Source organism: Lichenostomus cassidix, chromosome 4, assembly GCF_008360975.1.
Source record: "Lichenostomus cassidix isolate B80296 chromosome 4, HeHo_3.0, whole genome shotgun sequence".
In the NCBI taxonomy this organism is placed as follows: Eukaryota; Metazoa; Chordata; class Aves; order Passeriformes; family Meliphagidae; genus Lichenostomus; species Lichenostomus cassidix.
In genome coordinates this window covers 36102636-36164744 of record NC_139484.1, presented here as the reverse complement: position 1 = coordinate 36164744, position 62109 = coordinate 36102636, and the positions used below count along the sequence as shown (strand labels likewise).

The 62109-nt window shown below is 36.5% G+C and overlaps 2 long non-coding RNA genes across 8 annotated transcripts; both read left to right on the top strand.

Annotated features, from left to right (window-relative positions):
- Positions 1-23152: 23152 nt before the first annotated feature.
- Positions 23153-31192, top strand: LOC146438259 (uncharacterized). Of its 7 annotated transcripts, XR_014852041.1 has the most exons (7): positions 23154-23389; positions 24032-24085; positions 25221-25322; positions 25413-25447; positions 25532-25582; positions 26100-26284; positions 31132-31192. It is a non-coding gene; the product is annotated as an uncharacterized LOC146438259 (long non-coding RNA). The 7 variants fall into 7 exon arrangements; XR_014852042.1 differs by lacking the exon at positions 31132-31192 and having other exon boundaries at positions 23153-23389; positions 26100-26598; XR_014852043.1 differs by lacking the exon at positions 24032-24085.
- Positions 31193-51744: 20552 nt separating this feature from the next.
- On the top strand, positions 51745-61929 carry LOC146438258 (uncharacterized). Its single transcript, XR_014852040.1, has 3 exons — positions 51745-51911; positions 52154-52311; positions 61807-61929. It is a non-coding gene; the product is annotated as an uncharacterized LOC146438258 (long non-coding RNA).
- Positions 61930-62109: the final 180 nt, after the last annotated feature.

The window sequence follows — 62109 nt, the reverse complement described above, 5'->3', positions numbered from 1 at the left end:
GCAGTGTAGTGTAGCCACTTTCACAGAAGATTTTTATATGAAATCTTAATTAGTTAATTTTCCACTGACAGAAAAATAGATCAACTGGCGTGATTGCTCAGGAGTTAGAAAGAACAGGTACCACTGTCACAGGCAGCTGTCTTCTGCAGGATTTTCACTGTGGATAACTTTTATGTTCATTTGTAAAAGTTTTCTTGAAAGTCAGTAGATATGTTCATTTTATTAATCATTGAGTCGTCAGCTCAGAGTAGCCACAAGATGTCATTGTGGCCCTACAAAGATAAGCACTTTTGAGGTTGAAAAAGTACAAATAGCATAAATTAGAAACCACACCTAAAACCAAAAAGAATTCTTTTATCATATATTAAAAAAAATATTTTGAAACATTTTCCATAGCTTTTACAGAAAACTTGAGTACCTGGGTTCTTCACATCAGCACTTCAACACAGTCAGCCTTCTGGAAGGCATTTGCTGCTGGGGCAAAAACTATTTTAAATGAGAAGAAGCATACCCTTGTATGAGGCAAAACCAACACAGAAATGAAATACTAGAAAATAAAGTAAGAAAATCACAGAAACACTCTGAATTCTGAGGAGTTTTTAAACTTTTCTTCATGCAGTCTTGAATTTTCATTATTCCTTTGGGAGGATTCCCACACATAGAAAATTATTATTTTGTGTATTACAAAGTTCTTGAAAGCAGAGATTTTCAGTCTGTGAGTGTCTCATGAATATGAGGATGTAATAAATAAAAGTTTTTTGATGGGCTATGATATCCTCCCAAAATAGGAACATTAAAAAAATATAATGATTATTACTTTTGGTACTGTTAGATAAAATTTTCAGACCTAACAGCTTTTAGTTGAGCTCCCAAGGTCAGTTTAATTATGAGCCAAAAGATTTGGAGGGAAGCTTAGGCTCTTTGATGGATTTTGAATAGACCATAATATAATTTAGGTGTTATGATATTTAACATTTAGATGTATCACTAGTTATAAAATTTCAAAGTACCCCATGCAGAGACTGGGTATGGGGTGTATGTAGGGTTTCAGGGATTCACACTAAATGATGAATCACTGAAACACAAAACAAATGCCATTGAAAAAGTCTGACTTGTTCCTGCATCTTGCAGAGAGAGAAGTGCCCAGTTCTGTGACTCAGAAAGGTAACTTCATTCTTTTGAAACTGAGTATCACTGTGGGTCAGTATTCTCCAAAGCAGAGTAAAGACATTCACTGTTGAGAAATGCAGTGTAATTAATGCTGGAAGAAGAAAAACAAGCCAACAAGACCAAATCAAAATCATCTTACCAAATGTACATTACATATATTTATTTAGGAAAGGAATCTGGACAAACACACTGATGTTTAGTGAGCTGTAGTCAAAGTCCACGAGAGGAATGCATAAAGGAACAGGCAATTCTTTGATGATGTTGGAATATCACTCTTCTGAGAATTTTGATTCTGTAAAAAATTGTGACATTTCAGAATTTTCTACTGAAAAATTAAAAATACAAGTTTTCTTATTAAAAAATGAATGCATTGTAAGGTTATCTTTTTGTTCTGGTATCACAGACGTTTCTGATCTAATTACTGTACATGACCTGAGTCACTGTATCTTCACTGAGTCTTCAGTGTTTTTCCTAAGTCATGTTCTGCTAATTAATGAACCTGGCTTCAATTACATCTTAGAGAAATTCATAGTAACTGAATGATCCTCAGAGTCTGTGGTCTGACTCCCAGTACCATAATTATAATTAGGAGAAATTTCAAAAGGACCCAAATTTCTAAATACAACCCTTTTTTTTTCTGATTATATAATTAGACATTTGTTCAGCTCCTCTCATACAGTTTATGAACTTCAAACATAATTAGCTTGACTATATGAAAAAAACTGTTATTGTAAAAGGAAAAGGCAAAAAATAATGTTACTTGCAGTAACACATTTCCCTTGCCACTGATGGGATTAAGATATGGTCATTGTTGTTCCTTCTTGAACATAGAAATGGTACCCAGAGAGTGACAAATGGTTTTAGCATTATAACAAGAAGTATCTCTGCTTTCATTGTATGGAATTGTTTTATGCTTTTTGGACAAATATTTTGCAACAGCTGATGATCCTTGAGATCTCACTTTTCTTGTATAATACCATTATAATCTGGTAATAAGAGAAAAAAAAATGAAGAATGCTGATCAAAGTTATAGCCACAAGGCACTTAATAAAAGCTTACAGTTAGAATTTAAAATACATGAACATTTTTACCATGATATGTGGAACAGAAATTAGCCTTTCGATGTTTTTAGTAAATTTCAGTTAGACATATTTTAGACTCTAGAGGAAAAATCCATTCTTATTTATTTTGTTCTTTTCTCTTTGTTTATTTTCTTTTCTTTTATTTTTGCTGTGCTTATGTTTAAATGTATCAACAGAAAGTTTGTACCTCAGTGAGAACACAGCTGTTGCCTTACAGCCAAATTCTTTTTATATTTTGGGCTAGATGATAAGGATCTGTAAACCCATTCATGTTCAGAATGTAACAGACAGAAGCAAAATGAAGTCATCATCAGAAGACAGCAATGTTTTTTTTGGAAAACTATTCAGCAAAAATATATTAGAAAAGGAGGAGGACTGTTCAAATAACAGCCTCCAAGGGACTATTGTAGGAATTCCTGTTGGTCAGATGATGAGACACGGATGAGGGATGGTGGCACACACTGATGATGTGCCAGCTGAAATGTTTGAAGTTGGGGTGCTGAGAGAATTGTTGTCTGACAGATGTATGTCTGACAACATAATCGTCTCCACTAGAAAAATATGCAAGGAGTGGAAAAGGCAAATAGCGTCTTTGAGCCATCTTTCAATGGGGAGACAATATGAATAAGGGCAGTGATTGTTTATTAATAATTTCTAAGAAGGAAGTGGTGAAGGGAATTACCAAAAGAAGGGTTTCTGAGAATCTGAATCCCTGATAAAGCAAGGAAAGCAAATAATGTAAGTGGGGATTATCTATGCTTTTTGATGAGGTGATGACAAGTGAAAATCTGTGCATCAGGTAACATGAAGATCAATACAGAAAGAAATAGAACAAAATTTTTTTGGAAAATATGTCAAATGGTTATGACTGGCCCCCTTCTAATTGTTGAGAAGGTTTGATAATGAGCTACTTCTACCTAAATAAGAATAATCTTTTGAATGCTGAATATGTAAGGAACAGGGAGCCCAGGTATATCTAAGCTCAGTTTTATATCAAAACTGTAAATGAAGGTCTGTTATATAAAATTAAATTCTTGATTGTTAGGAAATTTCCAATGGATTTTTAAACTTGCAAAATAGAATGCTCCTGCCCTTCCCTGCCCTGCCCTACCCATCAAGTTCCCATAGAATGGAAATTCTGATATCTTGTCAGCTCTAATCACAAATTTCTTGAACAAGGAAGACCAGTTTGGCTATATGATGCTGCAGTAGACTTGCAAAACAATTTAAATCTGCATCCCTGAATTTTTCATGGAATCGAGGGAATGATTTAAATTTTTTTTTCAGTTCACCTGCTTTCTGATTTGATTTAGTTTGACACATAAGCATGTGTAGGTCAGGGAGTGTGATGGGACCTACATGTTTGATCAATGAATTTTATTTTGTCACTGTGTTGTTTTGTCATGGGTAATCCTGACATTCTAACTTATCATATTTTGGATATCTCTGCATACTAAACTATGATAATATTCCATTTATCTGAAACAGATTTCAACACAGTATATTTCCTCTTCTTTTCTTTTGTGAGAAAGTGTTCTTTTTGCTACCTGTTCACCAAGTATGAGCTAATAATTTTATTTGGAAAATAAATCTCTAGTGAGATAGTTCAATTTATATGCATATGTATTATGTATCCAAGGATAAAATAATTTTTGTATTTTTACCACTGTTCTCTATTCTGCCTCACCTGTGAGAGTACAGAGCAGTATAAAGACATTATGTTTTTCTCTATAAGATTTAGAAAAAAATCCAGTCAGATAAAATTTGACTCAAAAAAATTTGAGTCAAAGATCTAACAGGATTTTTCACTTTAGAGATGCTTTTTAAAGATTGATCAATTTCTGTCCTGGCTCCTTGTCTTGCTTTGTTGCTTTAGGTTTCTCTCCTGTATTGAACTGATTTGTTCCAACCTTTCTCACTAAGGTTGATGTGCTTTTGTAATAGGAATGATGAATAACTCAAACCAAAATTTTCAGCCTGGTAGGATTATTTAAAAACACACAAGTAATCCCAGCTTTTTCCTGTGGAAAGATATTTCCAACACAAAGCCCACTGCTTACAAAGGAAAATTTTTCACTGTTCTTTTCAGGGAGAGAGCATCAGGATGATCCTTATTGTTATATATCATTTGTATGTTTGGGTAAAGAGCAGGGATACCCTGTGTTAAATCTCTCTATATGGAAGCACCATATTTATTACAACTGTGGGAAAGAAGAAAATTAAATTATTAATGTATCATTTAAGTAAGTATTTTTCCCCAGTCACCCAGTTGCAGTAGCAATAGCAAATAGTAAAAACATAAAATGCTGGGCTTGTTATTTATAATTTACCTAACATTAAAAGAAGTCTATGTGACATATGCAAGGGCTATTTTTACAATCAAGTATCAAGGCAAAAATTTCAGTTTTCCTTGATTCTATGACAGAATTATAGTTTTTCATATTTCGTTTGATGGAATCTGGAGTGAGAAACATGATGGAGAAAAGGGGAAATTGCTGGAATTCACAGAAGGAAGGGAGGTCAATCAGTTATGTAAGGGCAGAGAATTTTTATGGGAAATCCAGTATTTAAGGCTAAATAATTGTCTGTGGAAATGGTGACTCTCCTTCCTTAACCCATCCTGGAAGCACTTAAGCTCATTTTCATCATTCCAGTGCTTTGCTCTTGACTACAGTGTGTCTCTCAGTGAGATAAGCTAGTGTTACTAACAGAAATATTATGCTAATCCCTAGCGAAATTCAGTATACATGAATGTCTGTATATTTAATGTGAAAATTTATCTTGTGCAAAATATGAATACTAATAATTTGTCTCAGTTCAAGACCTTACCTTCCAGTCCCATACTCAAAGCTGAGAAAATATGGGTAAAATGAAGGTCTTATATTCTGGTTTTATATCCTCATACTAGTTAGAATCTGAATTCTCTAAAGTAAAAAACAAACCAAAAAAAAAAAAATCACTGCACTAATATTTTGAATTTGTTCCCACATGATCTTACTTCTACATAATTCGACATTTTTTTTCATGTCAAATGATTCAATGTCTTCGGTTAGTATTGCACCAAAATTAATGTGGTTGATAAAAAATATAATGTTGGCATTTTAATACATAACTGAAGAAAATTAAAATTTAAACCTCCTAATTCTGTAATATGTATTTTAATTTGTGTTATAAAAAATTTTATTTAAGTATGTATTGATAGTGATGGGAGTTTTTTAATATAAGTATTATCAAAATCTTGGGTATGGACTACTTAGATAAGTAATAAATTACAAAACAATTTTTGTGGCAAGAGGCTTGAATAACTTCAGAACAACTATATAGTCTAAACGATTTGAAATTTGTTTGCTTTAGTTTTGGATATTAAGTATAGAAGTAATTTAGACCACAAGTCCTTCCTGTGCTTTTTCAGATTTGCTTCAGTGATAAAAACAATAATTTGTATTTTGCCTATTTTCTTTTACATATTTTGTCATCATCCCATGCTTGGGTTCAAAATTGTGGAAAAAAACTCTCACAACCAACCATCATCACTTCTTTTGAGGGGAAGGATAATGCTATATTTTCTTCTAGTTATTATTGCATGAATGTCTTGCACTTTTTTTTCCTCTCTGAATTTTTTTGTATTTGTATGGTTATGGAACTCTACAGTTTGTTTTACTATCTTTTGCAGGATGTCACTTGCTTTGTATTTATCCAGCTCACAGGGAATCTTTGATATCCTCTTGTTTTTCAAAGTTTTTATTTATTCAGAGATCAAATAGAAGCAATAGGTAATACTATCAGAAATAAAAAAATAATATAAAGCAAAGGACTGTTGTGAAAATCTGCATCTCATAACTTAAGCAAAAACTAGTCCTGAGAAAAGAGGTACTTTGATATTTGGAACATCTGTGGTAGCATAGTTAGCTTCAGAAGTGGCAGGAAAATGCACAGCACTCCATCAGCAATTAAGGTAGCACATACCCAGCCATTGGAAAAGTGGTAAAGGGTTAAATCACCAGATTTTGTGGTGTAACACCATGAGCTCCTTCCAGTTCTTTCCAAAAGTTTTGCACTTAAAAGAAGCTGAACTGAGAGTTGTCAGGAAAGACACAGTGACAGGGAAAGAGAGAGAAAAAGCAAAGAAGAAGCTGATGTGAGGTGATTAACATGAGGTAAAAAACAGCAACTAAAAAAACTTGTGACTTTTAAAATTTGGGGTTTTTAAAGAATGAAGTTTCCCTGATGAGGATTTGGCTAGTTTTTGAATGTGTGCATAGCAAATGACAGCTCTGGTGTTCTTAGTTGTGGGCCCAGCAGAAATGACATGTGAAAGTCCTGGGTGGTAGGTGAAAAACAGAAAATAGAAGGGACTTGGGGCAGGTCAATGGTCCAGTGATGAACAGGATGAAGGTCTGCTCCTTTCCATGCAGTTTGCCTAGTGTTATATTCTATTGTTTACAAGAAATATCTGGAGGAAAAAGAGAAAAAACAACACACCCAAGAAATCTACTTGAATTAGTTTGTTAGCTCACCTCCAACATCATTTTGAGTACACTGTAAATCTGGCATCATCTGACACATATGAAAGAAGAATGATTGGTTTTCCCCATATGTTGCGGCCCAAGCAGCTGAGATAGAGCTCAGTGCCCTTGAGAATGTGGAGGACTGGGATGAAATGGGAGAAGTGCCAGAAGAAAGTGAAGAAGAAATGGATTATCCCAACAACCTCCCAGAAAAGTATTACAGATAGTATGAGCCGTTATCTCTCCCCAACCACTCGACGCCTGCATATCTCAGTGTTAGGCATTGGTAAATTTAGACTGTAAATTACTTGTATTCACTTTTCTATTTGTTCTGAAAACTTGTAAACCCGCCTAGATATGTACCCTTATAACCTGTTGTAGAGCCTTTGTTCTGGGCTCTTCAGATGTCTCTCCAAACTCTCCTATCCCCTATGTAACCCCAAATAAAGCTGAAGAGACCTCATCTCGTCCCCTCGCCTGAGTCGACTTCCAGAAGCCCAAATTCATCTCCTGTGTTGCTCAAAACAGCCCTTCTCCCCACTGAATGAACTTTCCTGTGGCATTTAAAGCACTTCTGGTTATGACTTCAGAAGTAGCCGCCGCAGATGGTGCTCCCGTGTGAGGAAAACCACAGATACCATCGTGTGAGGACAACCACAGATCATCGTGTGAGGAACATCGTGGGAGAAGACGCTGAAACCGCGTGAAAAGAAGAAACCGGGAGAAAAACCGGATTTCAAACCCCTCCGAAAAGCCGCGGCTGCAGCCTGCTGCCGAGCGCCGCCGCGCCGCGCCGCCGCCGAGCGGAGGAGGGGGAGCTCAAAACATTCCAGCCACGCGTGAAATTTCCACCTGAGAGCAACACCAAAACTTTCCAGCTTTTGTGGGAGCCTACGCCCGATTGAAGCGAGCGTGGACGCCTGGAACGCGACCTCGCAACAACCGACTTTTCTTTGCCCCTGACCTCCTCACGGAACAGGACCCACGAGTGGTGTAAGTCCCCCGTGACATTGTGGGAGTGGGGAGAGGGAATCCCCACCCAGTGCCCCTGCAGGGCAGAGAACGAGTCTCGCTGTAGGGGGAGGGTCAGAGGAACTGTTTTCGTTTTTGTTTTTTGTTTTTTGGCTTAGAAAAAGACCACCCCCCCCGCTTGGACAGCATGGGCTGCTCTTTTTCTAAAGTCGCGAATCTGAGAGGCGAGATTGAGTCCAAATTAACCACACTTTTAGTTCAGAACGAAGTTTTCTTTAAGAAAAGCCATTTAACATCTTTAATACGTTTTATTTTAAAATATTGTCCCCCCGAAAACCCACAAGACATCCTTTCAGGGGATTTCTGGGACGAGCTGTCTGAGAAAATCTCCTTTCAATGCCGTTTACATGAAAAATTAGCCCTCCGATTGTACCCCCTGGTATCCAAAATTCACAGTTTAGTAACTGCTGCCGAAAAACTTTCTTTCCCCAGTTCCCCTTTTTTATCCCAACACCCTTCTCCTTACCCCTCTATCCTAAAAGGAGCGAGAAATCCCCAGGTAAAACGTAAAAATGCGCCCAGGAGCTGCCTGCGCTGGGACCTGCGGGTTTCTCCCTCTCTCCGAACCCCAGACAGAGACTGCAGCTCTGTTTCAACTCCTCCCTCAACCCCTCTTACCCCTAGTCCGCGTTTTCCCCGATCTCAGAAAAATAAAACCAAGTCCGCGCCAAAAAACGCTGAAAAATACACCCCAGACCGCGCTGAATCCAGACAAAGCAATCATGACCACGATCATGCCGGTGTCCGTGAGCGTGCCCGACGTTCCCCTTCCCAGCATTCCCCTTCCTCCTCTCCTTCCGCCCAATCGCGTCATGACTTCCTCCTATCTACTCCTCCATGTTTACCCGCAAAAACCTCCCGCGGCTTTTGCCGCGGGAACAAAACCCACTCCTACCATGATCTCACTCCCTCCTCCCTCTCCCTAGATCCACCCCCTTCACTCCCTCTCCCAGCCCTGTCCACCGCCTCCTCCATGACACCAGAGGGGCGGTCCGAACCCCGACAAAACACCTCCGGAGAAATTCTACATGGGCGCCGCCATCTTGACAGGAACTCCAGCATGTCAACATCCGGTGATCAGACCCTCATAGCTGCGCCCGCCCGGAGGCGGAAAAAGCAGCCACCTCCTTCACCCCAACACCCCTCTCAATCACAACTCTCTCCTAATTCTAATCACAGTTCCCGCAGTCCCTCACCATCCCCAATGAGCATCCACAGAGGCAACACACAAGCTGTCACTTGGTTCCCAATTCCACATTCAGTGAGAGAAAAAGTTTTAAAAGCTGCAAAAAATTTTGGCCAAAATTCAACCTATTTTAACTCATATTTAGATTCAATACTCCAATCAGAAACCCGTTGTCCAGTGGACATTCGAAGCATTATATCAGTGCTATTAACACCAGCACAAATGACACTCTGGGAATCACATTTTAAACGGAGGGTCCAATCTCTTTTAACAAATTATAAAACAAACCCCAATTTGCAGCACCTAACAATGTCAATTCTCATTGGATCAGAAGAAGGATTTAATAATCCGATTGAACAAGTGAAAATCATTACAAAATCAATTCAATTAGATTTAATAACAGCAGCACTTCATGCCTTAAAAGCTGTTCCTTCAAAACCAGAAACCTTAGTACCTTTCATGTATATCAAACAAAGCCAAACTGAATTATTTACTGATTTCATTGACAGACTGACAGCAGCCATTGAAAAACAATTTAAAAATCCTGAACAGCAAGAAGAAGTCATAATTCAAACAGCCTCTGTGAATGCAAATCCCAGATGCAGACAAATCATCTCTTCTTTACCCCCAAGCACAGAAATTACCTTATCATTACTGATCGAAGCCTGTTCCCGTCCATCTCTTGAACCCCCTGTCCGAGTACCACAATTCCCTAAAGCCTATACTTCCCGACCCCAATCCCATTCCAATCCACAACCACATTATACTTGCCACAAATGTGGCCAAGCTGGCCATTTGGCAAGAAACTGTCCCAATATTTCCCTCTCACGTTCTTCTCCTTTTCCTCCGAGAACACCTACGGAATCCCACCCTGGAACCCCAAACACCTCACGCCCTGCGTCACAACAATCTACACCTCAAATCGCCAGAAAACCCTCCATTCGTTTTAATCCAGCCGCAAATGAGTCAGCAAAAAACTAAATTATGAACGCGAACACTCACCGCGTGCAGAAAAAAATAGTGAGACCCGAGAACTGAACTGGACATCGGAATCAGACACCGATGATGACACGTTCCAGCATTTGCTGCCAACAGACCCTGACCAAGGACACGCCACATCTGTATTCTGGTCTGAAAACCTGGCAAAATCTCGTCCTTTGCTGACAGCATCCTTAACACTAAATGAAAAGACAATTACTCTTACTGGACTGGTGGACTCTGGAGCAGACATCACCATCATTGCACGCCGAGATTGGCCTTCCCAATGGCCTCTCACTGATTCCACCACACCCATTATGGGAGTGGGAGGGAATGCACAGGCACGTCGAAGTGCCCAAACAGTTGTTTGTGTAAATGTAGAAGGAGCAAAAGGCACTGTCCGTCCCTTTGTGGCGGACCTCTCATACAGTCTGTGGGGGAGAGATTTGCTCTGCCAATGGGGAGCAAAAATTATCATTCCATCTCCTAAAGAGCAGGTTTTTTCCACCGGGGCTGTGGTGGAGGGCGCTATCCCACGTCTTAATTGGCTGAAAGAAGAACCTGTGTGGATTGATCCATGGCCCCTGCCCCTTGAAAAATTGAAAGCCCTCAAAACCCTAGTGGCAGAGCAACTTGCAAAAGGACGAATTGTTCCTTCAACAAGCCCGTGGAACTCTCCAATCTTTGTTATCAGAAAACCTGGTAAGGACGAATGGAGACTTCTCCATGACCTTCGAGAAATTAACAAGGCCATGGAGGACATGGGATCTCTCCAACCCGGATTACCATCTCCGGCCCTTTTACCCTCAGACTGGAAATTGGCTGTCCTTGATCTGAAAGATGCTTTCTTTAGCATTCCACTCCACCCTGCAGATCAAGCCAAATTTGCATTTTCAGTGCCTTCTCTGAACAACTCAGAACCACTCCAAAGATTTCAGTGGACTGTTCTCCCTCAGGGGATGAAAAACTCACCTGCAATTTGTCAGCAATATATTGCACGAGTTCTCGCCCCTGTGAGACGACAGTTTCCTGAAGTCCGCATTCTGCATTACATGGATGACATTCTGGTGTGTGCTCCAACAAGCCCAGAAGTTGAAAAAGTGCTCACAATCGTTTCACATGTTTTCACAAAAGCAGGTTTTGATATAAGACCAGACAAAATCCAAAAAACAACACCAGTGAAATACCTGGGTTGTACCATTCATGATCGTACTATCCGTCCTCAATGTTTGAAAATTGGAAACCTTCCACGCACATTGCGTGATTTACATCAACTGTGTGGCTCCGTGAATTGGGTAAGGCCTCTCCTGGGTATCACAACCGAGGAAATGGCCCCCCTTTTCAACTGTTTAATCGGAGCGGGGGAGCTAGACTCCCCAAGAGAATTAACACCAGAAGCTGTGGATGCACTGAGAAAGGTGGAAAAGGCCATATCGGAAAGGCAAGCCCACCGATATGACCCAAACCTACCTTTTGAGCTTGTGGTCCTGGGGGAAGGCCGGTACATCCACGGGTTAATTTACCAGTGGAGTGTAGACCGTCCTGATCCACTGCTTATCATCGAGTGGATCTTCCTCCCCCACCAGTTGGCGAAAACGTTAACTACCCGAGATGAATTTGTATCCAAAGTGATCAAAAAGGGTAGGTTAAGGCTCCGTGCCTTAGCAGGTCAGGACTTTGTTTTCATACGTGTGCCTTACAAAGCTGAACAATTGGATTTTGAAATGCAATTCAATGAACCTCTACAAATGGCTCTCGAAGGGTTCTCTGGCCAAATAACATCAAGCCATCAAAAACACAAACTTCTAAGTACAGCATTTAATTGGTTTGAAAAACCAAAACTGTCACAAAAACCAATTCCCAACGCCTTGACTGTATTTACAGATGGCTCAGGCACTTCCAAAAAGTCTGTTATGACTTGGAAGAACCCCGCCACAGGACAGTGGGAGTCCGATGTGCAAGTAATCGAGGGGTCCCCACAAGTTGCTGAGCTTGCTGCAGTGGTGAGATTGTTTGAAAAATTTAAAGAACCTGTCAATGTTGTCACAGACTCTGCCTATGTGGCAGGAGTGACATTGAGAGCAGAAAATTCGGTCCTGAAACAAATTGACAATCCGAAAATCTTTTCTTTACTCCTGAGGCTTGTGACAGCCTTGTCCCACCGAGAGCATCCCTATTTTGTGATGCATGTAAGGTCACACTCCGACCTGCCAGGACCCATCGCCGATGGAAACAGTAGGGCTGATCAATTGGCAGCTTCTGCCCTGAAACCGAATACGCCAGACCACTTCAGCCAGGCAAAGTTGAGCCATCAATTTTTCCATCAAAATGCTCACGCCTTGGCCAGGCTATTCGGAATCTCTCGAGAACAAGCAAGAGCAATAACTAGGGCATGCCCTAACTGTTCCACCGACGATCTGCCCACTTACCCTATGGGTGTTAACCCTCGAGGAACTGAGAGTTGTCAAGTGTGGCAAACCGACATCACACATGTTTCCGAATTTGGACGATTGAAATACGTCCATGTGTCAATGGACACCTTTTCAGGAGCAATGTTTGCATCAGCCCACTCTGGGGAGAAAACAACAGACTGTATCAGGCATCTCACCCAAGCATTCGCCACACTGGGCATCCCGGGGCAAATCAAAACTGACAATGGCCCTGCATACTCATCCAAACGATTCAATCAATTCCTCGAAGAATGGGGGATCAGCCATGTCACCGGCATCCCTCACTCGCCGACAGGCCAAGCAATTGTCGAGAGGGCCCATCAGACCCTCAAAACAACACTTTACAGACAGCTGGGGACCACAACAGAAGTCACCACACCTCACCTCCGGTTGGCCAAGGCGCTCTATGTCATCAACTTTTTAAATGCCTCGGCCGAAGAGCCCATGCCGCCTATATTTAGGCACTTCATGAACGACAAGAGAGGAAAATTGAAAATACAACCACCTGTGTTGGTTCGGAATTTGGAAACTTTAAACATTGAAGGACCATTTCCCCTGGTAACCTGGGGACGTGGTTACGCGTGCGTATCCACGCCTACCGGGCCCAGGTGGGTTCCAGCAAAATGTGTCAAGCCGTACACAGCTGAGGATTTCAAACTTCATCCCCCTCGAGTGAATTTCGCGAAACCAAAACAAAAATTCAAACCCAGTTGGGAACGTCTTTCAATCCTCAACTGGAAACAACAGAAACAAATCAGACTCAAAGATCCCCCTTTAGTTAAAATACCTCTTGAATCATACATATATTCCCTAGCAAATTTTGACTTCCCGAAACCAAAAATTCTTCAGTATTGGGAAGACCCTTTGAAGTTTATAAATGTTATTTTTGTTTAATCATGTTTGTTTTGTAGGTTTCACGATGAAGGAGCTCCTGCAGATCATCATCATCCTAGATTCTATGGTTGCAACTGAAACATTCATAGTACCCCAACCAAAAGCTAACGTTTGGCGATCTCTCGCCGAGTCTCTGGGACAAAAAGGTTTGTGTCTAGGCATGGACAGAGCAGAAGATCCTATCCAGTCCTGTTTGTTGGGAATCCCACTGAAACTGAGAGAATTTCCTTTTATAGACAAATTAGTAAATAACCACTGGGGTTCGGCAGCTGCCTGGGACAATTTTGTCACAGAGTTGCCACCTCTGAAAGCAGAACCACAAGAACTTGAACTGCATGGGTCAGCCCGTGCAGATCAATGTGTCTCATTCATTGCTCCAGAAAAAATAAAATATTCACTCATCCCTGTAGACAAAAAATATTCCCCGAGAGATTGGTGTGTGACCACAGCAATTCATGGATCAGTGGGACCCGAACAACACAAACAATTGCCAAAAGGCCTCTTTTTGATTCATGCCTGGGCAGGAATCCCTGCTCATCCACGAGGAGGCCCATGTACACTCGGTAGATTGGCGACATTTACACCAGACAAACGACAGTTAATGGATTGGCTTTCTTCCTCCAAAAATTCAGTCCTTCCCAGTCAAAAACCAACATCTTTGACTGGGAAATCTGCCCAATTCGAACGTCAAAAAAGAGATCAAGGAGCAGCACAATTAGACCTGGAAAAATGTAATAGTGAAATCACAACCTGGCCCAGAAGCAAAAAATTAGCTGCAACTATTTTTCTACCGTGGACAGCCATTTACCACAACCTTGGAGAAATTGATCGTATAGAATGTTGGATAGGGAAAAATGCAAAAGCAACCTCTGAAGCCCTAAGCGAACTCCTTGCAGATGAAGAAACTTTAAAACATGCCACCCTCCAAAACAGAGCTGCGATAGATTATCTTCTGCTCCTCCATGGCCACGGCTGTGAAGAATTTGCAGGAATGTGCTGTTTTAACTTTTCCCTACATGGGGAAAGCATTTCTGAAAAGATTCACACCATCCAATCACAAATCAAAAATCTGAAACAGGAAACAGAGACTTGGTGGGGGAAGCTGTTCCAAAGATGGGGCCTGTCCGGATGGCTTGCCTCTCTCGTGAAAACCTTGGTGTCAGTTGTTCTCATTGTCACGTTTGTTCTTTGCTGTTTGTGTATATGCAAATCTATCATTGTAAAAGCAGTTTTATCCTTTTTATTTGAAAACAATCGGGGAGATGTTGCGGCCCAAGCAGCTGAGATAGAGCTCAGTGCCCTTGAGAATGTGGAGGATTGGGATGAAATGGGAGAAGTGCCAGAAGAAAGTGAAGAAGAAATGGATTATCCCAACAACCTCCCAGAAAAGTATTACAGATAGTATGAGCCGTTATCTCTCCCCAACCACTCGACGCCTGCATATCTCAGTGTTAGGCATTGGTAAATTTAGACTGTAAATTACTTGTATTCACTTTTCTATTTGTTCTGAAAACTTGTAAACCCACCCAGTTATGTACCCTTATAACCTGTTGCAGAGCCTTTGTTCTGGGCTCTTCAGATGTCTCCCCAAACTCTCCTATCCCCTATGTAACCCCCAATAAAGCTGAAGAGACCTCATCTCGTCCCCTCGCCTGAGTCGACTTCCAGAAGCCCAAATTCATCTCCTGTGTTGCTCAAAACAGCCCTTCTCCCCACTGAAAGAACTTTCCTGTGGCATTTAAAGCACTTCTGGTCATTACTTCAGAAGTAGCCGCCGCACCCATAAAGAGTGATATAGCAGCTGGTAGGAAACTTGAGGGAAGAACACTGTAACAGTCTGAATGAGTACAGAAAGCTATTAAGGTACACATAGAGTACACTCCTGGAAAAATAAACTGTAGCAGGTAAGCAGTAAACTACTAAATAAAATACTCTATTTAGTCATCCACTGCATATGGGTGTGTACAAATATACACCAACATAAAACAAACAAACAAACAAACAAACAAACACAAAAACCCTAAAAAACCAAACCAACCAACCAACATAAAAACCAAAAGAAAACAAAAGCCACTAAAAAACCAAAAAAGGAGATGGAAGTATCAAAATGTCATACACAGATTGAACTACATGCATTTGATAAATAAAAGTAGGATTATTTTATCCAGCACTAATGAAAAAATATGTATTTTCTTCAGCATTACAATATCTGAATTAACCAGAGATATTGCATTATACATGGAGATTAGACCAAAACTGAATTCAGCAGAAATAGAGAAAGAAGACATAGAATTTTAAGTAGTTCTGTGATACTCCAGCCTGTGTGACTGCTCTCAAGATTTGCTGCCCCTAATGAATAATGCATAGAGTGTGATTTCTTTCAAGGGAATTACAGGCTATCTAATGAAAACTTTAAAGGGGATTGCAATTTACCTGCCTGAAATGAACTAAAAAGAAAAAAACTAGATCGCTCATCATCAAAAAAAATAGTATCAACACTAGAAAAGAACAGCTTATTCTCTTAGTTTCCAGTTATTCTCTTGCTTGGCTTTTGTCTGAAGAGGCTGCATTAAAAATAAGACATTTTCAATGTTAAAACCAGCAGCAGTTTACACATCACTAAATAAATATATTTTTTATTTCTATATTGAGGTTAAAAGATAAATGACAAGATGTAATATGCCCCTAAAAGCTAATTTCCATATGCTACCCACCAAGGATAAAAAGACATAGAATATTTATTTTATACATTTTTTTCCTTTGTCTATTCTTCTTACTTAACCTTCAAATCAGGGGTGAGTTTGTTTGAATGTATTTATTGTTGCATATTACATTTGACACTTGTGGTTTTGTGTGGAATACGTGGATGAAAAAATAACCTAGTGTCAGGAAAGTAAAATTAAGAAGAATCAATATGTCTGCTGTGTTTAATGTGAAGACTTTTATTCATCTGTAAAGAGCTGAAGGCTCTTCAGTGACTTCACTGCATATGTGTGTCATACAGCAGCAGAGAACGGAATGCAATGTACAACATCATCCACTCTGGAAAGATTCCTGAAAGGATTAGCATAATTACTGAATAGTCTAGAAGGCTGAAAGAATATGCTTGCGTGGGATAGGCACAGATACTGATTCTGAGTGAATTGGATGTCAGGTACTTTAGTATAATAATTATGGCCAGTTTTGGTTGTGTAATTACCATGGTAAGAAGCAGGGATTTAAAAGACATCAGAAATCTACACTAAATGAGAGTCAAAACAGAACATATTATTTCCTGTAGAAGCACCCTTGCAGTGCCAAATGTTCAAAGTAAACACTGCTTAGTAGTCTAGGCTCTCAGCTCTACCTCTGCACATTCTAAATTGATTGACTTTGTACTGCAATTGATTGGAAGATGTTTGGTAATTACTTGGTTTGCCAACACACAGAATATTTTGCCCACAGTAAAATAATAACTTTTGGCTTTGCTAAAGTACCTAGGAAGTAGTCCAGTTCTTGCACAATTTCAACTATTTTTTTCAGCTCTATGGTAATATAAAATCTTGAGTTGTGACAAACCTTATTGCAGAACCTTGTGTCCAGGCAGTGGCTAAGTTTCTTACTCTTCAAGGAAGTATCTCCTGGACCATCATTTCTATGTGAAATTTAGTTAAACTATCTGTGCAAAAATCAACCGTACCATCCTTACTTATTTAAATTTCCTAAAGTACAGGAAAATAAGTGGCCAGAATCCATTTTACAAATTATGATTAAAAAAGCCCAACACCATTTTTAATGCAACACAGATATTAATTTTGAGATTAAAAACATTGTCTACATACACCTAACAGAAAAATATAGTTTTTATAATTGATTGTAAGACAGATTCTGTGATAATGATATTAAAGAACTGTTGGAGGATTTATCTACAGTTTGCAGTAACAGCTTCAGGTAGAAACAGTTTTTCCAATTGCAGAGCTGCTCAAATAATTTTTAATTGATTTAAAAATTACCCTTTTGCTCTTTATTAATAATTAAATACTCTGTGACTAATTTTCTTCATGTAATAGATATGGGATATTTTTCTACTCTCTGGGCAGCCCAAGGTATAAAGAATACAGAAAATGATGATCAAAAGAAAAGCAGTACTTAGAAATTATAGTAATTTGCCTTCAGCACTACACTTCTGTGCTGGGGGAGAAATATGGTTCCTGCAGAAAAAGGGAACGGGGACACACTGAAATGAAGTACTCAGGCATTGGCTCTTATTTTTGCTAGAAGTGGTCCAGGTTGTTCCACAACCATTTAGGGCTTTACACCTGACTTTCAAAATTTGGTTACTTTAACTCAGTTTAACCTGTCCTTTATCATATTTGCTACATTTATGTACATATGAGAAAAGAGAGGATTAAAATGAAATGTATTTTTTCTCTATTTACTAAAAATAACAAAAAAAGAAAATTTCAGCTAACATTGGGAAGACATATACATTATTCTTTATAGTTGAATAACCTTTTTGGTATTTAGAATTCTATATAGGGGAAGTTCTGCTCTATGAACAACAAAAATTAAAAGGAACATGTCTGAGGACAAAGCACAGCACTATGCAACATGTTTACTCTATATAGTTCCTCCATACGTAATGAAATTTATAAGCATGTTTTTCATAAATAACATTTATACAACAGTTCCTAAAATAATGTAATGAGCTAGTGTTTTCCATCAAAAGCTAAGTGGGTAAGAGGTTAATTATCAACAGAAGACATGAGAAAATTTCATCAGTAGCTCTGAGTTGGTATTAGATATTTACTCATATATATTAATATAAATTTGTATATTATCTTATTATATCTCTATGTAATTTATAAAAATTCTAAAAATTTCTGTAGTTAAAAAGCATAACTAAATTTATGTAGCAATTCTGGAATAAACTGATGATATAATTAGCCCTGAAGTCTATGATCTTCCTTCTTTTTCCTTGATCTTATGGTACATCACACAGTGGATTACCCACAAGATTAAAGCTATGTGATAGGAATGTCTCAGAAAAATGTAGCTGATAAAGAGTTGCTTATTTTTACCAGATATATGTATTAATATTTACCCTCAGCTCAAGATTTTGATTTTATGTGTTTTCTTAAAAGATAGGCTCCTATACAGGTGTTGAAATTGTTTGCTGTCATGGTAACGTTTTATGTAGGCATATTTTAGCAGGCCTGCTGTTACACTCTTTTCTCTGTGTGTTAATTAGTGCCCATAGTTCTTTTCATGTAAGTATAGCTTAGTCATCTCTACAGTGGGTATATGAGTTGAACACCCCAGAGGTGCAGTTTCAAGTTGAATCACTGAATGTGCTGATGCAGTGTGTAATACAGGCCGACAACTAGGAATTTGCTGTTGTATTCACTGTCAAGCCATGCTAAGCAAAAGAGAAGGAAAGGTGCTGTTTTGAAAGTATTCACTTGCCAGGCAAGAGTGGTGGGCTTCCCAGAAATGTTCAGTTTTGATCTCAGTAGCCACTGAAAATGATGGTAGATTTTATGAACTCCAAATGAATTCCTTCTAAAAGGGGAGGAATACAACCGTCAGTGTTATCAGCGCTGCAATGTCAGACAACTTGGTGCTTGCCAGACAGCAGCAGTAACTGCAGCAACTGCAGCTTATGAAGCATAATCACAGTGTTGCTTCATGGCAGACTTGAGGTTTATGGTCTTCAAGTTGTGTCCCTAACAGGCTTCCTTTGATGTTAAAATGCGTGCTTCTAACAAGGCACTCACAAAATCTCATCCCTTGGGGCAAATATAAAACTTTAATGGTTTCTGTCTCAGCTTTTAAATAGGGATCAAAACCAATGATACAGCAAATTACATTTGCATCCCAGCTTTGGTGTTCACATTTCATTCCTGTCACAGGGAGCTGGGCCACCTTGGAGTCAATGAACATTTCTTGTATCTGCAGGACTGCGTGTCCTATACCATCCTTCTGACTGTTAGTCTAGTCCCTATAGACCATTCATTTATAAATCACAGTTTCTCTAGGAACTGACGTGACAAATATTTTAACATTTATTTTGAGGATCAAAATACAGTGATCAGTGTCACAGAAAGATCCCTTACTTTTCCCCTCCTTTTTTAGAGGGAACAATCCACTTACTATCCTGCATAAAATGAGGTACAGAAACAAGACAAATCAGTGAGCCAGAGGTTGTTTTGCAGCCATCTTTAAAGTATATAGACACTAAAGGCCTATTTGTCTGTAGTATTGGTCTACACACTTGCTCATATGTGTGTAGGCTGTTATGCAATTAATTTGTTCTGAATGTCTTGTGTGGGAATACTACTGTTTGGATTTAATGAATTTAAAAAGACAGTTAATAAACATTTACAAGAATCCCTCACATCTTTAACAATTACCACCAGTAATACAAATTCTTGTCCAGCTTTTTTCTTCAGAATGTTTTGTTCTATAGTCACAGAATTATAGAATGGTTTGGGTTGGAAAGAACATTAAAGATCACATAGTTCCAGCCTCCCAGTCTCAAGTATTCCTGAGCAGCGACAACTTCTACTAAACCGAGTTCCTCAGAGCTCTATCCAGCCTGGCCTCGAACACCTCCTGGGATGGGACAGCCAAAACCTCTTTGGGCAACCTTTTCCAGTGCCCCTTCACCTCCACAGTAAAGAATTTCTTCCGAATAGCTAATCTAAACCTACTGTATAATTGTTTGAAACCACTCCCATGTCTTGTCATTACATGCCCTTCTAGAAATTGTTTCTCCATCTTTCTTGTACGTCCCTTCAATTACTCTGAAGCCTTTTGTTCTCCAGGCTGAACAAATCAAATCGACTCAGCTTTTCCTCGTAGGAGAGTTGCTCCATCCCTCTAATCATCTTGGTGGCTTCCTCTGGACTTGCTCCAAAAGATCAATGTCCTTCCTGTTCTCACTGTAATGTCATTTTTTCTTTTCATACTGAAGAATAAGTGGGAAGTAGGTTCCATATTATGCCCTTTTGTGTCTGAGCTATAATTTTTTAATATTCTCTGCGGCGGCTACTTCTGAAGTCATAACCAGAAGTGCTTTAAATGCCACAGGAAAGTTCATTCAGTGGGGAGAAGGGCTGTTTCGAGCAACACAGGAGATGAATTTGGGCTTCTGGAAGTCGACTCAGGCGAGGGGACGAGATGAGGTCTCTTCAGCTTTATTGGGGGTTACATAGGGGATAGGAGAGTTTGGAGAGACATCTGAAGAGCCCAGAACAAAGGCTCTACAACAGGTTATAAGGGCATATAACGAGGCGGGTTTACAAGTTTTCAGAACAAATAGAAAAGTGAATACAAGTAATTTACAGTCTAAATTTACCAATGTCTAACTCTGAGATATGCAGGCGTCGAGTGGTTGGGGAGAGATAACGGCTCATACTATTTGTAATACTTTTCTGGGAGGTTGCTGGGATAATCCATCTCTTCTTCACTTTCTTCTGGCACTTCTCCCATTTCATCCCAATCCTCCACATTCTCAAGGGCACTGAGTTCTATCTCAGCTGCTTGGGCAGTAACAATTTTCTTCTTTCAGATTGCATCTGGTCCTATAAATATAAATAGAATATTCGTAAGCATATATTACAGAAACTTGTATATTGGAATGAAGGAATTGCCTGCTTTCTAAATAATTAAAATTATTACTTCAGGATTTATAGTGGATAATTAATGCACAGCAGGAAATCTGAAAATGTGTAACAGTTTAACCGTCGTCTTGAATACAGTAAAGCTTCTTCTGTAGGTCTGACTGGAGAGTCAGATTACTGTTCTCTCAGCAGAAATTCAGACGAGTTACAGGTGCATGTCTTCAGAATTCCAGCAAATATTTTTTCAACTACAATACAGCGAAGGTTTGAAGGAGTTTATGAGTGGAGACAACTATTTTGTTCTGATTAGCGGAGCTGCAACCAGAATTCACATCATGTCCTTTCGAGTCTAAAATTCTATTTAGCAAGCATAGCTAAAACACAGGTCTTCAGAGACAGCAATATTCTTGAGATACAGTATTCTGTAAAACATTAAGGGGTGGTATTCTTCAAAAAGATATTGAAAAGCAGTGCACTGCGGTGTTTTCAACAATCAAATTGCAAGTATAAAATATGCACAGCAGCGCAACATCAGGGATATAATTCTAGATCAGTAGTCTTGCTTTCAGAATGCCACAATATATCTTACCTCTCTGTCCCTCTACTGCATCCATTTTATTCAGGTAATAGCTCAGACACAGGCTAAGTCTCAAGCCTCTCAACCTGTGGGAAACAGTTTACTTTCTGTAAAATGAAGATATGATATTGGTTTCCTTATTTAAGGATTTTCACACTGTTTTTGCTATATGCATTTATTTTTCTTGTTTATGTGTGGTGCACCTGACTTAACCAGGCTCCATTTGCTCATAAGTATCTGTGTGCTGCAGCAATGAGAAAGGAAATTGACTCAGCTTCCTAAGGAATGGTTCTATTCTCTTATTTAATGAAAATGACATCGTATTATTAAAGCTAATTGGGTAACTATGAATGATGATGCTCCAATCTTTGCTGCAAATACTGAAAAAATGCCAGCTATGTAATCAACATGGTCGAAGTATTTTCTACTGTGATGATACCCAATGCCATGTGAAAGCTTTTAGTTCAAAATCTTGGCCAACTATTGTGTTTTCATGTCTAGAAATATTTGTGAATTTGAGTAAAAATTGTTGAACATCTTGTGATGAGTCCTTCCTTCCTTCCTTCCTCCCTCCTTTTATTGAAATAGCATTCTATTTACATATACTGAAAAAGCAAGATATCAGGGGTTTTTTTTTTTATGATTTTTTTAAAAGAAGAAAGAAATCTGCATTCAATATTAAGACATTTCAAAAAAATCAAAAAGAAAATGAAACATTATTTAGAAGAGTGACAACTTCTGGTTCATCCCAAACAGTTTTTTTGGGGTTTTTAATTTTATTTATTTATTTTGTTTGTTTGTTTTGAGAAGATCATAAAAGCAATTCTCTTCATTTTGAGTCAGTTTTCCACATGACCAGTGAAACGAACACTCAGCTTTTTGCATGGCACCTTTCTATGCCAGTTGATAATCTGCCAGTATGGTACTTATGCTGTTTAAACAAAGCTGGTTTTGTTTCATTGCCGGCAGCTGAGCCAGTGAGTTGTAATGATGGGAACTGGAATCAGCTCTTCCCTGGAAAATGAAGCAGTGACTCTGAACAGGAACTTGGCTAACTACATAAATGTGCCATATTTGCATCATGAATTTTTAATGTTCAGCATTTCAGATAAAAATTCATTATTTCTATGAATCATAAATAAAAAATATATGGCCAATTTAAATGTGGTCAGCAAGAAACTATACTTCCCTGTATAATAAATGATAAGAAATATGAATACATAGTTAAAGGAAGTTTACAATACCATGATATTTAGAAAAGCAGCCAGACTGGTATAGCTGCCAGTGACAAACCCATTTTATTTCATTTAATAAGCTTTTAGTTGTTGGATCAAGCCCAGTCTTACAGAGCATTGGACTTTGCTAGACACATTTCTCATTCATAAAATAAAGGCAAAAACTCTGGGACTTCCTTCCCATTTACAGTTGGCTAATTAGATGGTGAGAGAGACAGCAGAAATAATCCATAAACTAACTGCAAAGCATTTTATCTGCTGGATCAGGGAAATTAAAACTCCATAAAGTTATACAAAAATCTGTAGCAGTAATTTAGAGAAACATAAGAATAAGACCAATTCCTCTCATGATGGGCATGAGTAAACCTCATACTGCCTAAGATTTCTTCCTCTTTGAACTTCAGATTTGGTATTGCATTCAGCTACAAGCAGGTGGGAAATATTTACTACTGCCACTGCTTATTTGGGTTAAATGACTTAATAACTGACAACAGCTAATTGAAAACAGCTTGGGATCCCCCAATATACTCTTAACTACTCTATCTTAGATTGTAAAAGTCTGTAACACACTGCTGTCTGATGTACAAGGCAATTGTAGAGGAAGTCAAGCAAGATTAACAGATGGCTCAGAGATTGCTGCAGGGAAGGGTCTCAGATGCTCATATCTTATAAGGTGAGCAGAGCAATACTCCTGGTAGATAGATTTCACCTGAGTACCCAGAAGAGCCTTCCAGTCTTCAAGCTGGCATGAATGATAAGAGCTGTGAAAGACTCTTCTGTAACTGCCAGTTTTAACATGAGGGATGAGCTGGCCTTTACAGCATATTATGGAAAAGACATAGCCTTTCATTTCCTTACAGGCTTGACAAAGTGGTGTGTGCTAGAAGAAGAATCTTCTCACTTGCTATTCATATAAAAATAATTGTATTCTCTAGATTATCTTGTCTATTTTTAGAATAGATATTAGGAAAAATTCCTTCCCTGAAAGTGTGGGCAAGAAGTGGAACAGCATGCCTGGGAAAGTGGTGAAGTCACCAGCCCTGGAGGTAAAAGGCCTGTAGACATGCCCTTAGGTACATGGTTAGTGGTGGGCTTGGCAGCCTTGGGTTTATGGCTGTACTCAATGATCTGCAGAGGTCCCTTCAAACCCCAACCCGTCTGTGATTCTGTGAGAGTGCAGTAACATCTCTTGTAGTGGGGAACCAAACCTTCTCCTTCAACATACAATTACTCCATGGATGTATACCTTTGCATGCTTTGTTTGTATTCTGTTCTCTAGTTCTTTCTCTATGATTGATAAGATTGTATTTTGTAGCTGTTTTGATGCTGAAGAAGTGAAGTAGCCTCTTCTGCTGTAATATACTACAAGGTTTGTCTAATTTATAACTGATTTGAATTTCGATGACAATAATAAAATGTTTTAGCAACACCACATTTTCAAGAGTTATATAAAGAATTGACTACTGTGGTATTTCAACTCATACTGCAGTAAGTTTATTCTGGATGATATAGAAATATATTATTTTTGGAATGATACTGCTGTGATATCTCTCTTAATAAATTACACACTGCTGCTGCAGACAATGCTATTATTAGCAAGTAAAACAAATAATGGTAGTAATATGCTGGTTTTTAGTTGTTTTATATAATTTATGAAATTCAAATAACACTCTGTATTTTCAATCCATGCACGCACGCTAGAAACATGCCATTTTGGTGCATTTGTTTATACAAGAAGAAGGTATCGTGTCACATTATTTGCATCAGGTTTCCTGCTGCTGTAGAGTACAAATAGTTTGGACTACTGCATTTGTTAATAAGTCAACATTTTAAATTCAATATATAGTGTTTGTGCTGAGTTTTTTGCTATGGGAGATTTTCAAGGGAAATATTGTGATTTTTTTTAAGGATTAAAAATACAGTAAAGAATTTTAGGATTTGGATATTTTACTAAAAGCAGATAGTGATATAGGTAAAGTGACACACTTCTGCTTTACAAGAAATACTACTCCTTGTTCAGTGCAGAGTATCGCAAGAGAATTGAAACAATGATATTGGGCCAAGAGTCAGATACAAACATACATGATAACAAATTAGACAGGCTGATAAAAAGCTGCAGTGTACCAGATTCTGTGGAAAAAAAAAAAAAAAATCTGTGGTAGTACACTGTGTATCTCTCATCACTAAGAGAGGTATCTGCTGCATTCATGCAGTGTGTTTGCCTGGCTCTGGAATCCAAGTGTCTTTCCAATTTAGCCACAACTGAAGCTGAAGTATTTGTCTCAGAGCAGCATGTGTTATAACTAGTTTTAAAAGAGTTTGGTTTGATATAACCCTTCAGAAAGGCAGACATGTTAAATGATGAAATGTAGATTTAATATTTCATATTAGTAATCTAGACAAGACCATGCTTTTCTATCTTTTAGGTGCATAAATACCTTTCTTTTCTTTTTTTCCTTTCTTTTTTTTACCTATATCAATGGTGCTTGCATCTTCTTTCTTAGAATTCAGTCAGTACACAGGGTTTGTCTCCATCAATACTGTTGAGCAAGTTGCTGAATTTCACATCTCATGAAAATCCAAGCAAAAATAGTTACTCCTTTCGTGTAAGTCACAATTACACAACTACGGTTCCACAACAGATGATGGCCTTTGGTGTCCTTACGCTCATGATTGTTATGCTTTTTCTGAAGCAGGTCAGCCATGAGAGTTACCAGGGCTGTTTTCCAAGGTAGAGACACTGCTGTGCTGTTTGATATTGAGACACTCTATTGATGAATGAGAAGATAACTTACAGTTCCTTGTGTTCCTTCAGTAAAGTTTACATTACTTAAAGCTCGTGACAATGAAAAGTGCTTAGAAACAGGTAAGTACTATCCTTCTGTATCAAAACATGGTTTTCCTTTGATTCTTGGTTTTTTTTTTTTCTCTTTCATTTACTATTGTGCCTTTAACCTAGGAAACTATCCAGCATGTTGACTGCATTACCCAGATGTATCATCAACTCCTGCAATCTCAGCAGGAATGACCCTTACCAAGTCATTCAGCTTCACATGTAGCTATGGGTTTAAAGATTAGAACTAAAGTGCTTAGGGTCTTGACTAGCACTATATCTGGATCAAACAGAGTACCTTCTTCAAAGTAAAACTCCATTATTGTATCTTTTGTTTTCTCTTTCTCTTTGAAAACGTAGGCTCAATAAAAATTCAGGCAGCCTTCTGAGCAGAATCGATAATTTTTTGGTAGATGTTTTAACTTCTAATACTAAAGAATAACAACTTTTTATAAATCTAGGCAGATTTTAAAAAGGAAGATATAAACTCTTTTTTCTTCATAATAGCTTCACCCTATAATGATGCTTCTTTTAATTTTTTTATTTACAGGGAAAAATTTCTATATTTTTAGTTTGGGCAAGACTCAAGAGTTCATGTCTGCTTGGACTGGTTTTATTGCCATGTGCAATGGTGCTCACATATCAAAAGAAGCCATATAAAATAAACTGAGTGATAGATGTGCTTGAAGAAACATTAAATTTACAGAGGGACTTCTGGGAATCTCTCCTAAAGAGGTTTGTGCCTTTCATGGCGATTTCATTATTCAAATGTATTTGGCAACAAGCAGGATCTGTTCCTTGTTCTCACTCCTTTAGTTAGTCTGCTCTTGAGGTTGGGTAACCAAATCTATTCCAGTGAATCCCACTCCTTCCACACTCCCCAGAAAAGAGAAAGGGGAAAATCAATCCCTTTCTTCTGTTTGAAGTTATATCTCCAGCCTGATTCCTAGCACAGCCTGGAAAACCTTTGTTCCAATATGAGCCAGAGCAGCAGCATCTGGTGGGGGCTGGGGCAGATAGAATACTGTGGTTTCTTCATCTGCTCTATTCTCCCTGTTTAAATTCTTTACTTTTTGAGACTAATTCAAAGCAACTAGAAGAATCGATCTGTTTTCGCTTCTTATCCCACATATTTGCTTTCTTGTACAATTATTATATTTAGGCAATACATTTTATTCCAGCTAATATTTCATCAGTTTGTATTTATTTTTTCACATAGAGTCAATAGAAATGGCATTAAAATCAAGGGAGTTGTTTCCCATCTATAAAAGTTGTGAACTTGTTGCTTTATCTTGATATTAAATAATCAAAAGCTGTAGAAATAAATTTGGTGTTTGGCAGATGTATAAACAATTATTTCTTTGTGCATTTTATTTTTCATTATTATTCTTGACCTTTTTGCACACATTAATTATAATTCTAAGAGTAATATCAAAAAGAAAGTAATTGCTTTTCCAAATAATACAGTTGTTCTCAATGTGTGAGTTAGTTCCAGGAAATAAAATTAGAGGTATTTGCATGCTGGAGCAAATTAAGAGAAGCTATAATTTCTGTACTTGGTCCTCCAACTGATAGGCTTTTCAGTAGGTGTGCAACCAAGTGCTTCAATAGCTATTTCTGAAATGTTCTTTGCAACTTCTAATAGTGAGCTAGAAGTATATTTCTTTCTATAACTTTGATTAATATAAATGTACATGTTCTCTTAATCTTATTTTTATGTTACTAAACACTTTTAGGTAGCATCTCCTTGCAGTTAATTCCTCAAAACCATACTAATTTGCAAAAATAAGAATTGTGAAACCTATTGAGTTGTTTAAATATGTTTTATTCAGAAGACCCTAAAGCAGCCCAGGCAGGTCATTGATATTTAATGGATTTATATTTAATTCACTTTCCTTCTCCCACTTAATAAATTTTCAGCCATCAGACAGTCTAAGTCAGACAGCCCTTGAATTTTTTTTCTAAATAACTCCAGCGGTATGCCTGGATTGACACCTCCAGAATGCAGTGTCATAAAATAGAAAAATTAGCTGTTCTGCAATTCCAGTTACTCCTGGGGTTGTGTTTGGAGATAGAAGTTTGTAGGTTTGCAGGTGGAGTATAATACACTCTATGATTAAATGAAATCTGATTTTATGTGCTGAAGATATGCTAGTTGTTTGCTATAAAGTTTTGAAATTTCTTGCATTTTTGCAGGAATATAATTTCTTTTAATACCATCCAATGCCAATTTGGCAATCTATTGCCAAAAAGCAGTAGAGATTTGTTCTTGTTTAAACAAATCACACTAATATGATGTGAGTACTTTTATTCTTGTATTAGTAAAGCCTTGAAAACATTGAGGAGATTTTCCTCAGAGACCAATACTGCAAATCTTGTTGCTAGGAAACCACTTTTATTTGTTTTCCTTCAAAATGACTAAATCACTTTATGCCTGGTTTCAAAGACAACTGGGAAGAGGGGAGAGGAAGGAAATGCATTTCACAAGCCTTACCTCTTCTTCCCATTTCTTTCTGATCTGAGGAGAATGAGTTACTCTGATGTGGTGGGATTCAGGGGAATGTATGATTAAATCTATGATGAAATATATTATTAAATGTATGATTAAATGACCCTCAAGCAGTGGGGTCTGTGTGTGTGTGTCAGTAGAATCATAGGGTGTGTTTTCAGGTGTAATGTATGTAGTACATGCACAAACACATCATACATATGTATCTATACATTTATGGATTTTTCAGAAGTAATCTGAATATTTTTGCTACTGCTAGTTCTGATGATCCAGAAGGCATTAAGGATGTCAATTGAAGAGTTAATACAGCTTAAACTTCAGCAGCATCTATATTTAGACAGGTAGTTTTACAATATCTGCATAAAGACATTAGCTTCATTTGAAAAATATATTTTCTACAACCTCTACACATGTTGAAACTGTAACTTTTAGGAATTCTGTGGTTGTATTGAGACCTGGAGGACAAGCGATACGCAATAATATTTTCATTCCTATCCACTGAGCCCAACTGGCCAAGAATTGCTGGTATTTCAAACTTAAACTGGGTTTAAGCATATTCACAGATTTTGAGGAAGACAAAATAATGATTTATTTATAACAATAAAGGTTATCTACAATAACAAGATAATAAATGATGGCCAATATTTTGCTTCCACAACATTCTGGTTGCCTGGCAACTTAAAATGTTTCTATCAAACTCCTGAAAATACTCAAATCCTGAGACCTGGAGAGGGAAACTGTTGCAGGGTGACTTGTGGTCTCCTTAGAGTTTATTTTCTCATTTCTTTGGGTAGCATTTGACCCTCAGAGACACACCTGGATCTCAGGTGGGTCCTATCTCACTTTTAGCAGAGAGAAGTGTTTTTAGGACTTAGATGAAACCAGTTCCCATGTTGTGGAATGTACAGAACCAAAGCATCATCCCAGTTCAGATAATATAAATGTTCAGGCTATGAGACTGTGGAAAGGATGTGTATTTTGTTTTGGGAAGTGCTAAATACTGGTGGTTAACTCAGGAGTTTTTGTTGCCTGTTTCCAAGAGGCTCTGGGTATGATCCTGCATAAAGCTGTATCTCATGAGAGGAGAGGCTGCTGCTTCTATAACCCATGAAGATTTTGAAAAAAGCAGTGCTGTAAATCAGTCGTTCTCAGGGATAAAATAATTAATAAAAGGCTTGTTTCTTAGCAAAGGTATGTGTTTCATTATGGACTTTCAGAGTAAGTGTGGGCCACTGATATCTTTTCCTGAGTAATCATGTATCATTCTGGTTAATATCAGCCTTTCTAAGTGGGCACCCCAAGACAGAATCTGACTAATTCTGTTACTTGTAGTTGCACTCTTTGCTGTTGCAGTTTATAAAACAGGTTCCTCTGCACTGTGTTGCTAAGGGTTTTTCCTTGTAGTTACTGAGAGGAGATAGGTGATTTATTTGTCTAGTGTCTCAGCAAATTCCCTCTTGCTCTGTTTAGTTTCTTTTTGGAGGGTTGAATTTCATCTCTTTCAAAATTATGAGGAATGGTTTTCTTGGTTTCCAAAGCATTAAAGATCTTTGTGCTTCTTTATATATAGGAGTTAACTGAAGTAGGTTATCTCTTCGCTCTTTAGAAATAGACTTTGTTTAGATCAGCTCAGAAGGTTCTCTTCTGTCTGTGCCAAAATGAAATAGTGCATTGGGATGTAGCAGAACTGAGGGATATTTTGATTCACTTCACACACTGGATAGGCAGAATTTTCAATTTAGCATCTTATTTATAGCATATTCTAAAATCACTTACGGAAAATTTAGAAGCAGTTGATAAGACGAAGTTCTGTAAAATGTGGAAAATTTAATAGTTATTGGTGTATGTATTGAGAAATTACTTAACTGCTGTTTCTTGTTGATAAGACACCAGTGTAGCTCCAAAAAGGGAGGAAGAGGGAGGAGGGAGAGCCCACTAAGGGAAAACAAACAAACAAATATTAAAAAACTATATATCAAAACTCTTTCCCAAATGAAAAATCCTATATGAAAATAACTGCATCAGAACATCTTTGGACAAATTGTTTATGTGGCCTCTATTAACATATTCTCTCAGTGATCTGTAAGACTGAAGAAGTACATCCTAACACCTGTAACATCAGTGTCTCTGTTGCAGCCTTCTGGCAAAATACAATTTCTATAACGTAAATCATGAGAAGTTTTCAGATAAAGATGGAACACAGACATGAAATGTAAGATGTAGTTGGAGGTGAACCTTATTATGAAGCAGCGGTAAAAGCAAAACTGTGTTTATATGGTGTGTTTACATATAGTCTTCCAAATACTCCACATAGTTAAGATACACTCTTAACTACACTTTTTCACTAATACTTTCAGAAAATGAGATTTTGTTCCTCACAAATTCTTATTCTGGATTGTTGTTTCTCTTGTTTGATTTCTTATATATGTCATCTCACTTTTCTGCTGTTAGAAATTAGACGACAAGCTTAACTTTCCTTTCAGATATGTTAAAATTTTTCAAAGGGTATAGATGTCAAGATTTAGGATTTACAGAGCTACATTCTGTTTAAAGAAACACTAGGCCTGTGAACAAGTGAGTTATTTGTATTCCATTAAGGAGACAATGCAGCAACTCTACTGTCCTCTGTCTTGGGCTTTTGTGTAGGTGAAAAAAATGACAGGATAACTGCTTATCATGGCAGTTTGGAGTCTTAAAACAAATAGCCTTCCTGAGTACGTATAAAGTGATGGTGGCAGCAGCTTTTGATTACAAAATGTCAAGGGAAAAGTTTTGGACAAGGTGTTTGAACTAATTGGGTCAAGCTGGAGGCAGCAGGAGAATGCAGGCTCTGGCATCATGTAGGTTGATGTGTTTAAGATTTCACTGAATCTGGCACAGAATGACATTACACAAATGGGTAGCAAGCAAGCTTTAAAAAGCTTAGTAGTGTTCTTATATTCTCAGATGCATTATCTAATAAAAATATTTCAGCTTGCCAGTGGAATACCTTGAGTGCTTGCGTGCAACAGATTAATTATAATAGAATGTGCATTATTGTGAGTCTGTTTTCTGTTTCATTTCTTTTCCACAGAAATTCGTTAACGATTGAAATTGTCTCTGCTTATTTCCCAAGAAGCAGGAAACAAATGGTCTGTGATACATTTAGTTTGTGAAGTCAATTCAGTATGAAAAGCTTTTGTCTTTTGGTATATTGAAATATTCTGAAGATGCTAGGTGCCTCACAGACTAAGGTTGATAAAAACTTTTTTTTTTTTTAAGCAAGACTCCTTTCTAGAGAAGAAGGATTTTCAGCAGTAACAAAGTCTAGTGACTTTTTAATAGTCTGTGAATTAGTGTCAGGTACCAACTCTGGGGACAGACTTCCAAAACTAAAAAGAAAAAAAATAAAGTGAGTAAAAACCTGTTGGTAGTTTGTAAATAAATCTTTTGATGTCCTTCATGTTTTGAAATTACTTTTCAGTTTGGAAATTTTAAAAAATTCTTTTAAGAATGTCAAAATTCAATGGATATATTCTCTAAACTCCAGAAAATTTACAATTTCTAAAAATTACTATTGAAGTTAAAAAATAATTGAGTTCTACAGTCTGCTCTAACATATTCATCTTAGACTTCTATTGATTCCTTGTATTTCACTTTATTTTCTTTCCAATAATTTTAATTTCGTCATGAAATAATCCTTAATTATCTGTTCCAAGGTAAATCTGTCAAATTCAAAAAGAAAAATGTACAGCCCTTTGCTTTCTTTTCCTGCTGGTAGTCAAAAAGTAGAGTTACAACCTCACACTTTGGAATAGGTAGTCTATTGAAAGCAATGCTCTGCAAAATTTTGAGGCAATTGCTATGAGATCTGTAGTAAAAATGAAATAAAAACTCTGGAATTCAGTTAGAAAGTCACATTATAAACTGCATGTTAAATAAGATTATGAGCAGTGTGGGGGATGGTTTTGTTGAACATTTCCAGAATCTGGGATTTGCCAGTAGAATTCAAAGTGATTCTCTGAATTATGGAAGATTTGAAAAAAGTACCTAAATTTTTGTTTTCTAGATCAGCAGATGTTAATTGATATTCTTACTTATATAAAAAGAAGAAAATAAAATTTTAATATTATTTCATCATCTTTACTGCCTTTCCAGCCTCTGGAATTTTGAGTGATCTTTGGAGAAATAGAAAGGTAATGATGAAATGCTTTGGAAAGATGCAGAGTTAGATCAGTGTCTCAACACCTGCTAAAATCCTATACTGGTAAGCATGACATCCAAGCTGGTTTAAAATTACAGCAAAAAGAAACACTTGAAATTGTTTTTAAATTGTTCTGTTGAAATGTTAATTCTACCTCAGGAATACCAGGACGTTTAGGCATCTTGCACAGTTTGCATACACACTTTCATTATCAACCCATTTAGGCATTTTTCTCTATAACTGACTATTTTATTAATGGTGTGTTTTAAAGTAATTATTGCAACAGAGAATTGATGATTTATATCCATATCTGTCTTTGTGAGCCTTTAAAGTATGCAATTTTAAGGGCTTAAAGAGAGCTGGGTCCAGTCATGTAAAGTCCTGCAGTCACAAATCTAATTGGTTTGCATGTTAATGATGGCTGCTATTCTTTGAAGAAATTTCATAACTGTGGCTTTGAAAATTTGGCTTTTATTATAGAAACATATTTGAAAACAAAACACTTGTTGGGAGAAATGTGGTAAAGACAGTTTAAGCAGAAACAAAGACTTTAACATTGGAAAGCACATGTTAGAACTCAGCTGGAGAACCAGAAGAAGAACTCAGCATATATGAGAATGACAGACATGAAAAGGAGAAATTAGGTTTTTAACTTCATAACATTTTAGCTTTAAAAACAATTTATCTCCCTATCCTATGTCTCATTCTATTTCTGTATACAAGGCAACATTTTCGGCTTCAGGAAACTTTTGTGGGATGAGAGGACATGTCACTGGTACAAAATCAGCATAATGACCTCCCTGTCTGTTTTCATTTCTGCTGTAGAAAACAGGCGTTTTTTGAAAGCATCCAATTCTTAAGCATTCATCAAAGCTTGTTTTTAAGGCGAATATCTCAAAAGATCTGGAGAAGTGGTATAACATCTGAGAATTTGTATGCTTTTTCATCTATACTCACTGCCCAAGGTGTGTTGCCTAGCCTTGAGAATTCTGTATCTGTTTTATCTCCAGACCCCAATGACAATGCCAGCAGTATGCACAACTCTCTTCAGAATCTCCAGGAACTGAAGCCACTTCTATAACGAAAATGGCAATAAGTATTCTAGTGCATCAAGTGATTCTCAGAACTGTTTGCCTCCTATCTTTTTGAGGTCTTATGTAATTGTCGTGAAATAAAGTCCTCACTCAGGAAAAAAGGAAGATTAATTTGCCCCAAGGCTCTCATCTTAGAAAATATTTTTATTTCCTCCTAGTACTATGCACCACAACAGAACTGTTCTACTTCCAAAGCCATTCACCTTACAGCACCTGGTGCCAGGGAAATGACACCTACACTTTCCTACCCTGTCCTTTTACTCTTCCCTTTTTTTTCTGGTATGCATCCTCTTCCACTCTTGTCTTAAGGTCCAATTCCATTCCAATGTCAAAAGAAAACACATTTTCTGGTTATTAACTTGTGAATGAATGTTATCTGTTAGTTGGCATAGGGCTGCTAAGAAAAATAAAAATGTATCTTTATATTTAAAGTCACTTAAGAACAGTACTGGCAAGCATTGCTTTTATTGTTTTTTCTTTCAGGAAAAAAACACCAGATGTAAAAGTTCATTTTTTCCTCTGTGCTAACAGAATCATGATTAACTTCCAGTCCTTGTGGACCAGTTATGCAGTGCTCACTTAATTCCTTTGTGATAAAAAATTTTAGCAGAGATTCTAATTCTATACTGTAGGAGTAGCCTGACTAATAATAACTGCTTGACTTCACAGCAGTACAGACATAAAAATTAGCCCATTTGGTTAGGGCATGCTGTTAACAGTGCCAGAATTGTTGGTTTGATCCTCATTTGAGCCACTGGCTCAAGTGCTGGACTTGATGATTCTTGTGGGTCCCTTCCAACTCAGAACGTTCTGTGATTTGAAATGGAGTAATAGGAGAAAAATGGAAAGAGACAAGAATTAATGTTTTAGTTTTGGTGTAGAATTTTGAGAAGCAATTTAATCTTTGAACAATGTGACTATATAAATTATGCATAAATGCATATTTGTTGCCACATAATTTATGTATTCCACATAGTCTTATGTATTTGTGTGTTTAAGTTGTTTTCCAAGTCTGGATTCTGCAATAATGAAAAACAGTTGTTTCTTTCCAGCTGTATCTAATAGGATTCAGAATAATGCTTTAAAGAAAACAAAAAATTAGCTTTTGCCTGAATATCAGACAGTATGAAAAAAAGAGTGCCTCTCAAGTTCCTAATGCTCCTCCAGGAAAAGAAAAAAAAGAGATGCCTACAGATTGGATAATAACAAGATTGTTGGGGTTTGATTTTTTTTTTTTTTCAGGGATAAAGAACTACACTGACCTCCTACCAGAATATTTCAGCACCTTTTCTTAATGTTAGGTTGCACAGTATTTCATCCAAGTATTTTATCCAAGGACTGTCAATGTGTTCTGTAGCTAGGCAGAGATTAATAATTTGTTCAATAACAAATTGTATGTACTCCCCTTCACCATCTGGAAGTTTTATGAAATACAGTGTTAAACTTATTAACTAATAAAAATTCATTGATTTCTCCAGCAAATAGTTCTCACTCTGCAGATTAATTGTGTAAATTTACTACTTCTGACTTCACTGGTTGATTAAGCAAATCACTTGATACTTCTGTTCTAGTCTAAGCTAGAAATCTGTACAGAGAGTAAAGCTATACCTTTTCTGCCTGGTGGCTGTAAGAAAGGAGATTTAGACCTTCCAAAACTGTTGCTAGGTTTGTAGAACCAGGCTCATTTATGTCCTTAATGCTGCCATTTGTAGACTAAACAGAATGCTTCAAAGGATCTTACTTTCATGGCCTATTTTTTCTTTGATCCATCCTGGACTAAGGAGAGAGAGAAAGAATGTGGAAGAGTCCAGATTTACTATTTTTCTTTAAAAGCTAGTGCCACTACCAGTGACCTACCTCTTTACTCTCATTCTTGTGCCACTATTAGACATGAATAAAATTAGATTGTTCTTGTGAACATTTCCACTTGTGCCTAAGTGAGATAGTTATTCAAGATTAATATGGATTTATAGCCTAACTAAAAGTCTTCCTGGGAAGTTACCATATTACTGGAGAAAATGGGTGAATCATGGTGTTAATCTTCACTCCCTTCCAGTTTTGGCTGTAAAGATGAAGTTGCTGGGCACAAATAAACAAGTTTGGTCCATTTCCTTAATTTTCATGGAGAATGAACTTCCTTTTTGCATTGCTAAATTTTCTTTTCCCTTTCATCAGTGCTGATACAATTAATATTTCTCTTGTGTATGATATAACTGTGTTTAAATACTTCTTTTTAAAATATAATTACTTTGTTTGTCCCTTCCGTTTATTCTGTTTTCCCCATGTCGTTTATACTACAATGAGAGCAATAGACAGGTGCTTATTAGTGCAAAATTAGTCTCAATTGCAGAGGTTTCACAGACTATTAGGATGGTGAGCAATTGATATTCATGATGGCCAAGACCTTCACTTCCCAATATGTTGTTTTTAACTGCCTTTTAGAATTACAATCTGAAAAGTGCTGTCACTCTAAAACTGCTCTACAGTGAGTTTCCCACTGATAAAACAAAGTATAACATATGGGTAAATATACTGTTTCACTAACAAGCACCAATAAACTGACATTTTTACAGGGAATAGAGAAGGTAAACAAGCTCTCAAGGTGATTAATCTTATTGTAGCTGTTACAGGTTATCACAGAGTGGATGCAAGCTCAATGAAAACAGTGTAAATCACATTTATTGTCCTTGAGTTAAATCTAAACATTCCATTGCTGTTTGGTACATTCATCTTGCTCATCTTTCTTAAGGTCTCTCTGTACCTATTTAGAATTTCAACTGAATTTTCACAAGCTCTCTGCTTTATTATAATAAAGAAAATGAGGTTGAATGTATCTTGCACATGATTTATGTGGGTAAAATCAATTTGAAAGCACAAATCATTTTCCTTTGATATATGCTAAGAACAAATTGTCAAAGATTTCTTTTAAGTTTCTTTGCAGATTTCCATTTAAATTATTAACCTTTAGAAACTGTAGCTAGCTTGCAGTTCTAAGTTCCAAATCATTCAACAATGGCTGGGGAAATCGTTATTAGACCAGACTTGTCTAAATTTTTAATTATCACTATTTATTCAACTGTTGTAGCACAAATAGTTTACATTAAAATATTTAATATATTTTATGCCTAGACACAAATATCATTATTTATATCAATAAAGTGCATCAGTAATATTTTTAGAATTAAGAGGTTTATTAACTGGTCTTCATTCAACTTATTTTAATGGAATGTCTGTACTTTTTTGTTGTTTTTATGATGAGCTGGATAGAGAATGAGCTCCACTTCCTGCCCTGTAGAATTTTGTAAATGCACGTTTTTGTGACATAGTCAAATTCTGCACATTTTACTCATGAGGTGTTTTTATATCAGTAAACTTGCAGTTAAATGGTATATGTGTGTGTGTTTAATTGATCCTGTCACCACTAAATCCCTGAAGGCTCTATGCAGTCCATGTTGCTATACAGGTTCAGCACACTAATAAGCCATAACAAACCTTCCCACTCAAGATACTAAGAGTGAATTCTACCTGTTTTTGAAAGAAATTGTTATCAATGTTAGTTTAAACAATAGTCTTTGTGTGTCCTGAATGAAAAACAGTATGATCAGAACTTTATTTATGCAGAGTGTCAAATGAAGAGAGAAGAGCATCAGACTTTTTTTTTTTTTTAATTACAAGATGCAACTGTAATTGTGCTTATCCTGACAGGAATGAGCAGTAGCATTTAGTTAGGCATGGCCTTAAGTGTTTGCTTTCCATGCAAACTTGAACTACAGTAAATATGAGGGAAAAAAGTTATTGCTGGTTATAACAAAATACTGAAAATTCTATATAAGCTTTAAAAATAAACCCTTATTTTTTGTGTACTCCCAGTACATATTTCAGCTTATATCATGAAGGATATGTGAAGTATAGGAAAAAGTTTATTCTTAATAGGTCTGCCCTACATGGTAGTTGTTTTAGTTATTGCTCCTCAGACTGACATGCTTGATAAAGATTAGATCTCAGCAAAAAAAACCCCAAAAAAACCTCTGCTTAAAAGTAACTGTTTAGAATATTGTAGTATGTATGGGAAAACACCAATATGAAATTATTAATCAATGTCTGTTTTACTTTGAAATCAGTGGTGGCTTTTTTCCCTCATTTTTTCTTGAGCAGGCAAATTCATCAGTTTCTGACTGAATGCATGTAAACTCTTTGTTCAGTGTGCAGGCCCCATGGCCACGTCTCATTTCATGTACTTCACTTTTGGATTAAAATGAGTTTTATCCCCTGGTTAGTGCAGTAATCTGCATGATGGAGTATCTAGCTGAAATGACCTTTGGATAGTTCCAAAAGACTGAGGGTCTGCCTGTAGCTCAAGGATGTTTTGAAAATTTTAGAGGAGATGGTGAAGAAGAAAGATTCTAATTCATCAGTTGAACAACTTATTACTTTGATGTTAGATTTGGTTCTTTAAACAATCATTTACCCTGACATGTGAGTAAAAAAATGAGCTTATCTGAAGCTTAGAGAACTATTGTTTCTACTTCTAAAAATGTCAGTAGTAGCTCATCATTTTCTTTTCTTTTTAATACGGCAAATGCCTTTCTCTGAAAGGTCAAATGATGTCATTCTAATTTACTTCGATAATTTCTTTTCCTCTGTTTCCTTAAAAGAACTTTTTAAGAAAACCATGGTGTGAGGGTGATCTTTTTTTCCCTCTTTATTTCTACTGGAAATTGAGGTAATACTGCAGCACCACATTAAACCATGTTTTTATCAGTATTGATGATGAAGTATTTCTGTATAAATTATAGTTAGATTTAGAAGGTTTTGGGCACTACTAAACTACCATTTGGAACCTATTAAGGGGAGTCAGAAGCTATTAGCTTGTGAGACTATGCAAATCAGGTTATATAGTACTAGTATGCAAAGAACTAGTATTTGCAAATTAACAAAACAGGAATGGGTTTTGAAACACAGTTGATGATGACTGTGGTTTTGGAGGCTAGAGTGTTAAATTTGATCATTTGGGTATAGCGTGTTGTTAGCCACTGTTACTCTAAATGTTCCCACAATCCGAGTCAGGCTTTTGGTGTTCGTCACACACTTCAGCCTTTGAGACTCACATTGTGAGCAGAAAAAAGGATACAGGGGGAAACAAAGTTGGAAAATCTGTTCTGTGATCTAAGGACATGATATCCAGAAAGAGAGGGCTTCCATTAAAATTGAGCAACATACCTGCAGTAGCTTTGTTTGGGAAAGCAAAATATGGGGTGGAAGATTAGCGAGAGTATCTATTACATTTTTCCAATCTGCATGAACCTTTGGTTCCAGTGAAGTGTAGGCTTTCCATAGTTAATATGTCCATTCCTTCGAGCCTCCCAGAGTTGCTTACACCTGCCTGCCCAATTTCTCTCTTCTCTACAGAAGAGTGAGAGAAGGCAGAAAGGACATATACTAATTCATAGAGGTGTTATTACTAATGCATTTGCTAAAAAAAAAGTAAACTTAAGTCTTGTTCCCACAATGTACAAGTGAGAAAATTCGGGCTGGACTGCTTTCTTACCTGTTGTTTGCAGAGCACAATTATGCGATCAGTATTGCAAGTCCCAAAACTTTTATAAATTAGCATACATGTCCAGAGAGCCCTTATATCTTCTAAATAACCAGTATCTCTAATAATTTTTAAAAGTTTATATTAATAATAAGCCTGAAGGCTGCATTAAGAATAATTAATTTTCCAGAATAAAGTAGCAGCTCTGTACAGATATTTCTGGGGGAAGGTGCAGTGAGAGGGAATTATGTGGGAGGCATCTATGAGGGAAAACAAAGACTATCCACAAGAACAAGATCAACTTAACTGTAACACAATGTATTTATGTAAAGAAAACTGTTAGATAAATTAGTCATCAATTAATATAAAATGTACACTATCTAAATTAGTATTTGCCTGTTGAACCTAGATATAGTTCAAAAACCATATATCTCCCTATGAATCAGTAATCTAATACTGTTTATTATACAGTTTTAAAAGGATTTGGTTTTGGTTGGTTTTTATTTTGCTTCTCTTAAAATCTAACAGAATACTTTAAATAAACATATAAAAATGAGGTAGAATATTTGCTTTTCATTCCAAGCTTCTGTACCTTTCCTTACATTTTTTTAAATATAAAGAAGTCAGATATCAATAATACCTATGCGGACTGCACTGCAAAAATCTCGTAATTTATGAAGACACTATGGGACTCTTCTTTCTTAGGTGTGCCTGCATTTCACATCATCTGTGGACATGTGACCTAGTCTTTCTGTTCTCGCATATTGGTAGAGCATTTTGATTATTCCAAGTGCTGAAGCCACCTCAAAAGATACTTTACTAATCCTCATAAATAACAGGCTCTTTATAGATTCATATTCACATGATTAGGAGTCATACTTTTTCTCCAGCCTGGAAGCAAAAGAGCATGTGAGGTAAATGTGGACATGGTTCAGAGAGAATATAAGGTATACATAAAGAGGGAGCCCACAAATAAATTATTTTCATCCTGAGAGACACCACCCTGACTTTAGTAGAGCAAAAGCAATAATAAATTTAGGAAGGAAAATAAATTTAATTATTGAATATGGACTCCTCTTTTTATCTATAGTCTCTGCAACCACCGAAGAGGTGTTTTGATCTATTGATCCTCTAAGAAAAATAATAACTGTCTTGCCACATATGTAGTGGTTTGTTCAGCATGTGTGTTCTGGATGAGAGCATTTTCTAAACACCTGTTCTCAACCTGGAAAACTGTATTTTCTAGGCTGTCCCTGTGTGCCCCATGCCTTTTATTGTGTACTCTCAGGCGAAGGTTGTAAATGCTTCCTCTGTCAACTATTCTTGAAAATCCTGGACAGGAATATTTGCAATACCATTCCAATGGGTGCCAAGAAAACTGGTGCTAATGGCTGGATTGCCTGAATCCTGGCATACAGTGATGATAATGAAAAAGAAAAAAAACCTACTCACCTCAAGGCTAAGTTTGGAGAAGACTCCAGGAGAGAGGGCAGTGAGCTGAGATAAAGGAAAACAGCTGCACTAGGTTTTCAAGTTTATCTACTATTCTTTGTGACTGAAAAGGTGACACAGGTCCTGGCTCTAGCTGTGGAGACAGCCTAGACTTTTAATAATTGGTAGTAAAATCTAGAGCTCCTGTGACAGGATGGAAAAGGTAGGTATTGAAGAACTGACCCTGTGCTTTTCCTGGAATTTCTAAAGATGATGTAGGCTAGCCTCAAGGTATTTTAGTGCTGCCTTTTATTATGCTGGTCGTGGATGCATATTGGAGAGGGGAGGCAGCACCAGACAGGAGTGAAAAACTCTGAAACACCTAGATTTAAGGTTTTGTTTTCCCAAGTTTGTTTATCTGGGACACACCCAAGAAACCCTTGAATATACTCTGGGATTAAAAGAAGTTTATTTGACCAATTTTTACACAGCTGTGGAGGTCTTCTCACAATGCAGTATAGGAAAGTTTTTTCTATGCTTTGTGAGTAGCACAGTGAATGCATATAGTGAAATAGAGCTTTTGCCTTCTGCACTGTTGTAATAGATGAGTTAATACTCCTCATTAGCTTTTCCAGTGCCAATTGTATTGTCATTTTGTGTATGTAATATCCTGGATAGCTACAATAACATTAAGGTGTTAAGCTACCAGAAAAATGAAAAAAATATTAATTCAATAACTCTTTAAAGCTCTCTAGGCAAGAACAAATTCTGAAATTAGAGCAGTGAGCTTTATATTTAGTAGCACTTGCTTAAAGCCAAATTTTGTGCTCCAATTTTTAGTATTGTTGAGAATTTAGCTTAAGGACTGGAAGCACATCTAGGGATGTGCTAGAAGGTTGAAGTGGTATGAGAAACAAGTGATTCAACTTTTAGGTGAAACAACTTTGCATTATATTGCTAATGTGTTTAAGCAAAATCTTTTCGTTAGATTTCACTGTTTATGATGGGAAATACTTCACAATTCATGGGAAAAATAAGGATTTCAAACTATTGGAAAAGTTCTAAAGTAAGGGAGATATCTAAGAACTCAGGCTAAATACTAATGTTGAGGGAGTGCATTAATTTAAAAGAAAAAAGGGACTATTTGAAAAGCAATGTATTAAGAACTTCTTAAATTTTGACTGTAAATGCCTCTATCTTTTGATCCTTATAAAACAATACCTTGTGAGAATATAATTTATTATAACTAAGTTTAAGAAAACAAAAAAAAAAAAAACCACCTCTGATTTCACCCCAAAAACTTCAACTTGAAAGTATCAAATACATAAGTAGGCATTTGAAATAGGGAAAAATGTAATATGAGTGCCATTTTACAGAGTAGATTGAAGCCATATATGAATACTGCATTAATTTCAACTGCTGAGTTTTTGAAAATGGAAACAGTGCCTGATGTTGTGCTTGCCAATTACACCTGTAAGTTGGTGCTGCTGCAGCACTTACAGCTAGCGTGTAAAACTAATTGCCATTGAGTTCAGAGGTGGTCACAGTTTCTAGAATCCTGTAGCTTCAAAACAAACTGCTCTTCATCTGCAGATTGCTGTGTGTGACTCTGCAGACCTCTGCTACTCTGTCTGCACTGGCAGGGGCCCTGTGTGAAACCACTGTATTTGCCAAATGAATCCTTTCTGCTTGCACAGCATTTTACCTCTTAAATTGCATGAAATAAGTCAGCAAAAACAAAATCTACTTAGAGGATTTGTGAAGAGCACATAGCTGATGATTGTTACAGCAGCAAAAGCTTGTGATAAGTTATCTTTGTGAGCACATAATTTTTGAGCAGACCAATGTCTTTGCTCTATCTAGATCATACTTTATTTTTGTTTGTAAATAGATGTGTAGATACTACAGTAATTTTTTTATCTATAAATTATCTTTCTAGAAAGATATTTGCTGAATTTAGAACACAGGACTGCTCTGGGTGCTGAAGTGTTGTAAAGGTGGGTTTATTTGGTGAGAAGCAAAAAGCAAAAAGCAGTGCAAACAATCTCAAGGAAGTAGATAGACTTGAGAAATCCAAAAGCCTGAGGCAGTGCCTTAAGGTGAATGTCTCTGTGGGCCAGAAACAAACGAAGTCTACTGATACTGTGCTGAAAGCTGCCATTTCCCAGACTCCATTTGAGTTAACTTAAAAGTTTTGTAGTTATTCAACACAAGATTCATGCAAGCTCTCTGTCAAGCAAAAGATAGAGTTAATGGTTATAAATTTCTATTTTGAACTATCTCCAGTACACCAGTGCTTTAAAACAGCACAGTCATATAAACAAAATAGAAGAAAAAAGGCAGAATTCTAGAGGGATTTTAGTACTTTAAAAATACAAATCAAGGCTGGTTCATACATGAAAAGCACAACTTTCTATGCATGTTTCTTAGTTTTATGTGCATTCCTTACAAGTAATGTATCTTCTTCCTTTATCACTATACACTAGAATGGTGGTTCATGTCTTTTCAAAATTAGTTTTTCTTTGATGGAGATAAATTTGATGCAGCGAGGCATACATCTCTATTTAGATTAAGCTGTGAAAAATGGTCTAGATTTAGATGTAAGGAAGAACTTGTTTACTGTGAGGGTGCTGAGACACTGGCCCAGGTTGCCTGCAAAAGTTGTGGATGCCCCACCCCTGGCAGTGTTCAGGGCCAGGTTGGATGGGGCTTTAAGCAGTCTGGTCTAGTGAGAGGTGTCCCTGCCTGTGGCATAGGGTTTGGAACTAGATGTTCTGTAAGGTCCCTTCAAACTCAAACCATTCTGTGATTCTATGACTTTTTTTCTCCTTAAGTTTCCATTAATGGCTTGTATCTATTTGGATATCACAGTAGCGAGAGGCAGTAAGTAAAATCCCTGTATTTAACTGCACTGTGCTGCTCACATTGGAAACCTTGCATTTAGGCACCTGCTTATATCATCCCCTGATACAGACCTTGCCAACAGGGAGCTGAGAAATACAGATTGTAAAGAAAATGGTTCTGGTCTGCACTTTGCTTTTGTAAATTCACTTGTTAACTCTGTATATGAGCTGCAACAGGACATGGGATCGAGTGCTGTGTTTTATGATGGTAGAAAGCACAGAGACCTGAAATTTTCATTAAAAGTTCTAGGCTGTAAATCCTTCAGTTGAGTCAGCATTAAACTCCAAGTGTGACTGGATCTCCTAAATAAATTTTTCATACTCTCTCACTGAATGTGGAAGTGCCCTCCTTAATTAAGCAATGACTGTGGAAATGCTCTGTGGTTGACACATCACATAAAAATGGGCTATTCATGCTTTTTAAAGCATAGTGGAATTAATCAAATATGTCCTGCTACACTTGGGGACAGGGATAACCTATTTCTATATGGTCTTTAATGTGTGTTAGCAACTAATGGGACTAAAAACCCAAGCACTCAATTCACTGATTCCAGTTCACAAGAAACCAGAGTCAGAAGGAAGGATTTAAAGAAAAATGTATTGATAATATAGTATATAATGATACTATATTATTATAATAATAAACCCAAGAACACCCTGGCTCTGCTTTTGATTAGATGGTAGCGAAGGAATGTAGACCAAGATAGGACCAAGATCACTAAATTAATATTTAGATTCAAAATAAGCAGTCCAATTTCAACAGTGGAATAGGGAAACAAAGATGGAAAATCAGGGACTGATTTTAAGGGTACTTAGAAAACACAGAGAAAAACAGAAAACAAACCTCAGTGAGAGGACAATCTGTTGGAGGAGAAAAACAAACTAAATATTCTTCTGTACTATTCCTGCTAATTTGACTTGTTATGAAAATTAGATGTAATATCTATCAATACAGGAAATTGAAATTTAAAAAATATTCCATTGAAAAAATATTAACATAATGCCAATCTTATTTAGATTTGTTTCATTATACCAAATATAATGATAAATTCAGCCATTGATTTCCATGTTCCTCAACAAATTCTCCATTGGCACAGTATTTACTGGTAGTGTGTTACGTTCTGCAAGGACTGTCTTCAAATGAATAATTTAGCTTCATAATATGTTATGTAGAGCTAGTGAAACATCAGAAAATTAATCTTAATTGAGATCACAGATTAAATATTATGTTTGATTGTGGCATTAAACAATGAATGCTTGGACTGTTTCCAAGAGCTGAAAAGGAATTATGGAACAGCCATGGCAGAATATTTTATGTGGTGAGGCAGGGGAGGACAAAGAGCAGGGGTGATGTAAATTACTGTTTTCTTGATGTTTTGTGTATGTGTGTGATTATCACGAGTAATGTACAATTATAAAATATTGATTCTAAAATTGTCATGTCATCTGGATAGATGATAACATTAGTTGCACAAAATAGATACAATTTTAGATTGCTTATGAGTGAATTTAAATAACAAACCAAGCTAACCTAACCAGGAAATTTAATGAGATTATTTTACGTCTTTGCTACTGTACTGCTTGCTATTTTAGAACTTGGCCTTTTAATTTGCAGTTTTGGAAAGCCTTGTCTTTCTCAGGTATTTTGTGTGGGTTTTGGTTGTGGGGTTTTTTTTCTATAGTTGAAATATTTTGAAAGAATTCTCTAAAATCATTGGCCCTTACTGCCTATTTCTCTTAAACCTGCATTTATATTCTCAATCACTTACAGGTAATTTACAAATAAAATGGTAACTCTAGGCTAGATTAACCTTCAGTATAAAATAAAGTCTTAAACAGATGTGTATTAAGTACTGATTTGTCATGCAGTGTACTTTTGAACAAGATAACAGAAGCCTATGAATGATTATGTATTATCTGGAATAAAAAAACAGATGTTTTCCCTAGGTTCATGTTGTAGTCTTTTTTTTAAGTTCTAGGAGATAAACTATCAAAGTATGAAACAACATTCCCTATACTGCCTATTAGTATACTAAATTTTTTACTGCATTAAGATATTGTCTTGGTTATGAAGGAGTTGAGGAATCATTGTCAGGCCAGAAATGAATCCTTCAGAGAAGTTGTATCTCTGTTGAATATCACCTGTGAAGATAACCCCTGTTACCAGTGCTACAGGTGGTTTACAAAACACAGAAGTACCCATAAAATAACAAAGGGATTATTTAAAAGCATATGCCTGTATGGATTCCGTTTGTTATCCTTTGCAGAGAATAACTACAGCAGTTGGTGATAAAAGATTAATATTGAGAAAAAAACCTTGAAGTAATTAACTTTAGGAAAAATCCCCATGTTTTATCTTGGTAATCTGTTTACAGCAGTGTCATAACAGAAGTAGAAAGAAGTATTTTGGAGATGAGAGGTTAATATTTTAAATTAAATTTGCTGTTGAAAAAAATGTAACATGTAACTGAGTTCTTGAGTCAATTCTCATAGGCAATTGCCGCAAAACTCTTTGGAATTATTCACAATACGTAGATACCTAAACATACTTAATAATCTAATTTTCAGTTTAAGGTTTCTTGTTCAAGAATACATAAATTTTGAGAAAAGAATTTCTGAAATTAAAATGGGACATATGCAAAAAATTTGAAATGCGATGGTGATAAAAATGAATAAGTTGTCAAGACCAGTAGGAATTATCAAGAGTTTTTAAAGTGAACATGGCACACCTGAGAATATTAAACTCCAGGCACAAATTAAAGTGATACATTTTTTAGTTTGGAAGTGAAGAACCATGATATACTTTGAGTTGGAAGGGACATTTCAAGGTCATCTTATCCAATTCTCCCTGTAATGAGCAGGGACATCTTCAACCATCACATTGCTCAGAGCCCCGAATAACCTTGGCCTTGAATGTTTCCAGGGATTGGGCATCCGCCACTTCTCTGGGCAACATGTTCCAGTGTTTTACCACCCTGAATGTAAAACATGTTTTATGTAGATCCAATCTAAATCAACCCTTCTTCAGTTTAAAACCATTGTCCCATATCCTATCCCAACAGACCCTGCTATAAAGTTTGTTCCCATCTTTCTTGTAAGCCACCTTCAAGTACTGAAAAACCACAATAAAGTCTCCTTGGAGTTTTCTCCAGGATGAGCCCCATGTCTCTCAGCCTTTCCTCATAGGACAGGTGTTCCAGCCATCCCATCCTGTTCATGGCCCTCCTCTGGACCTGCTCCAGAAGGTCCATGTCCTTTTTGTATTCGAGGCCCCGGAACTACTTGCAGCACTCAGGGTGAGGTCACATCAGAGTAGAGTGGCAGAATCACCTCCCTCGACTTGCTGGCCATGCTGCTTTTGAGGTAGCCCAGGACACAGCTGGCCAACAAGCACATGTTGTTGGCTCATGTCCAGTTTTTCACCTTCAAGTACTTCTTGGCAGAGCAGCTCTTGATCTGTTCATCCCCCAGCCTGTGCTGATGACAGGGGTTGACTTGACCCAGGTGCAGCACCTTGCACTTGGCTTTGTTGAACCTCATGAGATTGTTGAGCCTGTCCAGGTCCCTCTGGGTGGCACCCTGTCCTTCAGGTGTGCCAACAGAGCCACTCAGCTTGGTGTCAACTGCAAATTGCTGAGGGTGGACTCAATCCTAGTCTCTATAATTGGTGAGTATATTAAACTGTCCTGGTCAAAATATGGATCCCTGAGGGACACCACTTATCGCTGGTCTCCATCAGAACATCCCCTGCCCTGTGGATGTGAACAACCAACCAATTCCTTATCCACTGAGCAGTCCACCTATCAAATCTATAACTTTCCAATTTACATAGAAGGATTTAGAGGACTGTGTAAAAGGCCTTGAAGAAGTCCAGATGGATGACATCTGTAGCTCTTACAAAATGAAAATCAATGAAATAATGCACGGAAGTCAGTGCAATGCATACAGCTGCTCTCTTTTGAAGCTTCCTTTTGGACTTAATAAGAAACTTGTATGGAATGCTTTTTTCGGACAGTATAGAAACAGCGTAGCAGAAAGGGCAAAAGTAATGCCCCCACCCAGGGGCTGTGCAAGCTACTTTAACTGGTAGCACTTTATAGAGACCTAATTGTGTAAAAGGTCATTGTGAACTGGTGGAGGATTAGTGATCATCTCTGGAAAAATGGAATTTTCCTGTAAAACTTGTTGATCACCCTTACTTCTGTCTTTTGCATTTCAAAGGAGATTAATTGCTGGTTTTGGCCTTTGAAAATATCTTCTCATGGTTGGTAATTTTTGGCTTTCCGATACCTTTGTTAGTATTTCTTAACAAGTGATAATATTTTGCTGTTAAAGACCTACATCTGATTGTTTTATTAGAATAAACTTGAGATGTGATTTCCTATTGAATACTTTTTATTAGGGGAAAATGCTGTGTACTACAGAGTCCTAAATCTGAGGTATAAATTGAGCATAAATTTTAACAGTGAGGAGATTAGTCACTGGAGAAACACCAAAAGGAAATGAATTTTGTCTTTTGTTAATGAGGGTAGATGACTTTTTTTCAAAAATGTATTTCAACCAAACAAAAGATTTTTGATCAATAATGAGATAACTGGTGGAAAGTTGCTACCCTGAGTCATACAAGAAGCGAGGCTAGTTTGAATACTCATATCAGTGCTATGAATAATGTATATAAGTATCAGGAAGTTTTTACTTATGGCTTGCATATATTTCCCCTTTCGTAATCATCTTTTATTGTGCTACAGCAAAAGTACTTTTTTTATACTGAGTAGTATGTCTCTTACTAACAGAAGTACTAAAATTTATCTTTGCATTTCAGTCAAAATTATTTTCCACTGGAAAAGTTCTGTTTCAATATTTGGGGATCTTTTAAAGACAAAAAAAATCAAAAACATCCATAAGTCTTTTGGGTTTGTTACTTTTTATGAAATAAACCGTTTTTGCTTATTTTTAGAGTAGAAAGAAAGTTTAATTCTATTCCTACTTAATGTAGTGCTGAAATCTGAATCCTGCCTGTTATCCTACTTATTGCGTCCTTGAAATGCACAAGTTAATTATTGCTTAAATACAAAGCAATATTGTATTTTGATCACATCTTGCAGTATTTAAAATTGCAGCTTTCATTTCTTAAGGGACTTTTCCTACCCATCCATCTCCAAAGAAAAAAAGAGATGGTGGAGATTGGGCATTTTTGTTCTGTGAGATATTTTGTAACCTTAGATTTTTTCCTGACCCCTTTCACAGGGAGTCAAAGTTATCTCAATGTTCCCTCTGATTCAAGCTGTGATTTTTAGGATTTCCATCTCTCTCTGCTGAAGAGAGAAGAATTGAATGTTCTTACTTCATAGCGTGAATAAATCCTTAGTATATACAAGCCATGAGAGATCCACTTAAGTCTGAGAGTTATGATTTTCAGTCTTCCTGCTGCAGTGGTGAGGATCAAGCCCTGACTAGAGACTGAGCTTCCAGGACTGCCTGGAAATACACATATAGATGTCATTTAGATGGACTGAAATGAAAGATGTAATGAGTCCAGGTCTGAAAAAGCTGAATAGAAATTTACTAAAAGTTACGTTTGTGAAAATATGTCAACATTTAACTATTTTCCCACATCTATTTATTCAGACAATGCAGGGCTCCTAATGCTTTCAAATGTATATTTGGAAGTTTATATGGATGACGTATGCCTTATTTGTTATTCTTATAAATTCTAAACTACTCTCAGAATCTGAAATAGAGCACGACATTTTGAGAGCACAAGTATGAGTAGATGAACACACAAAAGGACAAATACACATACAAATATACACAATATATATACACACATTATATGTGTAAAACATTTGTAAATATAAGGAAAAGAAAACTACAGAGCTAGATGTAGGAGGCTGTGACAGTGTAAAGTACAGACAGAGATGGGTTCGCAGATTTGATCTGAATTTAACGTGGAAGAAGAATTGAGGCCAATGAATGTCCTGAAGACACATGCATCTTTTCCATGAAGGCCAGTATTGTTTCTAGTATACAGGCTGAGAAAAATACATTCTTATGTCTAAAAAAGTTAAGTTGTAAGCCATCAGCTGGAATTTAGTTTTTGTGTTGTTTTTGCAACCTCATTCTTGCTCAGATTTAATTTTGAGAGGCTTTTAAATAACCTTATTTGATCTTTTAACATGTATTCCAGTTTCAGCCAAATTTAGACTGGAAAAGCTCTTACCCCAAGGATGCACATGCAGGCTTTTTTGTGTGTGTTGCAAGTTCTTCCTTTTGGGTTCATTTTTCACATGATCATTTAATCACTGATTTCTATCTAGTCATATTAGCAGATGGGAGAAAAGAAGTTGTTGAGCTTGAGGGTGTGCAGCTGAGCCAGTGGGTGAATGTCTGTTATTGAATCAATTCCATCTATAGTTTAGGAGTGCCTTTTTAGAAATTTCTGCTTAATAGAATTCAAGAATGAGTGATCATTAGAACATGTGTCAAAATCAATGTTTTGTGTTCCTATGTTAACTGAGACCCACTGAAACTCTGTTCCTCTTTCCCCTCCACTAAAAGACTATGAGTGTTGATGAGCATCTACCACACTAAAAACATTATTTAAAAATAAACAAATAAATTTTGAGGATCAGCTATGTAGTTTGGGGTTTCTTTCAAATTTTAACCAGTGTAGAAGAAATTATTTTCAAGCAGAGATTTTTTTTTTTTTTTGTTACTGAAGGGTCACATTTATTCTTTTAGAAGTTAAGTGATTTTGAATAAAGGCATCTTTCTTTCTGAATATAATATTATACAAATTTTTAGATTTCATAAATGTAATTAATTAGAATAATTAGAGACATGAAAATTACTTTAAAACTTGTTTCAATCTACACAAGAACTAATTATTTTCAGCTTTTATCTATAGCACTCCCCTGTGGTCATTAGTCTTTACTCAATCTCTCTACAAGCACACCCTTTAGATGCATTGTTATCACTTCTCTTGCAATTGGAAAGGCCAGTGAACTTCTGTCAGTTGCAGAATAAAAAATAAATGAAATGCAGTAGAACATACTTCCCTTAAAAGGCAGAGTCAGCCTGTGTCTGTGATATTTCAAAGGATCTTAGGGAATTGGTGAACCTTGGCATTTCATAACACTTGCAGCTCCTACAAGAGCCAAAAAAAGAAAAAAATAGAGACAATGTTTTGTTTCCTCAGTTTCTGGTGGTTGTGGAGCAATACATCTGCTCTTATGCCATTTGTCTCAGCACTTCCTCAAACATTCAATGTTTATTATCAGTTAATTACTTTTGCCTAAAAACCCTCTAAATCTAAGAAAGTTTCTTCCTTCTTACTGAAACTTTTGTCCCCTTTTAAACTTTCTTATATATCTTACATGCCATATATATTTTTCTGTCTTCCTGTGCTATGGAAAAGATACTCACTAAATTGATTTTACAGCTATTTTGTCATTACAAGCATGAGAAAACCATATTTAATTTAATAAAAAAACCCAAAAATATGTTACTGATTGAAGCCTGTGGGAATTCCTTGTACAGAGATGAATAATCTGTATTTTAAAATTCCTGCTACAGTTCTTTCCAAAATAGGAGAAATAAAAACAGTATCCTACCTCCTAACCATATTGATCATACATCTGTCACATTTTCATACACATAACTCTTACTGTGTGGATTGTCTGTCAATTTTAGAGGTAATTTCTTTGTGTGTCCAAGCATCTGATGCAGCATCTACAGGCTTATCTATTCTATAAGCATCTTACAAGTGAGGACTTTCACACCTGCTCTAAAACCATATTTTCTTTAATATGATAGAGGCTATTTTTGCTGCCAGCACCTTTCACTTAATATCATGTTTCAGAGACCTTAATTTTGGTATCCTCTCCAGAAATATTGATGCTAATGCAAGGTACTGTGAATCTGTAGAAAGGCATATATAATAAAGCCCATAGGTATGAAAAACTAAGATTGACCAATTTAATATTTTTATAAAACATATTGTTTGCTTTGTATTCAGTTACAATTTTACTGGGAAGAATATATTGACTCATTTTTAACACATTATGTATCACATATTTTAATCCATGCAATAATCCTTGTAAATACTAAAAATGTGGAGAGAACTGGAGATAAGCAGTAAATGTCTAGAGATATTGCTCTTCTTACATGTGTCATCGGGAGTAGGCAGAGGAAAGGTCTTCAGCCCACAATTTTTCTTTTCATGCAGAAACCCAGGGTTGGAACTTTAGCTAAACATGAAAAAGCTTCATGTTTTATCAAGTTATGATCAACATTATTGCAGAAACTAGGAGTGGGGTATGGGTAGAAGCCAAAAGGTACATCTGGAAGTGTGTGATGCACAGAAAATCACATTGAGAGGTGTCATGCACCCCGAAAGGCACACTGAGGGGAGTGTGGAGACCCAACAGACACGCCCAGGGGTCCAGGGTGGTGCTGGTGGAACTGCTGATTGTGACTCACCCTGTAGGCAGCTGTGCTCTAGAAGCTTGGCTCCTCTTTTTTACAGGTGGCATCTGGCAACACCAGCAAGTCCTGTCTGTCACAGCCCCCTGGGCCATGGAGCAGCCATTGGGGTGCTGGGGAGCTGGAGGCTGCAGGAAGGACCAGTGTTCTCCAATGAGCTCTGGGACAAGGAACAGGATTTACTCTATCTAGAAGCCATCAAAAGCTTTGGGGGGAAGGCATGTGAAAACAAAGATTTTAAATGACAGTCCTTCTGTTAGGATTGTATTACACGCTAGTGCAAAATAAGACTTTCTCATTAATAAGGTCTAATTTAGAGTTTTTGCAAATTGTTTTATAATCTGATGTCAAGTTGGTGACAGTCCTCTTCTGATTATACATAATGCTGCCACTGGCACTATCTCCTGTTTTGAGTTAATTTCCCAAGTTTTGTCAATTTGTTTTCTTTAACTCTGAACAGGCAGAAGATGTAAGTGTACCATCACCAAGGTCTGATTAATCCTTTTCCCACCTGGGCCCTGGAAGTTGTCAGACACCAGAAAGTGTTGATGTGCAAGTGTTGCAGAGCATGTGAGCAATGGCTTCAAGTGCAAGAAAAGGTCAATGAGAACACCTCTGAGAGGTGAGAAACCAACTGAAGAAAGACAAACCAAAAGCTAGCAGGCTGGAAAAGGAAATGGAGCATCTGAAAAAACCCTCTAGGAAGAGTCATTGACTTTAGTTATATGGTGGAAAGGGAATTACATCAGGCCCAGAAGTAGGCAAAGGAGCAGGATTATTTACACCTTGAGAAAGTTCAAGGGAGGAAAGGGCACGCTCACTCCAACTCCTCCTCCTCCTCCTCTTCGTTCCCACTGCCTCCCTACTCACATCACCCCCAAAGCTGTTCGCTGCTGTTGGACCCTTGTTGAAGAACCCAATGGTGGGCAGACTTACATCTTTTACTAGAGAAGATAGAAACTACTGAATATTTTTGGAGTGTCTGTTCATTGCTGCACAGTGGTTTCCCTGGTTTACTATTTTTGCCAAAGTCACGTTGGCAGATTGAATTTAACTAATGAAGCTTTACAGTCATCTGAGTAATTTTTGGCCACTCTGCAAAAGATATAATAGTATGGATGTTTACTTTGTTTTCTGTAAAGCATAAGCACTATAATATGTAAAAGATGCTAGGGTGAATTGACTACGGATGAGACCATTGTTCAAGTTATTTGACCACATTACAGGGCAGAGCATCCTGCTGAAATTATATGATGCATTTTTGAAGAAGATTATCACCTATAAGCAGCAGTTAGCAGAGAATCATAATACAAAAGTCTGTTTGCAGCTAACATAATGTTGGTAACATTTTCTGAAGTTATATGGTTTTAAATTTTTACAGCTTTAATATTCCTCATTTATTACAGTGAGAATTTAGGAAGTTGGATACTCTGTTTTTTTTACAGTGTACATTTTAGGTGTAGCAGTTAGCTGTTTCTGACATGTGCACTTTCTTGGCTCTACACCAGAAGAAAATTGTTTCTAGTTGAAACAATCAACCATACTGGATTTAACGTACCTTGAGAGTTAGTTCTGAAAGTCAGTGATTTAAAGGCCATCCAGCTGTAAGATGGTGGCTTCTGTGGTGGGATGATAGAAGCATTGATACAGAAATCACTGAGAGGGAGCAGAGGAAATATGTGCAAATGGAAAAACATTTCAAACCCTACTGGCCATCCATGTTTTTTTTTTTTTCTCCTCTTGTTCAACTGATGTGCATTGTTTTGAGCTCAAACATCATGCTTTAGGACACACAAACAGATTCTGTACTAGAAGACAGAATCTGCTAGTGACTAGACTAGAAGTACAGAAGACTTGGACTTCTGTACAAGACAGAAGATGATCTGAAGAATTTCAAGATTGTAGGATTGAAATTTTTTTTCTTAATGGTAGAAGTGATAATGTTATGATCCACCAGGGTAATGTTAGGAACCCACTTGTGAGACAATGTTAGGAGCCAATTAATAAAAGACGCCTCTGCCTGTGCTAAGGTGCAAATGAGACCATATGCCAAAGTTAATAGTACAGATTTTATTCAACAGTAAATGTGAGGTACAGAGGTGGGGGGAAGAGAAAGAGAGACAGAGACAGATTAAACAGAAAGATAGTCACCACCACATGGGTTCCTGTGGCATCCCGCTGGCCCTTCTTCTGGGCTTCTCTGTAGTTTCACTGACATTACCCTTTTAATTTAATTGTTGCTTAGAAACGCTTGATGGTAATTCAGAATATTTTGACATTATTGGACATTTAAGATTTTCAGTATCAAATTCCACTCTACCTAATTGGAATGCTCTTAATTTAGATTCATTAATTATGATTTCTTCCTGCAAATCTACTGAAGCTTAACTAGACTTAGAGAGTAACTGGCATTTAAAAGTAACTGTAATTTGATTTATTTCAGTTTTGACAGATAAGTTAATGGTACTTATGTTCCTTTTGTGTGCATCAGTCTCAGAAAGCTCAATTATTCCTTAGCTCTGATGGATGTAGAGATCTTATTTATTGCATCAGTGCCATTTCTTCTTAAACCTTCTTTCTCTCTTTTAAAGGTTTAAGTTCAAGAAGCAATTGAAAACATTATGGACTCCTCTGTGTGTTTATATTGATCATCAATATTTTCTTAACTTTCTTATTTGAGGAATATCTTTTTTGCATTGTATTTTAATTTAAATTTGTATCCTTATGAGAATATCTTATTTAATTGAAATAAGAATATTCCTGTTAAGATCTAAGCATTGTTCATGCCATAATTGATCCCAGTGGATCTGTGTGCTGTGAACTCTAGTGCAAGTCCTAATGGTGCACTTAAATGAGTCTCCCAAGGGAAGGAAAGCAGGGTTATCATATGAAAAGTAAAGGTTAGATGTCTAAGCTGAATCCTCAAACAAGATATTGGTGAATAGGGGAAATCCCTACCAAAATTGCCTTTTATGAATACAGCTTAAGTGGAGAAACTTGGAAAGCACTGTAACCATGTGTTGGCTGTGTGTTGGGATGAGATCTGCATCCTGGCCGTTGCATCCTGTTGTCCCTCCTGCCTGGCTGCACGAGAGGAAGGGAATGCACAGTGGTGTGCTGCAGTAAATTCCTCAGTCCAGTTTTCTGGGAACAAGAGCTGAAGGTTGCACTCTACTCTGAGTTTAGACACAACTAGGACAATTGTCCTAACAAAAGAAAATGAAAACCTCTAAAGGATGTCTTGAAGAATAATATATGTTTTCCATGGACCCCCAAAGCAAACTAAATGCATTCACATATTTAAGTGGAAGCATATAGGTGTAGCACAGTGCCTAGGAGTAGCACTGAATGAGAAAAGATGGCTTAAATATACCTGGCACAAGTGTTAGGGTTTACAGCAATGCAAAGCAGTTTTTACTTCACAGTACAGTATCTAATACCAGTATGATGCTTTATTTTTGTTTATCAAACCTGTTCCCAACAGTCTGAAAATTACTCCTAATCTGGGGAAAACAAAATTTAATATGTGAAGAAAAAGGAACCTAGGTGTTATTTTTACAAGAAAGGGGGGAAAAAATACCTATTAATTCATACATTTATTTAATGAATTAGATAACTTAATAACATCTACAAAGAGCGAGTAAATTCTAAGAGTACCTTTATTTTCTAACATTTTAGTATCTCTGTAGATGAAGTCAACATAATCAAGGTAATCTGTTTCATCAGGTGGAGCAATTTAGTCACTAAAAGTAATGAAATTATATTGTTAGTACTTGAAAAAAAGCTGTCACTGTTTGTTCATCAGAGACGGATTTGCTACAGCCTTGGATTTCTCTGAAAGTGTCGAACTTGGACAAACTCATCATGTTTTGCTGAGTGCTCAAGCTAATCTTATCACTCTGGATGCATGGACAGAGGTATTTCTTTTGGAGTATAGGACAACCAAGCATTGTGTCCTGTAGTCCTTGATGCTGAAGAAAGAAACCAAGGAATCTGAAAACTTATTTAAAAAGGCCCTGTAGCCTCAGGGACCCACAGACTATCTTTTAGGTCTAAAAAGGTTTGAAGTTTAGAGAAACTTTGGAAAAGTTTTGAGGGGTTGCCAGGAAGAAGACTCTGCAGAAAGACAATCTCCAGCAATCAAGTTAATGAGCAGCAACCAATAAGGCTTTTTAAACTAGTTGAAAATCTGGAGAAATAGAGCAGCTTAAAGATTTCTAGATATATTCTGGGGAGAAAATCCCAGGGCATAGACAGAGACAGATATCCAGGTAGATCAATTTGTTCTGGATGATATGGATTTCAGTAGTTACTTGACAAGAATTTAATCTAACATGTGCCTATGAACTAGAGCTATGCACTCCTCTTTTAGGACTTCAAAACTATTCTAAAGAGCTGTATGGACTTCTTTATCTTAAAATAATCAATTAATCTTTATTTTAATCTTTATTTATATCTTTATTGTTTTATTTTATGCTTATGTTACAAGCTAGTTCAGGAATAAGTAATATTTATTTATTCTTGAACAAACATGGCTAAAGAGATCTTCTCTTAAAGCTATGTGGCTGATATTGTAAATTTTTCCACTGTTAGGTGTACATGTTATCAGCAAGTTATTTGGCAGGAGATATTGTAAAATATTCTGATATTTAAGCTTGTTACTGAAACAAGATGATCTGAAAGAATATCGTTGCTAAACAAAATTAATATTTTCACTCCAGATTCCCATATTTTGATGGAATATTTCACTTAAATGTTGAAACTATATTTATATGATTAATATTATTATATTTATTTATATTTATTGCTTAATAAGTATTCTTTAGACTTAAATTTTCCTCAATGGCTTCATAAAAATATTGTTTTATATTCCCAATATTGGCTAACCTCTGTTAATAAGGACAGGAAAAAAAATCAGAAATGTTATGTTTTCTTTTTTCCTGGTGCAGTTCAAACAATAGATAACACTGTGTAAGACACAGAAAAGACTTTTATGAAAAAAGAAGTATGTTCTGCCAAACAAATCACAGTGGGCACTTTAAGCAAATTTAACAAGTAGGTAGAATAAATATGGTGCTGTATGATACATATTTTATGAGACTGTAGGCTCTTACATATTTTTTCATAAATTTTTAAACCTGTGCAATTTTCCACTCCAATAATTTAAAATGAAAAATGTTTTACCTTGAGAGAAAATTAGTTAAAGGACTGAAAACCATTGTATGAATAAAGAAACTTTGCTTAAGACAAAGAAAATAGGTTTTTTAAAGTGAAAAGCCAATTTATATAGTTTTGCTAAATGCTTGAAGTAGAAAACTGTATAAGTAATTTAGAAGTGCAAATTGCCTTATGTTGGTTAGTAAATTACAGGGATGTTTTAAAAAATGCTCCCCATTGGTTACAAAACAGATTTGGGTAGAAATCCTGAAATTAGTGTTGTAGATATGACAGAGCACATCATGACTTTCACTGACCAAATAAATAAAATTCAGCTTTTCTGTGAAAAACAGGCTGAATAAGTTGGCTGGTATTCTCCAATAATGTGAAGGAGTTTTTTTTTTTTGTTTCTAACTTCTTTTACTCATTCTGGAAATCTTTTGTGATTATATTTTCTTTGAAGAAGCACATTCTATTTATTCAGAATTAATTCAGGACTGTGGCAGAAGTGGGCCAATGTCAATAATTTACTCATGCAGAAGTTTTTGTAACAAATGTGTTCTCTATGACATAATATACTATATTTCAGATTAGTTATGGAAATTCTCAGGACCCAATTAACTACAAAATGAGAAATTAAAATTGTTTCTAATTTTAGCATGGATTTGCAAAGTTTTGGTTCCTGAAACAAAACCAAAGATGTATGTTGGCCTTCTCTTGCAAGACTAGCTTTACAGTTGCTAGCAAATACAGTCTGTCCCTTTGAGACGAAATGTCAAATATTACTAGTTGTTAAGGAGCATATATCGAAGGGTCACCTTAACTCTGAAGGAAACTGTGCTTAAATATTTTACATGTATATAGATAACTAATTCCAGGGAGAATAAAAGCATCTCATCAGGACATTCATTGTAGAATTGTGGCTCACAAACTCAGTCACTGAAAGTGTCTAGGATGTTTTTAAATAGTCATGTGTGCATCAGAGTTTTAATAGGTTGTGGACTTATCTAAGGTCTAATACAATGTTGCAAACTGCACTCATTCATGAAACCTGATTTTTCGTATAGTATAAGAGGTCCATACCAAATCCCTTTTCTGCATTGTGGTTTATAATAAGAAAACCTTGGGAACTACTGCTTGAACACAGGTATTAAGGTATAAAAGTAATATATTTTGTTGCTGAGATAAAAAGAAATACTGTGTGAAAAGGGTTAGTTATTCATCGATTCCTCAAAATAAGTAGTGTTTAATAAAATAATAACGTTAGGAAAGAAGAAAAAAATATTCCAGAGAAAATAATTATTGTGCCAAGATTGTGAGCATCCTAACTCTGGAAGTTGATTTTTGTTTATTATTTATGTTGTCACAATGTTCAGGAGTTCTTGCTATTGACATGTGGCTTTCATGCCTAACAGTAGAGGAGCAGAGCTTCACAGGGTTTGTAATGAAGCATTTTTTAAGTGTTAGTGTGTGAAAATAGGGAGTACAGAGGACATGGAATCAATCAGTAGAGGTTCACTGTGCAAATAATTGTCAGTACAATCCAGACTAAGTTTTTGTAGGTGTTACAAAATGGGATGTTTAAGTAGAATTAAAGAGAGGATAATTGGTTGGTTAGAGCAGTAGGACAGAAAGCACAAAAATGTTTGTTAGAAAATTTGGAATCATAAAGTGTCTATGTTGGAGCGAGCATTATGGAATCATCTCATCCAATCCTCTCTTCAAAGCAAATTGCAAAGCAAGTAAAAAAGTAATTGGTAGGTTCTAGAAGTTGAGGAAATTTTGAATGAATTTTGGACTGACTTAAAAGGTGTTGGTTGCCATTAAAAAGATCCTGAAGGGTCTGTCAGAGTAAAGACCATAATGTATGTTCAGAGTGGATGGTGTCCATGGTGAATGGATATGAAGGAGTAGGTACAGGACCAAGCCAGCTAGCAAATGCTGGGTACCAGAGCAGTTTGAAAGGATAGGAGAGTATTCATCTGGTTTGTCAGCACCAGAAAATTGTGTGCTGCAGTTTTTGAGACAAAACATGAAGCCTGGCTGAGAATGTAGCCTGGGTAGGTGGATGGGGAGAGCCACACAGGGAGTGACACTGAGGTGATGCTTCACAGAAAGGTCTCAGCCAGTGCTGCTGGTTAAAATATAGTCTGGGATCAGCAGAGTGACTTTGCAAACAGTGTCTGGGAAAAGACTAGGAGTTATTGAAGGGTTTGTAAGAGCATTGCTCAGTCAATTTCACATTTAGCTAATGACTAGACCACTGTGAGAAGGTCACAGAGGCAGAGAATAAGATTTCAGGTCAGAGGAGACACACAGATCCTGGAGTTTTGTCCTAAATATGGTGTCTATTTTGTGGTGATGAATGGGACTGTAAGAGACACTGTGCTAACACAGGATCTAGTTATAAATTAGCAAGATTAAAATTTGCCTCTTCTTTATGTTGTTCCATTCTGAAAAATGGTCATATAAGCTCTATTTTTGCAAGGCATTGAGTTCCTATGTATTTTCACATAAATACTTCCATGCTTTCCACGTCAACCTTTTTTTCCCCTTGTGAAATAGGGTTTTTAGCTCTAAAATGATGCCAGACTTATTTCATTAAAGACATCCATCATACAGTAAGATACTGCAATAAATATCCAAGATACATACAGCCTGCTGTTTATTCTATTACTAAATATTCAGTACAGATCATCTGAGCATACACGTTAAGTGTCACTATTTAAATAAGAAACAAACAAAAAAGTGTTTTGGAAGGTCCTTTAACAGATATTAGGGCAGGTTCAACATTGAAAATATGCTGCACTACTTAGTGTATGATCGAAAGGCATTTGGGGACCTTTCAACCTTCTATGGATTTTTTGGTACTTTGAAAAGTACTAAAACATTTTAAAGCCTTGGTTTAGGTAACCATATATGACTCACAATATCAACAAAGATAAAATGTTTTCAGAAGAACAAACTATTTTTGGATGACCCTGGAATGATGTTGTGGTGATAAAAGAAGTTGAAAAAGAAGATTAGACCATTTCAGCAAAAAATACATTTTAAAAAAATATTATCAGTTTTGTTGTGCCAGTGGTCATTAAATTACGTCATTGAATGTTAGGATGCAAATAGTAAGTGGAATCTGGACTGTTCCAGAAGGCATTTTAGTAAGCTCTAGTTGTCACTGTTTGCCATTTTTCTTTTGAGCATCGTTTATCTAAGGGTCCTTTACCTAAGAATTAAAACTCTTTTATGCCTTATTATCACTAGAAAATTGTCTACCTTGTTATTTTTCACCAAGTGCCCTGCCCTGTATAGAATCTTAAATGTATTTGTTTAATGCAAACAGAACAGGGTAGCCTGAATCATTAATTAGTAACATGAGTAATTTAGCCAGTTACCTAATAAAAGAGTCTAATGGCACAGTCATTCACTTAGGAGAAGAAAATTACACTGACAAAAGCAAAAATTCAGTTGCCTATTAAACAGTGATATAATCTAATGAAAGATGATACTTAAATGTGAAAATATGCAAAACCATTAACTGGTTTTCTCAGTACTTGGTTCTCTTGTGTGTTCACTCATGCATTTACTTTCTTGTGTTTATGATTTGCTTGGATTTTTGTTTGTTTCATCTTATAGCCTTTCTACATGAAAGTATTTTCATTGAACTGGATAGTGAGAGTGAACAGTGATTTGACAAATTAAACTACTTCTCTAAATATAATACTTTTGCTATTTCCATCCAGAGCTGGTAATTTCAGTGTTCACATTAGCAGCTATCACACTATTCTATGCAGCTGCCTCCTTGGGTCTCCAATCATCCACTTGAATTCTACTGCATTGTGGTAAACCCAGTAGATTTTAAGTTTAGGATAGGTATGAAATATTTGTAGATAATATTAACTAACACAGTAGGAGCAAAGGAGAAACAGATATTAATTTCTCTTAATATATAGTATTGTGCTAAATTAATCTTGTCAGCATTACTGACAAGACCTTTCATTTTCTGATCATTATAAAGTCCTTTTTTTTCTTACAAATCCTGTGTTTATTTCTGGCTCAAAATTGAAAAGGAAGTTCAAATGCTGTGTCTATCCTGTTTTACACATGACCAGCTGATGATGATGTTTAATTGGTTACTTCATAAAATTTGAACAGGCATGATTACATCAAATGCGTAGATTCCCTTATTCCACTGTTTTCTCTTAGTGGGGGATGTCAAAATTTTGTTCAAGTTATTTTATCTCTAAATTACTATAAAAAGGAATTGAGCATGGCTTTTTCCAAAGTAAAAAGAGCTTAAATTAAATATCTTGAGTTATACTCCTGTGTATATTCTTACTCTCCATTTTTTCTCAGCTGACAGATTGAACCTGGAGATGTATTTGTAGGTGAATGACAGATCAGTAGGCATCTTTCTGCAACATACTCGGTCAATGTATTTTGCACGGAAAGTTTATTTATTAGGGTTGTAAGTGTGAAAAAGATGGAAAAAATTTAAAATATATGAAATCACTGATGTCTCAAGTCAAGCTTTTAGAGGAAAAGAAGTAGGAAATATTAAGTCTGCTAATCTTTTTCTTCCATACATTTGACGTGACCTGACCTCAGTTCTGTGGTCCAAGTTTTGTTAATCAGAAATAAGATTCACAACTTATTACGACACAGAAAATAAATATTTTAATTCCTTTATCTATGGTGATTTTAAATATTATCATTTTTTTGGTACCTGTATTTATTAACCTATTTAAATTGCTGGTTTTGAGTTACCAGAGTGGTTGTTATCAGATCTCTCCCTTTTCTGTTTTCAAAAAGAAATATTTATTTGAAAAGTTGTAGAGATCAATTTAACATCTGGCAATTGTTGTCCATTTGAAAATGCAAACAGAATTTACTTAGTGACCTGCTTATGAAAGCAGCAAAACACCATCTGCAGAGTGCAAAATATTTGATCTTTTATCCGCAGCAAGTTACATCAGACACATGGATTCTTTACAGTCCTCGAAATGAAGAAAGGAAAAACATTTGAAGAAGATCTTCTTTTTAAGTCTGGGATTTTGCTAAAGTGGAAAATGGAGTGATTGTTTGTAACCTTCAGTAAATATTGTATTGATTTGCTGTTTTGTTTACATAATAAACCAGATGTATCATGGCAATCTTTTATTTTTATTCTTCTATTGTGTTGTTTCTTACTACTGCAATTAGTTTATTGTGCTCAAAAAATATAATTACTGATAAAGAGATGCAATAAAAGGTCACTATTGAACTG